Source organism: Mixophyes fleayi, chromosome 4, assembly GCF_038048845.1.
Source record: "Mixophyes fleayi isolate aMixFle1 chromosome 4, aMixFle1.hap1, whole genome shotgun sequence".
NCBI classification, from domain to species: Eukaryota; Metazoa; Chordata; class Amphibia; order Anura; family Limnodynastidae; genus Mixophyes; species Mixophyes fleayi.
The window spans coordinates 161,474,014-161,546,102 of NC_134405.1; the positions used below are offsets into that span (position 1 = coordinate 161,474,014).

Consider the following 72,089-nt stretch of genomic DNA (forward strand, 5'->3'; position numbering starts at 1 on the left):
AACCTCTTGAGTTGCTGCTACATGATTTCTGAAATTTGCATCATCAAGAAGGTGTACCTATTAAAGTTGGCACTGAGTGTAAATGTAGCAAAGCATTTACGCAAATTGATAGTTTCAAACAAAAAACTGTCTAATACAATGATAGCTTTAGCTGTGCTCATCTAAGTGTCTGCTTACCTGATTGTGAGTGGTGGATATTCAGTTAGACATTAATAACAATCTTACACTGTGGGTGGTTATTATACCAACTTGGCCATGTGCCCAAAATGGATATAGATCAGGTTACTTAGGCCAAATCTGCCAGTGTATGGGCGTATTAAGACTGTGCTGGGTACACACTACAGATTTTTCATCGATTATCGTGCTAATCACATGATAAACAACTATTAGTTCCCTGATCATGCTTTATGGTACCAAAGCACATTGTATCATTTCATTAGATTTTATAAACTGATTAAAAATCACTATGAACAATGGTAAAATGTCTGGCAAATTCTATATGCATATTTAAGCACTGACAACCAGCAGTGTAGGTAGATCTCCAAAGAGTTTACAGAGTCACAATCTTTTCAGCAGTTTGTTGACAGATGAAGAGCACAGATCTGAAGGTAAATCATGTAAGTGTATACGCATCAATCAGCATGTTGATCCAGACTTTCAGTCGCTGGTAAAATCAATAAAGATATTGCATCCAGAGACATTTTCGGTGTGTACCTAGCTTAACATACCTGGTAACAAATAAAATACATGATCATTTGGCACACACACTGATCCCAGGATGAAAACCTTAAACAAAGGGAAAATGGTCTAGCAGGCCAGTTACACCATTTAAGACTGTGGTGACCAATTGCTATGCTATCAGTTATATATCAGGTATTCACCATATGCTATCATACAACTAGACGGCTTTTACCAAATTGGTCTCCACACCATTTGGGTATGGATGTTTTTCAAAGTGATAGTTGTGCAGCACAGAAATTATGTTGGACTTTACAGATCTACGGATTGTATGAGGGATGTAAAAAGAAAAGCATCAATATTGTTTTAGGAGAGTTACTTTTGGATGTATTGTTGGAACTTATTAATGTAGAACACACAAATACCAGTTTCAGATCTGCAATTCACTGCTTGTAAGAAAACAGGAGCATGTTTCTATGTGATCTTCTATGACCAAAGGAATCAGTCTTCAATGCCATAATAATTAGGTAAACCCAAAATCACTCTGCATCTGCATGTTAACGGTTACACCAAATATAGTTGGATGGAGCTTTCAAAACAAAAAACACCAATACAAAACCACTAGCGTTTAAAACAGTATATTATCCATAATAGCAAATTAGGGCAGAGTAATCAAAATTACAACTCAAATTTGTGCATTACAAGATAGTAGCACTCTATAAATACAGGATCGTTTAATTTATAAATGGTGAATATTTGTACCAGTTGAGGACTTTCATTATAGCAGCTATTAAAACAAGAAAGTATGTACTCACTGGTAATTTACTATCAACCCCTGGTGTATCACCCTACATTGCTTTCGCCGGAAGGCTTGACTTATTAATACTTATTTATACTGTTTACATCAACTTGTGATGAGTATTATAAAATGAATACCATATTGAGCTATTTTGAAAAGTGCTTCATCTGTATTAAGTTTGTTTAATGCAAGGTAGGACAATGCCTGGGCGTATGTGTCCTAAGATTTTGTGACAGATCAGTAAATCTTACCAAGACGTTTCTGCAATTTTGCATACATGCAGTTTTTCCTCACTGCATATAACGAAGATTACCATTGATTTAAATCCTTTAGAATAAAATAAAAATAATTTTAGACTTGGCTTTTCAAAACTGCAGGCCATACAAATCTCCATGCATTGTATGTAAATGCAGACTTGTCCATTCTCACAGAGCAGGAGAGCTAAATAGGGCATCTCATCCTGAACTACTTTACCCTGAGACCAGTTATGTACCACAGCATAATAGGATTTGGTTACAGTGAACAAAGATTTTTATTTCGTTATATCAGGCAATACACGACTACCTGTGCAAGGGACATCAAACACTGGGGACTACAATGGGATTAAGAAAAATAAACAAAATTGATGTCACCATATTCCTTTGTCTATTGGCTATGGTGTTTATAAAAGTTGTGGAATTTACAAATTCTCTTTAATAATAGCTGCAACACTATTTTTGTAGTGGATGTAAAATGAAATATACCCCAAAAAAATAATGCCTGGAGCGTTCCAAGGTAACAATCTGATCAAGAATGGCACCATGAAACAATGTAAATACATAAGCCTCCAATATGTAACTTTAGAAATGGGATTGGGATATAGGTTTTAAACAATGCAACTTCAACCCCAAAAATATATTCTGAGGCAGCAATGCTTTGTGGGCTTAGTCTAGCGAATGAGAGTGAAGGGTGTGAAAAGACTTAACTGGAGACATGTCCAGCTCTTGATCGCAGAAAAATTTAATTTTCTTACACTGCATCAGGAAATCTATAAACATCCATAACAGGTAAATGACAGGCATTGCTTTTAGGAGAGACATTTAAAAAAATAAAATATTTGTAATTTTGGTAAGCACTTTCATACTATTATTCACCAAGTACATGGATCTGCTAATAGACATAAAAGCTACATGTTCCAGAATGCTGTACTGATAAGTGTGTAGTTGGGTTGCAACAATCACATACATAGGATCATTGTGTACTCTAATTGCTTTTAAATTCTTAATAAAAACTCATAGTAAACCTTATTATAGAGTAGTATGTTTGCTTTCAAACATGATTGGGCAAAATGTCCCAGTTATATATGAATTTCTAAATTATACATCTACTGCAGTACCATCGCTGAATCCTTATGACACTTAGCAAAGAGTGTAATCAGACTATGCGCATTGCTTGAAAAATGTAAAAAGCAGTAAAAAAAACATGCAAATGACCAAATACAAAATCCAAACCACCTGGAAGCTAAACAGCAAATATGTAACAGAACATGTTTAAAATCTGAAAAATTGCAAGGTTTATTAGGATTCATTAACAACACAGTTTTACAGGAAATAGTCAATGTACCCATCAATAAAGTCAACCAACTTGTGTGCTCTATTATATTACATAGTGAAGATGACAATATTGTTTGCATTTTAATCAGTATATAGTTAAAAGTATATATCAGGCTGTCTAACGAGTACTTTATTTAAATAAAAATCAAAATCATCCAAGGCACAAAGAATTCCATTGTAACCTCAGTAATAATTAATCACCATGAATTCATTCCATATAGTGAAGTACAAAAACTTTAATGAAGAAGGTAACAAGTACAATTAATTTATACATGTTCTGGACAACACAAAAGTTACTTGTGAATGTCAAGGTAAATATCATGGAGCAACACAACTTTCATGGATTAGTTTAAAAGTGAACCACAGTGAGGTAAGGTTAAGAAAAACCTTACGAAAAAGTGTTTCTATGAAAGTTTTCTACTGAGCATCCGCAGGAAAAAAAAATTAGAATGTTTGAAAGGTGCAGTGTTTTCTTTACTGTTTCACAAAAATCTCACAAGTATCGGGAAAATTTTTATTTCCGTGGGGGGCTATTACATTATACCACCCAAAAAGTTAGCAAGGATGAAGGAATGATAAGATTGTAAGACAAAAAAGTGACAGTGAGGCAATTACAAAGACAGCATCACAAAGTCACACATTAAAACGGAATATCATGGAACGTTATCTGGCTACACATTTCAATGGAAAGACCGAGGTGTACTCAAATGCTGCACATGTGGAATTTAATTAATGCCAGACTGACTCATCTATACAAAGTACTGCCATGGTCAGCATGCCAGGTGCAGGATTGTTCAAACAAGAATAAGGTAATCAATATCAAAATGTCCATTTGCATTTTAATAGCCCACAAAAATGGTCTGGAGAACTGGAAAAAATCTATTTACAAATAAAAGATTACTTGATTTTTAAAATGTATAAAAAAATGCAATTTTGGCACCACCTGTAAGGCAATGCGCAATAGAACTATTACACAATAAAAATGCACAGTGAAGGCTCAGGCCCACAGGATGATTCTGTGTTACATGCACAGGTCTGTGCAACTGTAAAGTGGCCAGATTTTATTGGGCTTTGAGAGAGAGAGAGAGAGAGAGAGAGAGAGAGAGAGAGAGAGAGCGCGAGATCGAGAGAGAGAGAGTAAATATGTGTGTGTGTGCATTAAATATATATATATATATATATATATATATATATATATATATATATATATATATATATATATATATATATATTACATATACACATATAAACATCACAGAACACAGAATAAGGCATGCTTGCTTACAGGGGGAAAAATATAATATACATTACTTATTTAAATAACCTAAACGTGTGAGAAAAATTTCCTCTAATGGCATGTCATAAGAGGATTCTTTTTGAGAACAATTCAAATTATTAAAATATTCTGTTCAATGTCTGTACAAATAACATTCCTACAATTACAGTATACATACAATCAAGATACCTTCTCCATTGTGTGGGCTAGAAGCAGTTACTTTTGAAAATTTACAAGACATGAACATAAATAAAGCTAATAAAACTGGCAAGTACAGTACTGGTCCGGCGTTCATTAAGAGTCTCAAATCACTCCAAATGCCATCAATCTATAACAGGCTGAAGTCAAATGCAATCTGTAAGAAAGAATATAATAATTATATTAAGAATATAATAATTATAAAAATACAGATAATATAACACAATAGAATCAGTAAAAATCAATACAAGAAGAGACAATAGTGAAAGCAACTACATAAAAAGACACAACTAAAAAAGTCTCTTCCCTATCATCATGCCCATACCGCTACAACTACAGGGGAAACTCACTTAATTATAAAACAGTATAAATTGTAAATCCACGAACATTAACTACTTTATCACATGCCCCTGTAACCTACAATATATAGGACACACAGCAAGACCTCTAAACATAAGAATGCTAGAATGCATGAACTAAAAATAAAGCAACTAAATAAAGTCTAGCTGAGCAATTCCAAAACAACAAAACACTTCCAAACAACACACAAAATCGACAACTTGCAGTACATAGGTACAGACACACTTGCAACCCCTGAATGCAAAGGTGACATACAGAAGGCACTGTCAAGACTAGAGCACAAATGGATATGTAAACTAAACACACTAACTCCAAAAAGTATAAAACACAGTGCTAGATGTCTGGAGATTCCAATAACCAAAAATGTCTTCCAATAACCAGATAACCTGCACCAATATTAAACAAAACTAGCAACAAATCAACCCTTTTCATAGTACCACAACAAACCGCCTCTTACACCCAAAAAAAGTTAAAAAACAAAAAAACACCAAATGACAAAAATGAAACAAAAAATAAAGAATTTTATTATATATTATATTCACATATTACACTTATCTGTTCAGCAATGACCTCCATTCCACATTGTCCTCTTTTTAATATACGATACTAACTCCAAAATAAACAAAATCTGCCCCATAACTATATTTTCTATTTATATGTTATCTCCAATGTTTAATTTTCTACTAATACGGTTTTAACATCCATTATTTACTCCTATACACACTTATTGAATGCTGCACTCCCAAAATCCAATCTCCACCTGCAAAACTAAATTTACACATCCCCAAGCTCTTCCGACTCCAACTTCATCCCTCACTCCTGCTATCCTGTCCAGACATCCTCTTCACTCCTACCCTCCCAAACCCAACCCCCCTTTTGCCCTATACCTAGCAACATACAAAACGCCATTCTTTTCACCTCACCTTTATAATATCCTAGCATATTTTCACTTGATTGTTTGTACCAAATTTAAAACCGTAAGTGTGCTCATTCTAATACTCTAATGCTACAACTTCTTGCAACCCCTAGCTCTCCACACCAGGAACGGCCCACCTCCAACTGCACCTTCATATTCATCTACCGACTACAACCTTTGAACAACTACACCACGGCATCCTAACAAAAGAGACCATAAACATACATAAACTTACAACAAGCAGCGCTTCCTGGCTACAGGCATAGAAGTATAAACTTCACATAGATCTACTGAGTGGAGGAACCAGTTTCTGCAGCACACATACATTACCGATGACACTAGCCAAGTACAACAGTAAACTCATCCGTATCATCATGGCCATGTCTGACTAATATAGTACAAGGGAAACAAATGCACTAGAACTAGAATCTACTAAGATGACCCTATACTTAATTCAAGCTAAGACAGCCAGTTTCTCGGTATAAGTTGCATATATTTTTTGCCAGCAAGTTCAAGTACAACAGCTAACAATTTACTGGTTTACATCATACACAGTGTCACTTGAAGCACACTATTATATAATCAACTGGTGATAAGCTAAAAGAAATGTTATAAGGTTATTGTTTTTCACAAATTTTTTGTTTAATATTAGCTTTATACTCCTATTTCTTAATAAAAGTGTTGAAATTTAGGTGGGGCCTTTAAAAGAATGCTGAAGTATATGGAATTAAGATTCAGAAAAACTTGATCAGTAAGTTGCAGTAGTAAGCTCAAGTTTCACAACAGCAGCTCGGATGTCAGTGACACCTGAGCCAACAATTGTAGCATGAATACTGTATTCCTCGTAAACCTTTGAAATACACTAGTGGGAGAAAATGCGTATTTAATATTGACAAGCAAATTATTTATTAACTGTATAAAACCTAAAATAATACAGTAGTATATAACCTATAGTTATTTTGTCGAAGTTTAAAATGCAGCGTGATAACACATCTTACCATATAATGACATGTTTTAGAAAAGGCCACAGTCTTTGAGATTGTTTTTTATGATGACATCAGTCACTGCATCAAATACAAACTGCACGTTCTTGGTGTCTGTTGCGCACGTGAAGTGGGTATAGATTTCTTTTGTGTCCTTTCTTTTGTTGAGATCTTCAAATTGACACTGAATATATGCAGCAGCTTCTTCGTAAGTGTTTGAACCTACGGAAAGAATCAGCAGTGTTTTGTAAATATGTATTCACTATGAAATAGTAAATGTTAGTTTTGGTAAACGATCTGAGGAAGTACTCTAAACTAAAAATAATGCTTGATAAATGTTTCAGAAAAATGAAATACTTAATCAGCTTTGATCATTACTCTCCTCTTTCCTTCTGGCATTCCTCAGCATACAAATGAAACAGAGGACATGGGATACAGCATATTAAAAAGGATGGCTAACATGCTATAAAAAGTAATTATAAGAGAGAATTTTATAGAACACGGTCTTGTAGATAACACATCACTGTTTCATGTGTAAAAATTACAGTGTAAATTTTAAAGTAGTGAAGAAATGTCCACTATAAAAAAAAATTATGATGTTTTAGGTTTACATTTAAAACCTCAAACATCCTGTACATTTGGTACATTCACCCAGAAGGAGATCCAAAAAACATTCACTGGTGTTAAAATGTTCCACTTTCAAAATACATTTTTACCAAATAACTTGCCTTACCAAAAATAGCACTTTGCTGGAAGTCCCTCCCCTTGGAACCACCCACCATTCTCTGCATTTCACTAACACAGCCAAGACCTCTGCAGATCAATGCTGCATGCTTCTCTCCATAGTGGGGGATACAGAGCCAAAAGGTGATCATGTTAGATCCTGCTAAATACAACAAATCCTAAGGGTTCCCAAAGTACTATTATTGGTGAAGGAAACTATTTACTACAGAATATTCTTAAACAGAAAAACTATTTTAAGATCGGAGGACACGATTGTGAACCACCAGTCCAGTGGACATCTAGTAGACAAGAGTTTAGAGAAAGTCAAGACTGAAGGCTTGGTGATTGAAAATGCTGGTAATCTCCATAAAAGGACAATCACAGTTGGAGACTCCTGCTGTCATCTATGGCATTTTCCTTGAATACTTGTGGATGTCATAGATTGCTTTTGCATACAATGGGCACAAGTAATTGCCTAGGACAGGAGTCATTAATATGCACAGTATATAAATTAGTCTATTTCATAGAACTAATGAAAACCTACCTGCATATTCTGGATAACAAATTGTTAGAGGACTTCTTTTTATTTTCTCCTCAAACAGATCTTTTTTATTGAGAAAAAGGATAATAGAGGTATCTGTAAACCACTTGTTATTGCAGATGCTGTCAAATAATTTCATGCTTTCGTGCATTCGATTCTAAATAGGAAAAAAAGTAAAATACAACTTGGTATTGTACTGTTTGTTCAGTGATATAAGCTACAATTCTATCTATCTATAATGTTATAGAATCTTATTGATGCTAGCAATGGTTTGTACATGCTTTCCAATATCTACCAATGAGATAAATAGGACATATGAACATTTCCATTACAAAAGTACCGTATATACTCGAGTATAAGTCGACCCGAATATATGCCGAGGCACCTAATTTTACCCCAAAAAAATGGGAAAACTTATTGACTCGATTATAAGCCTAGGGTGGGAAATGCAGCAGGTATTTCCATGTGCTGAACAGTGCTTGTACTATAATATAGTATAAATAATAGGCTGTCTGCAGTAAGTGAGCTGAAACCTTGAATCCCTGAGAGGGGAGATATATACAGTGGTGTGTGGATCCTGATGGTGGATTGCATGAAATCCTGTATTAATACGACCAGGAATAAAAGTGCCAAAGTTAATGGTGATCGTTGTGTGATATGAGTTGGAAGCTGGTGGAACGCAGCGTCTTGCCCCTGTGTACCTATTTGTGCAGGCTGTACAATTACCTGAGTGGGGAAGAGATAACGCCTGTTATGTGGACTCTGTTGGTAGCGGTGGTGTAACCGGATAAGCACTGGGAGATTGCGCACTGTAGTCTGAGTGACTCCTGTGTTTCTAGCGGTGCTTGTATAATTACCTGAGGTAAGTGGAATCTGTGTCTCTAATGATCTCGCTATCGGTGGTGGTGGACATGCGGTAGGGTCAGCCAGTGATGTAGCGATGCTGTAGCCCACTAGACGCACGGAAACCCACCACAGCAATCACAGTTGTACGGCGGCTTTCTCAGACCAAAAATCATTTTTTAAAGGGGCGGGACAACCCTCACTCGAGTATAAGCCGAGGGGGGCTTTTTCAGCACAAAAAAATGTGCTGAAAAACTCGGCTTATACTCGAGTATATACGGTATGTTTGATATTTAGCTTTAGAACAAAATGTTTTGATCACATTTCGTACAGAGCATATAACAGATAAACAAATACGGAACTTTAAAAATAACTGAACCCCAAAGGGACACTAAAGCTTCATAAATTAACAGCTTGGATGTAAATCCACTATTTACTTTTATATGCTGTTAGGTTCATTACTCTACACATTATACACTACCCATCTTGTTTGCTTAATAGTTCACACATATACATTAACTGTTATTCTTCTCAAAAACATCCAAGAGGAAAACTCACTGTTTTTAGTCTTGCCAAGACTAATCATTATATAGGGAGCTCCCTACAAATGGCCAGTAAATCATTTACAGTGACTCAATGCTAAAATAAATCATCATCATTTATTTATATAGCGCCAACATATTCCGTAGCTCTTTACAATTGGGGACAAACATAGTAAACTAATAAACAAACTGGGTAAAACAGACAAAGAGGTGAGAAGGCCCTGCTCGCAAGCTTACAATCTATTGGACAATGGGAGTTTGACACATGAGGTTAAGTCTACATTTGCAGTCGGCCCAGCCAGACTGCAAAGGTAAAAGTGACTCATAAGCTAAATGATCCTGTCACACAACAATGTTGGTCAAGGGGTAGTTGTATAACAGGTGGTAATATGGTAGTGTAGTGAGGTTAAGAGGGTGGTTGAGGAATATTATAAGCTTGTCTGAAGAGGTGGGTTTTCAGAGAACGCTTGAAAGCTTGTAGACTAGATGAAAGTCTTATTGTGCGAGGGAGAGAATTCCATAGAGTGGGTGCAGACCGGAAAAAGTCCTGTAACCGGGAATGGGAGGATGTAATGAGTGTGGATGAGAGACGCAGATCTTGTGCAGAACGGAGTTGCCGACTTGGGAGATATTTTGTGACAAGAGAGGAGATGTATGTTGGTGCAGCTTTGTTGGCCTTGTAGGTTAGCAAGAGTATTTTATATTGGATTCGGTAGAAAACAGGCTACCAGTGTAGAGACATACAGAGTGATTCAACAGAGGAATAACGATTTGCAAGGAAAATCAATCTTGCCGCAGTGTGCAAAATAGATTGTAGGGGGTTTGAGTCTGTTTTTTGGAAGGCCAGTAAGGAGGGAATTGCAATAGTCAATGCGGGAGATAAGTGCATGAATTAAGGTTTTTGCAGTGTCTTGTGTGAGATGTGTGCGAATTCTGGAAAGGTTTTTGAGATGTATGTAACATGATTTAGATATAGAGTCAATGTGGGGAACAAAGGATAGGTGTGAGTCAAGGATTACACCTAGGCAGCGAGCTTGTGGGTGGGATTTATGGTCATGTTATCAACAGAGATAGAAATGTCAGGTATGCTCTTGTTGGTGGGTGGGAATATTATTAACTCTGTTTTAGAAAGATTAAGTTTGAGTTGGTGAGAGGACATCCAAGATGAAATGGCAGAAAGACAGTCCGTTACACGGGACAACACAGATGTCGAGAGATCAGGAGAGGATAGATAAATTTGGGTATCATCCGCATAGAGATGATACTGAAATCCAAAGGAGCTTATTAGATTTCCAAGAGAAGTGGTATAGATAGAGAACAGCAGAGGACCTAGCACTGAGCCTTGCGGTACTCCAATTGATAAAGGAAGAGGAGCAGAGGTGGCCCCAGAGAAATTAACAGTGAAACAGCGATTAGAAAGGTATGAGAACCAGGATAGAACAGTGTCTTGAAGCCCTAGGGATTGCAGCGTTTGTATGAGAAGAGAGTGGTCAACGGTGTCAAATGCAGCCGAGAGGTCTAGGAAAATTAGGAGAGAGTAATGGCGTTCAGTTTTAGCAGTGATCAGATCATTGACAACCATAGTCAACGCAGTCTCTGTGGAGTGTTGAGAACGAAAGCCAGACTGAAGAGGATCCAACAGGTTGTTTGCGGCAAGGAAGCATGTGAGGCGAGTGTAGGCAAGTCTCTCTAGAAGCTTAGGGGTACGGCAGGTGAGAGATGGGATGGTAATTTGATAGAGAGTTTGGGTCGGAATCTTGTTTTTTTAGAATAGGAGTAATCACTGCATGCTTGTATAGTGACGGAAAGATGCCAGTAGAGAGTGAGAGATTACAGATTTTAGTTAGAGGTGAGATGAGCACAGGAGACAGGGATCTACCAATTTGCAAGGTGATAGGATCAAGAGGACAGGAGGTAGAGTAGGAGGATAAGAAGAGAGCATAAATGTCCTCTTCATTTGTGCGGTCAAATGAAGAGAGTATGTCAGAGGTTGGTGGGAAGGAATTGAACCAATTGCTTGTCAAGGAAGAGGATATCAATTCTAGTCTGATCTTATCAATCTTGTCCTTGAAATAGGAAGCAAGATCCTGGGCACTGATTGTGGATGGAGGGTTTTGGGGTGGGAGGATTGAGAAGAGCTTTAAATGTTTTAAAAATGTCTTGGGGTTGGAAGCCTGAGCATAGATAAGAGATTGGAAGTATGTTTGTTTTGCAGTGCCCAGAGCATTTCGATAGGAGCGGTAGATAGAAGTATATATGAAGAAGTCATTAGAGGTGCGAGTTTTACGCCAGCGACGTTCTGCTTTACGGGAAAGTTTTTAAAGATTTCACGTTGCTGTAGTGTGCAACAGCTGACATCGAAGCAACGTGCAGTATGTAGTGTCGCTGGAGCCACTTGCTAAGGTTTGGTGAAAATGAGGTACTGCCATCTCAGGGGAGGAGAATGTAGAGATAGGGGAGAGAAGGTGTTGGAGAGAGGTGGAAAATTGTTGAATATTAATAGAATTAAGATTTCTGCGGGTATGAGGAGGCTTGGTAGAGTTAGACAGTAGAGAGGTTAGAGCACTGGGGGTGAGCGTATAGCTGATAAAGTGATGATCCGAGAGGGGGAAGGGTGTGTTAAGAAAGTTAAGCTGGGTGCACACTACAGAAATTTCGACCAACTTTTTATGCCGAGCAATTTTACATGCGATCGATGTTCCGATCGCTCGGTCCATGGACTGCATACACACTAGCCTTGTTTAGGACGAGAAAGGGAAGAGCGGACGTCCCATTAGCGACTTTTTACAGCCATGTTGTCGTGAGCAACGACTGTAATTTCGAACTCACTGTTGCGGATCGGTCGGAAGTTTATACACACTACACAGGGAAAACGAGATTAGAATGAAAATATTAAACTGTACGACCAACCAAATGAGGCGACAATCGTCCATTTGGGCAGACTTTCGACCATCATGTCACTGTACACACTGACCCGAATTTTGAACAAGCGGTCGTATGTCGGCTGTTTGAGCCGATTATTGGATGAAAACAGTGTAGTGTGTACCCAGCTTTAGAAAGTGAGCATAGTCTAGAGAAAACAAGATCAAGGCAATGGCCATCCTGATGAGTAGATGATTCAATCCACTGTAGTAGATGATTCAATATCTGTATACAATGCCATAGCAAATACAACCTAAAATATGTCTGACAGCATAGTAAACAAAGTTTACCTTGCCACTGTACCTTACTGGTTAGATTGAGCTTACCAGTACAAAAAACAAAATTAAAAAAAAAAAAAAAGTAAAATAATAAAATAGAGAGATATTTTTTATTTATTTAACTTGACATTTAGGGTACTTAAATAATATATATGACCTGCAGATTATCTATAAATACACAAAAATGAAAAAGTTAAAAATGGCACAGAACATTTACATTCTTATAGTATGTAAAGATTGTGGGGCTGATACAGAGCAGGACATACGCCACTTTGATTAGCATATCTTGCATGAAACCGCTCAATACATGAACACAAAGAGCACGCAAATGCGCTTATGCAGACTTTGGTTGTTGCACCTTGAGACGGAAATGCAAACAGAGTACAGTAAATGTCTGTTTACACAAACGTGACTCAATCAGACTTGCAGAAACATGCCTATTAAGAGGCATATCTTTTGCAACTGCACTGGGCAGAAATACACAATTTATCAGTATTTTACATTAATATTGAAACTATCCTGGTGTAGCTAAAAGAATACAACTTATGACGTCCCCATTTACAACATACTAAATAAGAATTATTTTTGAAAATGCATGTCGTATTGAAGGGAAAAATGATTAAAATCAACAAATCTATATGAATTCTTTGCTATGTGGAACAACCTAATATACACAAAAATCAAAAGTTAATTGCAGCATTTTCCTTTATCAGTTGTAAAAGCTTCAGAAAACCTGCAGACAAGGACAACTTGGTCATGTTTGATGTATACACACATTAAGCTCTATTATAGAAAGTGATAATCTTAAGATCTTGACCAATTCGGAATTGATCGTGTTATTGTGAAAGTAATGGGAGAAATAATAGAATATTTCCCTTTAAAAGAAAATTCTTGACATTACACAAGATATGTGATTTTAAATGTTTTGAATTTAAGATTAGAAGTCTAAAACAGTGACATCAGTGTTTAAATTACAAACAAAAGAACAAAAACAAAAAACAAGAAAAACAGGCAGAGCCATACCAAGCAGCAGCTCATAGTTATTAAAAACTTAACAGAAGCTAAAATATCTATTACACTCCTGACACTCCACTATGAGGGAAGGAATCAATGTCAAAACAGGGGTCAACTAACAATAAATGGGAAAAGGTCACAAGTAATCTCTCGGTGACTAGAATACCACCAGTTTTGGACTTTAGCAATTAACAGGCTTCGCAGACTAAGAGAATGCCAGATCACATTATCTCTTCTAATAAGAGTAACTCCTAAAACATACTAGCAGATTAATTGGCTGCTATTAAATTTACCTCAGTCTCTCTGTCTGTGTGTGTGTTAGGTAATTTAGACTGTAAGCTCCAATGGGGCAGGGACTGATGTGAGTTCTCTGTACAGCGCTGCGGAATTAGTGGCGCTATATAAATAGCTGATGACGAATTAGCTTCCTCATAGTCAGTGCAATGTAAAACTTCCTTGAAAGTAACAGCTAATAAGAAACATTGTATTGTCTATTATTTTGAGGTAGATCATTGGTATTAAATTTAAAGAACATATACATTTGCTTATAAAAAAAAAATCTTCCAGCCAACTTGAGTTGCAGTAAATGTAATTTCTGCCAATAAAACATCTGAAATATGCAGCATCACTTTGTAATCCGAGGACACTAGAGTCCTACTACTCTAATATTATTAGAATGATAATAGGACTAGCAATATCACTGAAATTAATAATTTGGTCAATTTTGATAGATATCCATTTTCAAACAGTATTTGTACACAGAACTGAGGTTTGCAAAAGTTTGGCAAACAAAAAAAACCACTTGAAACATTTATATCACTTTAGCTAGGGCATTTCAAATTATATATTCAATTTGCTAGTGGTAAAGTACATCAGAGTATGTTACTATTTAACAAATTACAAATACAGATGGCTATGTACGAATGACAAAACACACAGATTAGAGTATAATTGTCACATTAATGAAAACATCTGAAGATGAAACATCACTATAAATATAAGCAGTAAATTATGGCAAATAAATCTGTGTCTTTACAGATAGCAACCTTCCTTTTTTAACCTTCATACATACCATCTCTTCATCTTCAGCTAGAACTAAATCGTAATCACTCAGTGCCACACAGAAAATGATTGCAGTAACTCCTTCGAAGCAATGAATCCACTTTTTCCTTTCAGATCTTTGACCGCCAACATCAAACATTCTGATGAGAAGTGCAAGAATATAATCAGCAAAATAATTTCCAAACAAACCTTATTAATCTTTGAGCTTTCAAGTTCAAACCCTGCATTATTACCATCAAATTTAGTACCAATACATAACTACTTTCCACTATCTATGTGGTCACTAAAAGGAGAATACCACTCAAAACTGAAAAATCAGTTGTGTGTAATATCCCAACGTAAACAATTTTTAAAAGATTGTTCTCCTTGGTTCGGTTCAGGAGGAGCAAGGAGAGGGCAGTAGACATCACATGACTCCCCCCCCCCCCCTCCCATTGTCCCTCAAAGACAGGTAGAATGTGGTCCGCAGACAGCACTATGTCAGCAGAGTAGTGGCAGGTGAAAGACTTCAGGGAACCCCAAGTAAGTTATCTTTGTAACCAGGTTTCACTCAGTAAACTCAAAATGGAAAAGGTGCACTTAAATTTCTAAAATTAGGGATCATACTAGTAGGAATATAATTTTAAAGTGGACATAATAGGATTTAAAAAAAAAAAAAAGCCTAGCTGTAAATTAAACTTTTTGTAAAATCAGCTACAGTCAATTCAGAATTTTAAGGCATGAAAACTGCCAATCAAATTTCATTGGAATTATTTTGGTTTTGAATGACACTGGTTTGCATGATTGTATCTGGTTACATCATGCCCACTTCAAAATGAAATACTGTACTTTAATCACAATATTGTGTAGTAACTATGACTAAGGTAGCAGCACTGCTAAAAAATAAATCTAAAAGCAGATAATTACAGTCTTTAGATTGCTACTTTTAAAAAATATAAAGTTAAAAAAATAGCATACTTTCCAAATGAAAAATGTTCGGCTAAGGAAGAAAGAAATCAAGAATAACTACAGTGAAGAAATATTTATCCAGTGTATTATACAGAAAATCAAAATAAAGAAAACACAATTAACAAATCGTAAAAGGTTACATAAACCATAGGCAAATCATGGGGGTGTAATGTTTAGCTCAAAAGTTCAGAAGCCTTTTTCTACATCAGATATTTGAAATGTTTATTTATAACGATGGCAAAACTGCAATCTGATTTTAACTAAAATGGAAAAGATAAAAAAAAAAAAAAAGTCAACGTTTCGGTCCACCTAAGAGACCCTTTGGCAATGCATACACAAACATCATCAGTGGAAACAAACACGTATTGGGAAGCACTCCAGAAGATGTGGGTGCAGATTTGCATCTATATATACATACACTCCATGGCAAGAAAAAAAAAAAAATATATAAGAAGTGCTTAGGCACCTGAACATCACATACATATGTGCTTTACTTGTTGAACATCTCATTCCAAAACTATGGGCATTAATATGAATTATGGAGCCCGGGCACCGATACTTTGAGATAACCCTGGCTTAAAGTCGGCGTTCCAATTTATCCCAAAGATGTTTGATTGTGTTGAGGTCAGGTCTCTGTGCAGGCCACTCAATTTCTTCCACACCAAACTCAGGAAACCATATTTTGATGGACCTTTATTTCTACTTGGAGGCATTGTCATGCTGAAAAAGAAAATGGCCTTCCCCAAACTGTTGGCACAAAGTTGGAGGCACACAATTTTGCTGCAGCATTAAGATTTCCCATCACTGGAACCAAGAGGCCCACCTCAAACCATGGAAAACAGCCCTATAGCATTATTCTCCCTCCACCAAAAGTTTACAGTTGGCAGTACACATTTGGGCAGGAAGCATTTTCCTGGCATCAGCCAAGTCAGATTTGTCTGTCTGACTGGCAGATGGTGAAGCTTCAACCTATGGTGGTGTGCTTTACTCCAATCCAGTCAACATTTGGCATTGCGCATGGTGATCTGAAGCTTGTGTGTAGTTGCTCAGCAATGGAAATACAATCCATGAAGCTCCCGAACAGTTCTTGTTACTTTCAGAGTAAGTTTAAAACTCGGTAATGAGGACAAAAAAAATAAAATATATATACATAGTTCTGAACTTGTATTCTGAAAGTCTAGCCTACTGTTTTTGCGTCTAAGCTATTGTTGCTACGAGATGTTCACACTTCACAATAACAGCACTTACAGTTGATCAGGGCAGCACTGAAGGACAGAAACTTGATAAAATTGCCTTGTTGGAAAGGTGGCAGTCTATGACAGTGCCATGTTGAAAGTCACTGACCTCTTCAATATAGCCCATTATCATACTGAATCTCAAATATTAAAAAAAGATGCAACACACTTATTTTTCATAATGGAGATTTTCTTGTTAACTGTCTCTTTCTTTAAATGCCAAAGGTGGATTAAGGTTATTTGCAAATATACATTTCTCTTTACTTCACCAAAGTTTAGAGGGTGCCACCACAGAAGTGTTATCTACTACTGTGAGGCTGAGCTTTCCTTCTCCCCCCTCCTGCTGGCCCCACACCGCAAAACGCAATTGCTTATTTGCCTCCTTGCACTAAGCGCCGCCTTATGCTCTATAAGGATTGGTGACATACAGTTTGCTTGCACATCACTAGCAATGAGTAAACAATGCAGGGAGAGACAGCCAGCTATTGCAGTTTTTTCAGGGTAGGCATGATATTTTAGTAGCTGGACAGGTATCCAATTGATCACACACTATAGCTGCCCAGCTATTGCACCAGAGAAAATAGGAACGCTGATTACTTTTAATGTTTACTGAACACAGAGCAAATGCGGAGCTATGTAAATAGGTAATAATGTTTTGTTATCAAATTATTTCTTATTCTCACAAAAGGCTTATATATAGGGGACAGGTCCACTTGAAGACTTTGGAATACATTTTGTTTTGCTTTGAAGTAGTAAATAAATCCACAACGTATTGCTTTTTATAACAAGGATAGAAAAAAATTGGGTAACCATTAAACCAGACTAAGATCAAATTGTACATTTTACCTAGATGCCATAGACACTTAAAACAAATTTTACTATATGTAATAAAACCCATGATTAAAACACAACACACAGTCTTACTTGAAATGAAGGTCTTTGAATGTAAAATGTGTTTCCACTATGCCAGTAGTTTTCACTCTTGTCCTGAGAACATCCTGCTGAGTAGGAATATAACTGTTCTGCGCTATCCTGTCCAAATCGTTGAGGTAACTGAAAATAGTGTGAACAAAACATATCTGAAAATATATACACTGGCTTAACAAAACACCAAATTGCTACTTATGAAAGTGCTTTTATGCTGCTATTGTGATATATACAAATTGTCACTTTTGTGCTGTTACTGTAAAACTAAAAAAGGATTGTAATTCTGTTTCTGAAAACTTCCCAAAACATTATGGAGGCCTAAACAAGCTAAAGCAATAACTAAGAGGGAAAACTATAAATCACCAAAATACTATAGAGTACATCCCGATCCCAAGTGTCTTTGAAACTTGTTCTTCTGATTTTCATCTGACCTGATCACACTGGTACCTTCAACTAGTGTGAAAGCAAATAAACATCTTGCTTCAAGACCTGCTTGAAAACATCTTCAATATTGCTGTATTCCTGTGACCTGCAGATTAGACCTAAAATCTAATCCGTTTTCCGGATGTTCAGAGGTTGGACCCTGATCTCCAGTACCACCACTCTGCCTGCTACCCATGCAGCCCTGGTCAGTGTGATAGGCCAGGGGGTACCATCCACAGCATCCCTGATCTATAGTAACAGGTCAGGAGTACCAGTCCAGGTACGCCAGCAAAGAGATACGCTGGCAGCGTCAGTTACCCAGAAGAAAACTGGTTCTTTGTAAGCCCCTCCTACTGCAGTAAGAGGGCGCATTTGGGATAACGAAAGGGAACGGTGGCAAAGTAGGCCCAGCCAGTTTCCAGCAACAGCAGACAGGGTGACATAGGCAGTCCATCCTGTCTATCTCTATTAAAATAAAAGCTGGCCGCTGTAATGTAAGGGCCACAAAAACTCTATTGCAGTCTAAGTATTACCAAGGTTATATAGCTCAGTTGTGACCGCCATAAACCTACAGTAGCAGGGTGTAAAGAAAATAAGCCTAATTGCAGAACACCAGAAAATACATATTGATACAAATGCATTTAAGTAAATTTTATCACAAGAAATATGAACATGTTTTATATGGTTTATTATGCTTTGGACTACCCTCATATGGCCAAGACAGTCTTATTGTTTAACAACCTAATTCTGACATTTGTGACATCGGACTGACACAGAGATAGTTCAAACATTTAAAAACTTATCTAAATGTTGTTACAAATGTGTACTTTCACAAACCTTCGTAAGAATACTTTGCAGCTATTCTTGTTCTTGAGTTAAAATACATTTAATGTACAATGTACATATGTCTTATGATATATATTCTTTTATGGTGCATTGCTCAATATTAATCCAAATATTGATTTATCCACATAACTTCTATTTTTGTATCCATGTCCAATGTAGACAAGGCCTAATCATAAATGTTTCAATTTTGAAAATGTATTAAAATATTTATGAACACAAAGACATAACAAGGGCTTCACTGGTTTCCTTTCTAAGACGGTCTAACAGTCTTCAAATATTTCTCCTACTTATTTTTAGAACAAGCAAATAGTGCATCATGCATCAGTCATAGGAATAATTATGTTACAGAAATAAAACAGTGGGTGGACAGACGTTCTGAAGCTATTTAAATCAGCCTCCCTCTCCACAGCTTTGTCTCTTCCTACATCATTTTGGTGGACTCCTAGATGATTACATAGAACTGCTATGTGAAGTTCAGAGTTAAGTGGTTTTCTAATAAAAACACTGTTGATGCCAGATCATGAGTTCTATAAAATGTGTTGACAGGGATATGTTCGTCACTACCCAGTCTAAAATATATTGACCAAAGACAATTTCCTCACATTTCATTGAAGTTAAAACTTTATTAATTAAACTGCTGTCTTTTTTAAATTATGAAACACACTGACAATGTTTAGGTTTATAAAGCAGTACTATTATAGAAGTATTTTAAATATGAAATGAATGCATATAATGTGCATATAGCATAAACCCATTTTTCATTCAAATTGTTCTTAAAAGGATCACCCTCCTAAACAAGCTGCCTTACATTAAACGATTAGTAGTAGTGAAGCAGCAATATAATATTAGAAATCAAATACTGCAGAGAAGCCAAAGATCTACTAACAATGAGATTGTCAGACCTATTTCATTTAATTATTCTGCAGTGGTTATTTTCCTTCTTTTCATTCAACATATTTCCAGTCCACAATGTTTTCTCCCATCTACATAACCTAGCCATCAGTCAGACACGTACAGTTGAGTGAAGGTCCACACAGTACTTGTCTTGAAGAAGGAGGAGGGGATAGACATGCATGTTACCCTGGTCATCTAAATCCTCTGCAACTTATACTCCCTTCATGCTAATCAGTAGTTTTGTGACCTAATGTTCTGCACGAGAACAACTCAAACTGTATTCTTGAACTGGTTCCTTATGTCTTCTTCCACCACTGCGTAACAGCCAGACAGGAAGTCTTACACTGTGCATGGTTGACATCAGGTATACATGGTTTTGTTACTCTAGGGGGTTGGGTACATCCATAGTTACCCCAAAAAAAAGTAGATAGTAGGATCACATTAAACAAATAAATTTACTGGTCTCAATGTGTGTCCCACACAAATGTTGAAAGTGACCTTTTTAAAGGACTTATTATGTTGACTCTTCAGCAATTTAGTGTTTACTCTCATATTCATGTCAAGCGTTTTGTCACCTAGGTTTGTAAAACGTGATGAAAACCATGAAATTATAATAAGAAAGTTATACGAACATCTAAGCAGCACAGTCATCATACTTAGGTCCTTCATTAACTACATTTCTCAACATGCTGTGAAAGGTGTTTGTAATTCCCCATGTTTACTGACCAGAAGTGGACTAAACTGACTAGCATTTACTTTCTTCAGCTTTTTAAAAAATCATTATGTAAAATGTACTTTTCAGAGCAGAGTTGCCTAGTTTATCTTTAAGGTAACAGTAGGAAACATTTTACCATACAGTTTTATTTTAGGAGACACACACCCTATGCCCAGAATTGCCATCTTCCCATGGAATTCTTTCTGGATGTCACACACTTTCTTAGTAACATAAAATAAAATCTTTCAATAAACTGATGGTTCATTTCAGAGTATAATAAGGAGACCAAACATAGCTACAGAAAGACCGATACATGATGTTCAACCTCTGATAACTGTTTGAAAGTATTTGTCTACTAATCATAAAGCACAATAACATGGACTCTACAACACAAAGGCCAATATGAGGCAAAAGCTTTTCTCTTATATGAGAGCAAAATATTCATATAGAAACAAAACCTGAGCTAAACAAGAGCTAAAACAAAGTCCGTTTTCAAATATCTCTTCTTAGGATATACAAATTTAGTCTTTTAAACTGAAGCCTTTTAGAAATTATTAAAATAATTTTATATACAGTACATTACATAAACTAGAAAGATAGTTTTCAATGCCACATTACTAAGTATATTGTATTTATTTTCAAAACTCCCTATACTTTACTCTAAAAAAAAGAAATAAAAAAAATATCAACCAGTTAAAACATAGGCTGCTATCTGTCATAAATCCACCTAAGGCAACAAACTGTTTATATAAAAAGGAGATACTAACAATATTTTGGTTTTATCTGTAATTGAGATCTTGTAGTTAAATTTATCACATTTTAAAATGGTTGCTAACGTAGGATAACAACTTACTATGAGAAAGGACATAAAATTATATTTAAGCTTGCCATGGACAGTACTACTGCATATACATTTGTGATTGTTACAATAACCCTTACTTTTAGGGATAGTAACGCTTATGTATTTTATTTGTAAAAGGAAGGTATATACTCACTATGCTGCAGAGTCATTCAGTTGGTATTCTCTTGATCTGTTAAAACAGGCCTGTACCCCACCATCTTTCCATAAACGTTTGATGACTCCAGCCAGCTCAGCCGTCATAAATCCTTCCTCTGCAGCCCCAGCCAATACAAAAAGTTGTCGTGCATCATCCTGTAAAAAAAAATATAAATAAGTATAAAATAAACACTTTATGTTTACTAGATATTTTATTTAAACCTAAGCAAGTATTTCTAATACACCAACATTACACAGACAAAATTATATTTTTAACATGAATATCATTTATACTCAGCATAAGTTCAGGGGACTGTGCACATAAAAGGCTCTTTGTAACCATTAGTAAATATTGTGTTCAAGTGCAGATTTATGTCTTTATGTTTTGTCAGGCAAAGATTGATATAGACATCAGACCAGACACCTATAAAGCACTGAAATGAGCCATACTGTCTCCTGTGACCCAAAGCATGCTGGTCAGGAAATGCAGAGCCTGTGAATTAAAATAATGCAGACTATGCCATTACTCAACTAATCAAACTTATAACTGTAGAAGTAAAGTGCAAACAATTAACACATAATAGTTTCATATAATTCTTTATTACCGTAAATACATTTTGATACCATAAGTATAAATATATTGAAGGAAATGTATAAAACGGAAATGAAGGAACAAGCGTTTTTAATCCTGATACACCAACTCACAATTGGTATGCTAGTACCACAAATGATCTACAGATTGCTCGAATACAGCCACTAGATGAAACTTTTGTGCACAATGAATTGTCTGACACATAAGAGTTTGCTGGGTAGCAAATACAAATGACTTATGACTATCAGCTTTATAATGAAGACATGCTTTCAACATAACGAGACATACATATATATATATATATACATATATATATATATATATATATATATATATATATATATATATATATATATATATATATATATAGTTAGACCCTATAAGCAATACTTACTGCTCTTGTTGGATCACCAAAATCTATCTTCAATCTGCCCATTGCTCTAATAATGGCAATAATGGACTGTATAGTGTTACTGTATACCACAGCTTTGTATTGTTTACATTCTTCTTCTGAATAGCCAGCTTCATGGATAATTCTGTAGAATTAAAATTGTAAAATTTAGCCAGAAGACAAAGTGATTACTTTATGATGTTGAAAGACATTATTTTTATTATACTTTAAACCAGGGTTGTCCAACCCGCGGGCCGTATGCGGCCCGGCACGCCTGTAAATGTGGCCCAGAAGGAGTTTTGGTTGTGGCAAGGGGGTAGCGCTGTTAATGGGAAAAAAAAATCCTGCAAAAAAAAAAAAAAAACCGTACCTTGCGGTCACGTCAGCTGGTACTCCAGCTCCCTCCCTTTTCTTCTCCTCCGTGTGGTGTTCGCAGTGAATGTCGGGCATGATGTCATCACGCCCAACATCCATTGCGGAGCGCAGCACAGAGGAGACACCCGCGCGAGAAGAACAATCAGCAGCACAGAATTGGAGAAAAGAAGAGAAGAGGACAGGAGAACAAGCCGATTAAAAGGTAAGTTAAGGGGGATTTTTTTTATTATTTCAAGGGACGCTGACAAGTGAATAAAAGTCACCTGGTCCTGGAGCATCATGGACCTTATCTCCCTGCTACATACTTCTACTTGTATGACTCATGGGGCATTATATATTATTCTCTTTGGCCCATTATAAGTTATCCCTTAACTAACATAGTGGTGTAATTATCAAAACAGGTGACAATTTGGGGTCACAGATGTTAACTATGTTTTCTATGGTTTTTTGGATGATCAGCTATCGTTATTGTTAGTGTATCTTATGTGCGGCCCAAACCACCTCGTCGTCTTCCAATGTGGCCCAGGGAAGCTAAAAGGTTGGACACCCCTGCTTTAAACTGTAAGAATCCCTCAGCATAAAACATGCTTACTTCATCTGTTTGACGATTGTGCTTTTCCCTGATTCTCCAGCTCCTGAAATACACATGAAAAACAAAATTACAGCATTAATGAAGAGTTTCTGTAAAACAAACCACACCCTAAACTCTAATTTCAGGACAGTAAGCTACTCATATTTCATACACAAGAACGGGACATTTTTAATTGCCAAAAGAAGACTGAAGGCACATGGTTTCATTTTGTAAAACAAATGTGTTCAATTTTGATCAAAGTAGCCAGATACTGCTTTGTTTATTTCAAACTACCTGTCTAGCCCCCCAAAAAATCACTAAGATTTTGAAAAAGCAAACTGGAAACTCTGGTTGGCTACTTATCACACATCATTAGTGGTGTTGAATGCACAGGGCCCCTTGCCATGTGATCCTTTGGCCCAACGTCCAATGAAGATCATCTACCAAGTCTGGTTATGTTGAATTCTATCAAAACGTACACAAATCTGACTATTTAAAAGTGGGGCAAATGACCACAAGACAACATTAACTAATAACACACTCAAGGCTGAAGACAAAGAGATTGGAATACGTGCTTAGGAATATCAGAGTTGCAGAAGAACAGAAATGGTTTGATGCAGTGGAACAAGGGAAGCTATAGAAAACAGTACATATATTATACTCATCTAGGTTCAATAAAGCCAGGGATCAAAAGGGTTTCAGTCCAATCATCAAGATTATTAGCAAGATTTGAGTTTGGGTAAATCCAAATTCAGATTTTTCTGAAATATTAGTGTGCAAGACAGAGCGATTGCTTTCAGAAGCTAAAATTACAAATACAATTTTATAATAATTAAAAATTAATGTTAAACATGCATTAAAAGCCAGACTTTTCTTTTGTATTCCTAAATTAAACACAATAATTATTATTATGAGGAGTTATTCTTGCAAAGTAAAAAAATCTAACCAACATCCATGTTTTAATGAACATTTCCAAGATAAAGGGAAGATAGATAATACAGTAAACACTAGTAAATAAGGTATAAGCCCCTGAGAAAGTCACAAACCCAGGCTATGCAGCGGGAGGACATATCAGAAGCTACAGTCACTGCATCTTCTGCTCACAACCTCCTTCTGCAGCAAATGATGAAAGAAAATATTGTATTATATTATTTATTTAGCAAAATTATGAACCTGCAAAAAGATTTTTCTTAAGTCCTTAAAACAGAATGTGCGCCCAACAATAAAAAACAAAATACACTAACTCTGTCAGAGGTTATTTGTGACTCATACAAACAAATAATTTAAGGGGATGATTTTTTCAAGCACAGACAGCATAGTAATAATAAGACAGGGAACTATGTGAATTTGGGCTCAGGAATATCTAAAACAGACAAGATAACTCATAAGTTAGATGTAATTGTGGCCTTTATAGACATATTTGCAAATCAATTGTATACAATCAATGGCTGATATAAACCAACATCAAGAGTTACGCATAGACATTGTTTTATGGGACCCATATTTTTCCCTCACATGGAGCAATATCTGCTTGGTCAACATTACTGCAATAAATAGAACACTTCAAGAAACTATCTAAACTATTACAACTAATAATCATGTGTAGAAAGCCAATAGCCAAATAAGTGCAACTAACAAAAAAAGACTTACAATTAATACAAAAAAAAGCTTATACCAGTAGAAGGTCAATACAAAAGTGTGCGCCATGTGTACAATTAAAGTCCGTTTCATGTCAACTTTAATGTTTATTGAAGACCCACAGTTACCATAACTTCAAAATCGGTCCTCACTAATATTTCCTTTCACAACTCCATGGCAGCCCTTACAACGGGTTAATACCCTGATCAGCTAGTTTAGACAGGAAAAGATTTGCCCCACCTGGACCCTTTAAAAGGCAGCTTCTCCTCTTCCACAGTGTCTTCTTTTCCTGTCTCAGCGTGTATGACAGGGTAGTGTAGTGTACCGTTTTTTGTTTTGTTATTTTATTCGAGAGGGCTTATCTGAGGTTTATGGTGTTCCTCTGGAGACAGGCTGTGTATCCTCTGAAACATTCAGTCCCCCTCAGGAGTAGGAATCGGAGTCAGAGAGTGAGACTGAGGTGAAATCCCAGAATGTTTAATTTGGATACTGTGAATGTTATAATCAAGCATATTAACAAATCTCTAGGCATTGAGGAACCGACAGTTCCGGTCAAACTTTGGGAAGAATTGTTTTCGGAACACCAAGTAAAATCTAGAGTGTTTCATACCCATAAGGTGATAAAAGACTTGATCGCTAAGGAATGGCAAGCCTTAGTCACATGTGTGTTCGGTACCCAAGGTGGATTCAGCCATAGCCGGCTTATCCTCAAGTACCACTCTCCCGTGGGATGATGGGGGACCTTTGAAAGACGCCATGGATAGGAGAATGGAGACTTCCTTCAGGAAATTACACATTTCCTCAGGCATAAAGTTTGGGATAGCCATGGCTTCGGTAGCAAGAGCCCTTAGGCTGTGGGACGGCATGTCACATACAGATATTGAAGATAAAATAAATAGATTGTATCTTCTAAAATCCTTAGAGGTTATGCAAAAAAGCATTCATTTCTTGTGTGAAGCCTAATTGGATACGATTGTGTTCTCTTCCAAGAGCATGGCCTCGGCAGTTGTGGCGAGAAGAGCACCTTGGTTACATCCATGGGCGGCAGATCATCAATCCAAGAACCGTCTGACAACGATTCCATATCAAGGTAATTTCTTGTTTGGCAAAAAACTGGATAATCTGATGTAGAGGTTAGCAAGTTTGGTAATGCTAATAGTCTACCACAAGACAGAAAGGGGAGTAGTTTCCTCTCTTACTCTCCAAGGCAACAGTTTAAAGAAACCCGTGCCTATAGGCCTGGGAAACAATATTCCAGACACCAAAGTTATATGGCAAGACAGCCCTTTTAGCCCTTCAGACCCAAAAGCGGGAAACAAGGACAGCAAAGAGCCCAATAACTATCTACAGATCCAGCCTCCACTAACTCCAGTGGGCGGCAGGATATCACGCTTTGCAAATATTTGGAATCAGACCACACAAGACAAGTGGGTCCAGGAGATAGGGGATATGTCATAGAATTCCATACCCGGCCAAAAAGAAACAGGTTTGTCCAGTCAAGAAGTCCCAAGTCCTTCTTGGAACAGCAAGCATTGGAAGAAAGCCAAAAAGGACTAGTGAAAACAGAGGCTATCGTACCAGTAACGACAAATCAGGAAAACATGGGATTCTATTCCAGACAGTTCCTCGTCCAGAAAGCATTAAGTGCCTTCAGAACAGTACTAGATTTACGAGCTCTCATTTACTATGTGGAAGCAAAGCACTTTTGGATGGAGTCTATCAACTCAATCCTCAAAGCGGTAGAAACAGGAGATTTTCCGACGGCAACAGACCTAAAGGAAGCTTATTTTCATATCCCGATCATGACCCATCACCAGCAATTCCTGAGATTTTGCATTTAGGGACGCCATTTCCAGTTTACTTGCCTTTCCAGGTCTCCAAGAACATTCACCAAAGTCCTTATAGTTCTCATAGCGGCACTCAGGGAGAGAGGAGTGGCTTTGTGGCCGTATCCTGATTTCAGCAAAGTCAAAAGAAGCGGCCTTGGAGATTACATCCCAAGCAATTCAGTTTCTGCAATGGCACGGTTGGTTAATCAATGTATCAAAAAGCCATCTGACACCATCACAACAGCTTGTGTTTCTAGGAGTGCAAATAAATACAAAAATGGACAAGGTCTGTCTCTCTCAAGAAAGATTGGACAAAATCCAGTCCTTAGCGCATCAAGTTCAGATTCAACCTCGAGTTTCAGCACAAACCTGTCTTCGCCTCCTAGGAATGTTTTCCTCAACAATAGAAATCCTTCCAAGGGCAAGATGGCGTGAGAAATCTTCAAGCAAACCTCTTTGCACAATGGGATCGCACAGTGGGGTCTCTAGATTCCAAAATCAACCTCTCAAGATCGGCAAGACAGTCACTAAGCTGATGGCAACTCCGAGGCCTGAGAAAGCAAGGTGTGACTCTCCTGATGTCCCATCTACGAGCAAAACATCTGCGAGACTGTGGTAGCCTTTATAAACAAGCAGGGTGGTACCAAGAGCCGAGCAATGCTGGCCAAAATAACCACACTAATGGCATGGCCAGAGACGAACCTGAGATCTCTCTCAGCCCTTCACGTGGCAGACAAAGACAAACTATTTAAGCAGACACCAAATGCACCCAGGAGAATGGGAGTTGCACAAAGAGGTTTTTCTACTTATTCGATGCAGATTTGGAACGGCAGAAATAAACCTGATGGCCACAGGGAACAATGCCAAAGTACCCCTCTTCTACTCCCGTCAGAGAGACAACAGGGCTCTAGGGATAGATGCCCTGTCAATACACTGAAACTTCAAGCTGGTATATGTGTTTCCTCCCTTTCCAATAATCCCTCAGGTACTCAGAAAGATAAGGAAGGAAAAGGTAGCAGTCCTCCCGGCGTGGCCGCGACGTCCTTGGTTTGCAGTAGCATGGAGGATGTTGCGGGAACATCCATGGCCGTTGCCAGGTAGCCCAGACCTCAGGGTCCGGGTTCTGCATCTAAATTCGGACCCTCTTGTTTTGATGGCGTGGAGAATGAGCAGCGATTATGGAAATAAATCCAAAAGTGTTTCAGACAACATTCTAATTCAGGCAGGGAAAAATAATTCCTCTATAATTTTTTCCAAATTCTGTAATTAATTAATTTGTTGGGCCGGGAACATGGCAAAGGATCCCATGTCCGACAGTGTTCCATATGTATTAAGCGTTTCTTAAAGATGGTTTAGTTAAAGGACTAGCACCATCTACACTAAAGGTGCAAATATCGGCTCTTAACATCTTGCTTGATACCAAGCTGTTATCTCAGGGTCTCATCTTCAAATTCTTTCAGGCACTGAAGAGGTTACGACCAGGAGTGAGAACATTCTTAGCCCCCTGGGACCTTAATATTGTCCTGGATGCCTTGACCGCTGACCCCTTCGAACCATTGCAGGTTATCCCTCTCAAATGGCTCCCTCTAACGAAGTGGATTAGAGAAATGATTGCATAGGCCTACAGGGGAAAAGGGATGAAGTACCTAGGATACTGAAGGCGCATTCAACTAGGGTGGTAGCGGCCTCCTGGGCACATAGAACCCATGGATCGGCAACAGACATCTGTAAGGTAGCTGGATGGTCGTCGATGCACACTTTTTCTAAGCAATATCTGCTTAACATTTCAGCCTCTAAGGAGAGACAGTTTGGAAGAAAAATTATCCAGCAAGCGGTGTAAATAATTTTTGGTTTCACTGTATTAAAAGGTGTTGGTTTTTATTGCCCTGCCGACTATTGTACTGCTTTGGTATATCCCATTGTAAGGGCTAGTGTGGAGTTGGGAAAGGAAAATTGAGATTTATGCTCACCGTTAATTTCATTTCCTTGACATACTGCATGGCAGCCCTATATTTTCCCATCCTTGTTCTAATAGTTATGTTTATGGGACGGCTTGGGAAGTTACAAAAGACACTGAGGAAGAGGAGGAACTTCCTTAAATAGGGTCCAGGTGGGGCAAATCCTTTCCTGTCTATACTAGCTGATCAGACTATTAACCCACTGTAAGGGATGCCATGGAGTATGTCAAGGAAAGGAAATTAACGGTGAGTATAATTCTCAATTTCTTAGCCATCAATATTTTCTGGATGGCTATAGGAGGGAAAACACACACATTATGAAGCAATGTCTATATTACACAATAGGCAGATTTGTATTAGTATATGCATTCCCCAATCCATTTATAAAATTAAATACAGCTATTGCATCAAGAAAACTACAAAATGTATTGAGTCATACTGATATATGCTCTGTGTTGCCAGCTGAACTGGATATAGTACAGGATATAAGGTTTACAATACTTAGAAACCTATATAATTTTATTCTCTGTTTGATGAGCAATTGTACAACAATGTACTTCCAGATGCATACAATATATGTTGTAATTAAGTAGCTTAGTAAATGAAAATTGAAACTATGTACCAAGAAATAAGTTAAAGACTAGACTCAATGTTATTGATTGGTTAAGAAATGTCAATAACATAAGAAACATTTAGAAACCTAACAATTTTCATTCAAACAATTGCTAGTATTAATTGCATGATCTCTCAATTTTAAATCAAAAGTATATTACACAGTGTGCAAAACTATTTCATTCTTTTAAATATTAATAAAATATGCATACGATTTCAACAATGGCACCTGATGTATTGAAATGGCAGCTTGCCCAATATTTATTTGCACTCTGTAACAAATAGTTGTCATGTATTCCATGATTAAAAATACATAGTTCTATCCCTTTCAGCCTCATCCCTCCTGTTTTCTTTTTTAAAACAGGAATTCTGATAAAGCATTAGTTATCCCACATCATCCCAAATGAGTTTCTGATTATCCTGTGTCATCTTAATCAAATTTAGCCTTGGGATAGAGTGTAGCAAATAGTCCCATGGATATCTGGATTGACAGAAACAGAAGTTTGTAATAACTTATATTTTAAGCTGATATATTCTGATGACTAATGTTGTTCTTGTACATCTTTGGTGCTACTTGATAAACTTTCACAGACCTAAAGAAGTGTGAAAGTGTACCAAATAGCATTGGAAAACAAATATTACGATACACATACATACTATATATAATTTCACTTGTTGAGCATACTGAACTTTTTATGCCGAGCGATTTTACATGCGATCGATGTTCCGATCGCTCGGTCCATGGACTGCATACACACTAGCCTTATTTAGGACGAGAAAGGGAAGAGCGGACGTCCCGTTAGCAACTTTTTACAGCCATGTTGTCGTGAACAATGATTTAAATTCCGTACACACTGCAGCGACATTTGCGGGGAAATGTACGAGATACCGAAGACATTAGTATAAAGGGGCAGAGCTTTAGCTATAGTTAACTCCCTTCATTTCTATAAAACAGAAGTTTAGTAATATACATTACATTTAGAAAAACATTCAACTACTAAAGTGGAATGCAATGAATATTCCCTAATAATAAATAAATAATAAAACCCCTTTGTATGCATCATCGCTGATTGGTCCACAGCAGAAACAAACGCCCATGTCTGAGTGTATAAAATGACAGAGGAATCTGTTTGGCGCCGAGGAGCGTCAGAAGATGGAGACAGAGAAAGTGACAGTGGGGATTGCGGGTGAGGAGAAGGTGTCAGTGGGGGTCGCGGGTGAGGAGACGGAGATAGAGTCAGAGATGGTGCTGGAAGGGCCAAAAAATGTTGGAAACGTTAAGGTGGGGGATGGAGATACTCAAGAAGAGCAAAAAGCAAATCCAATGAGCCCAAGAGCGGTGGAGATGATGGTAAAAGTACTGGACCAGGACGACATTAAAAAAGGTCAGTAGCAGATGTAGTGTACCCGTATTGTAGATGTAGTAGATGTGCTAAAATGCTAATTTATAACCTAATTTAGTCAGAACGAAGATTTAACGGTGAGAAGGCCTGTTTAGATATCACCGATACCACTAATGTTAGCAAACAAGGAGAAATTGAACAAGAAAAATATACTAAAGAAGTTCTACACGAAGGTATTTCAGAGACATGTGAATGCCTTGGGCACATACCTGTACCGTTATAATAACCAAAATGGCACCTGTTTTCCAGAATGCTCGGAGGTTAAGCCCGCTACTATTGCGATTTCGCCACAGGGACCAAAATATAGATATAAACTGATCTCGAGCAGTGTGAAAGGTGAGAAAATGAGAGTATTTATGAGGCAGATTGTAAATTATTACTTCACAATTATAGGTTAATAAAGGTTAATATAAATGTAATAGGTTATAAAGGTATAAGTGTATAAAAAATAAATATGAATACAGAGACGCAAAGGGTAATAACACACGTGCTTTACACAAGTGTAATGGTCTGCAGCCAGACAGGTGCAATATACATCGATACAAAACACAGTGATGTGCGGATTCCGCACCACGTGGGACTGGGATTGACATAAAAATTTGCATACACACACCCCCAGGTTGAGGAAGTATCGGAGGATTGTCGTGGATCCGTCGGAAGTTCATACACACTGCACAGTGGTAACGAGATTGGAACGAAAATATTAAATGGTACGACCAACCAAATGAGGCGAGAATAGTCCATTTGGGCAGACTTTCGACCATCGTGTCACTGCACACACTGACCAGACTTTTGAATGAGCGGTCGTATGTCGGCTGTTTGAGCCGATTATTGGACGAAAACAGTGTAGTGCGTACCCAGCTTTAGTAAATTTACAGGAGTTTATACAATGATAGAAATCAGAATAATTTGTTTACGCATTGCATGTCGTCCTTGGATAAGCAGCACATTGGAACAATTGCTTGAGCAGTGCAGTTATTGGTCATATCATAGGGCAGGGCTCGGCAACCTTTTTCTGTCAGTGTGCCAGAAAAAATATTTTCAAGCCCAGGAGTGCCAGTTGTATATGTGTGTATGTGATATTATGCCTCATATTTACTCTCTAGAGACTCACCACGCACATCCACACACCATTCGTTCCACAAGGGAACCATGGAGCTGCTTTATTAAAACAGCCGAAGATTATCAAAATGGAACTGTTGCATTGCGGCTATCTTTGGCTGCTTTAGTAAGGCAGCTGCAGAGCTCCGGAGTGCCAGAAAGAAATGGTCGAAGTGCCACATCTGGCACGTGTGCCAGGGGCATCAAAAACACACAAAAAATAAAAACAAAGACTTTGGTGAAAACAAAAATCCAGAATGAGAAAACAATATAAATGTTGCATGTAACATCAACCTAAGCAAACAGAACAAAATAAACATTCAGAATGTGACCAGTAAAATGAATGTAATGTATTTCTCTAGTCTGCAGTGTCCACAACTATTTTCCCTACCAATAGTGCTTTATCCACAACATCCTTGAGTGGGTCGAGTACAAATAGAGCCTTTGAATACTCGAAATGCATTGCATTCTCATTTAAAATGACAATAATGAACACTGGTAAGGAATCAAAGACACATATACACAGTTCTGGGGTATTGGCTCTCAAAAATTTCTGAGGAATGTAAAGACCCACTGCAACTCCTTGTATGTAAATATAGCCCCACCCCCTCCTTTCTAAAACAGAACTACAAGTATCTAATGAACAAAAATTCAAAAAATGTTCTGCTTTGAAGTTAACCAGGAATCTGTACTATAAGCATCAAGATATTTATTTTGCAAGTACTGAAGCATTTAAAGTTGCCGTTTCAGTGACACACAATCCTGAAATCTCTTCTAGAATCATTCCTGCTGTGTTTATATTATTTGATCTTAATGGGCTAAATTATTTCCAGAATAATGTCCTCCAGAGGTACAAAAAGATTATTGAGAACTGAATATAACACAAAGCAATATTTTGATACCTTGCAGATTAATCTGTACAATATAATCAATATCATTTAGCTTTGCTATGTGCAATAAATAAAAATCTCAATAGCTGAGAAATAAAGTAACCGGAAATTCAATTCTCAAAAGACTACATTTTGCTATGATCATACTAGCGCTAACTGGCAAAATCAAAATGAAGCAAGATAGCCAGTGCTGAGCGATACTGGATTGTGTATTACAAAGCCGATACTAGTTCAAACAGATAATAAATTCCACTTACTAAATTTAGCAAATGGAAAATAACTACAATAATCTAAACATGTTAAATGCCTTTATTTAGCAAAACAAAATCACCTCTGACCATTTCAACTAGTAAACTATAAGTATTAACATGGTTACGCTTGGAAGCTCATCAGCAAGAACTATGGATATTAGTAATTACTGACCGACCTCAACCAAAATACATTATAGACTCCAAAAACATACTAGTAGGTTAATTGGCTGCTATTAATTTGACCTCAGTCTCTCTTGGTCTGTGTATATGTTAGGGAATTTAGACTGTAAGCTCCAATGGGACGGGGACTGATGTGAGGGACTTCTCTGTACAACGCTGCAGAATTAGTGCAGCTACATAAGTAGCTGCTGCTGTCTGTATTTGTACTATCCTTTAAATAGAGGTTGGATGTCAGAGTCCATAGGATTCGTTCACACAGATAGATACTTGGAAAATGGGTAGAATGCTTGTAAATGTTTTTTTTTTTTTTTACATTTCCCATGTACTGTGCTTTTACCAATATAAATCTATTAAACCATTAAGTCATGACACATCCTAAAAAACTTTAGAAGCAAACTTAAATTTTAGAAAGCAATGGTGGGAACAAGTCCATAAGAAGCCATTACTCAAATTTGTAATGCCATTTTCAGTTGTAAGGTTGCGGCTGAAAAGAACATCAATTGATAGGTTAAATAAGCCCTTATTTGAGAACTCAAGCCTGGTTATTGCATTAAGAGAAGGTTCTTATGCCTTCCAACTATGATGTTTCTCTGAAACACCTACATTACTCTATTCTTTAGTCAGTCCCGCTCGTACTGCTGCAACAAAGCATGGATCTGAAGGCAGGTTATCAATGGTAGCAGACAACCGACAGCCATCATCATCCTGCCATCAGTTTGGTTTACACTGTAAAAGTAACTGAAAAGGGGTATCCCCTTACTAATGGATTCAGGGAGAGAATGTGCTGTAAAACTTGTAGGGGGGGGGATTTCATTAACACTTAAAAAATGCATGTTTTTCTCCCCTAAACAGGTATCAAAAGCTTCCAGCCTTGACACCTGACCTCTATGAATAATGAGAACAATTAACAATTTACCAATGTGCAGAATATATTTCAGTTTAGTACTATTTAAATTTGGAAAACACTACAAAGCCCTTTATAGTCTTTATGCTAGCTGACCATGATTTCATTAAGAAAATATTGCACTTTCTGAACCTGTACATTCTATGTATTACATATGCAAAAGAAGAAATGTATTGTAAAATTGCAGCTAACTTTTTATAACATCACATCAAGGCAAAATGCTGATCACTGTTCTACAGGTACAGAAAAGCTGGTGTGTCCAGAGTGTTAGAAAAGTAATGAAAGTTTCTTTATAGGCTGCTATTACCTATGGAACAGTTTTCAGGCCCTATATGTAGACATGAATAGGTTCATCAGTCTTTAGTATGCACATTAGGGCTGTACACAAATTCTTTACCTATGCCATTTACTACAGACTCTTTTCTTTTGAACTATGTAAATTACAAACAATAACTTTTTTTTTAAGCTAAGACTTATTTTTACTAAAAGAAAAAATCAAATAAGGTTTTTAAAGAATATGTTACCCCCCCCCCCCCCCAAAAAAACAAACAAACACCACAATTGTAAACACCCCCATCCCTAAAGCTAAAATGGCACCAGAAGGCCTTAATTTGTCATTTGTATAAAATACCAGTGACAAAGAAGTTTAAACACAATTTGTTTAAAATAATCTGTATATAGGAAACAGACATCAATGCATTAAATTTCTTTGCAGAAATATTTTTTCAATTTTTTCCACCATATATTTGAAAACCCTGGAAACACAGAAAACATCAAAATATAAGTAATTACTAAATGTCTTCTTTAAATGCACCTGTAAAAATTCACCACTCAAAACAGGGCACTCATTACTAAGGAGACCGAACCAAAACGTATAACCCTACTTGTAACTAATACAAGACAGAAGTTTTGTTCCTTTTTAAACCCTTCACACAAAATGGCATTTAGAAACTTCATAGGGCCTAACTAGAGATTGACATTTTTAAAAGAAAATGGGCATCATGCAGTCTCTGGGTGCAGCGACAGTGCCCAAGTACTAAACGCATATACTGACAAAGACAATCCCAGTGACATTCTACTGGTAGAAAGGCATCATCGCTTGCATGAGATAGTAGACTTCACTTCCACAGGCAAGACATTGCTATCAGATCCATGCAGATACTAATAGGTCTGATGTGCATTGAATCTATTAGCAATAAAAAAAAAAAAATGGGAGACCTAATTGAGCTGCTCATTATTCCTACAGTTCTCCCTTTGGTTAAAAAAAAAAAAAGTGTGAAATAAAAACAGAAGACTCTTTTTGTTCCAATTAAACCCTAAGACCTTAATTAAATATAAATAAAAATACATTTTCCTATGTAGAATAAGAAATGGAGAAGTAATTACTGGCTAAACCAATGTAGTGCAATCACATTAAATAATCTAGTCAATATAATAAAGCTACCTTCAGCCCTAATATCATTATTATTAAAAACCACCTTTTTTTAATAAATAAAAATACTGAATAAATACAAAATAAAATTACAAATCTCAAAATTGGCGACAGGTTCTTTTTGAGACACCAGGTCATCCAGCAAGAGCAGGACTATTACATCTCCTAACACACATCAGCATATAAATGTAACAGTGCTTAATTTAAGATTTCATGTACACTTTGAAATTATGGAATTCTTAAAACAAACTACAGGTATAGTTGTTCTGAAACAACATCAGGTTTTGTAGATGTTGGTCACACGATGACAGCATTTTCACTCTCCACTTTACACAACAAGCAATCTACTCTAATTTTCCTGGGAACATTACCTAACATTCCTTACTACTGTTTGACATACATATATTTTACACAACAAGCACTGTACTATAGCTTTCCTGGGAACATCACCTTACTTTCCCAGCTATGGCTTGATCTAATGATTGAGATCTCTCTCTCTCTAATATATATATCACAACATGTCTAATATTGTGTAGGATCCTCTTACTGACCCATCGAGCTATGGACTCCACAAGATCTCTGAAGGTGTCATGTGGTATCTGGCACCAAGACATTAGCAACAGATCCTTTAAGTTGCAAGGTGGGGCCTCCATGGTTCAGACTTGTTTTTCCAGCACATCCCATCACATTGGCTAGGAGCAATACACTGCCTCTGCCGGCTTGCCTTCTTCCCATAGTGCATCCTGGTGCCATCTCTTAACCAGGTAAGCGATGCACACTTACCCCGCTGTTCACATGTTGTAAAAGAAAACATGATTCTTCCACCACTCTACGCTCTTATGCCCATTGTAGCCACTTTCGGCAGGGACAGTGTCAAAATGGGCCCTCTAAACAGTCAGCAGCGATGCACTGGGTTTTCTGACATCTTTCTATGTCGCCAGGATGCACTATGGGAAGAAGCCAAGCGAGCGGAAGCAGTGTTATGCTCTGGGCAATGATCTGCTGGGAAGCCTTGGGTCCTGGTATTCATATGGAGGTTACTTTGATATGTACCACCTATCTAAACATTGTTGCAGACCAAGTACACCCCTTCATGGCAACAGTATTTGGTAATAGCAGTGGCCTCTTTTAGCAAGATTATGTACCCTGTGCAAATTGTTCAGAAATGGTTTGAGGAACATGACAGGGTTCAAAGGGTTGACCTGGTTTCTACATTACCCAGATCTCAATAGATCAGGCATCTGTGGGATGTGCTGGAAAAGCAAGTAAGAGCCATGGAGACTCCACCTCGCAACTTACAGGACTGAAACCATCTGCTGCTAATGTCCTGGTGCTAAATGCCACAGGACACCTTCAGAGGTCTTGTGGAGTACATGCCTCGACGGGTCAGTTGTTTTGGCAGCACGAGGGGGACCAACAGAATATTAGGCAGATGATTTTAATGTTGTGGCTGATCGTTATGTATGTATGTATATAGATAGATATATTTTGATATATAGATGTTACCGTGAAAGACCGAAATTGGAGAATGTCGACTTTCACCAGTGAATGTCAACAAACACCAAATACGTCGGTGAAAGATCGAATATTTCATTACATTCTTGTACATTCGGACCCTCACTGGTGTATGTCGACAATCACAGACATGCTCTGGTGAAGGACGAAAAGGGAGGAGCCGACATATAGGCGACAGGTTGTTTCCTGTCAAATCCCGTGTTCTGGTGGAATGAGTGAGCTTCGTCAGTCTTATGCAAGATTTATTGGGGAGAGCATCGTTTTCTTCATTTTTTCCGATACCCTAATTTATACAGAATGGATACTGGATTGGATTGTGATCTTTTTCTTGAAAAGTTAAATGCATTAATTGCGAGTAAACGAGAAGACAATTGTTTTTATTTTTCTCAAGAAAAGTACTCGAAAATACTTTCTGAACATTTTGAATGTACTGTATAATTGAGTAAGTTTTTACCTTCTATTATTTTCGTATCTTATTTTAAATGTACTGTGAATTAAAGTTCCTAATCATTCCTCTCAAAAAGAGAGGCGAAAATTTATCGCGACTGAACTACGGAGAAAGAAATATGAATCTCGAACATGTTCATCATTCACCATTAGTGCATGGTGAATGTCGACATTCACCGGTGTAAGTCAGAAATAAGGATATTTAACAAATATTTCGGACATACACCAAGCGACTATGTGAATGTTGACATTCACTGGTGAAAGTCGACATTCTCCAATTTCGGTGTTTCACCGTAACATAGATATGTACACACACACAAACATACAGTTTAAGGTGGTGACTCTGGAGTTAACGAGATCTACTTGGCCAGAATTTCTTGTGAAATACTTTATAGATAAATGTTTTCTCAAACTTAATTGGCATGCATACAATCATTTCACAATTCAACAACTTAGATATAGCCTCGTTGCAGGGTGTGGGGTCTGAACAATTGAAAGCATAATAATAGGCTTGGTCTGGTAGAAAATGAAAAATGACAGAGCAGCAAAACCTCTTAAATTTGTATATAGCCATTATATAAAGTTCCAATTGCAATATAGAACTTAAACAGTTTAACATGGTATTTATCAGAGTTAAATATGGACTCCCAGCAACATTCATCAATGGGGTTAAGGCAGGAAATCATTTTTTCTTTCAATCCCTGTTTTAATTGAAATACCTGCAGAAACTGTGAACCATATTCTTTATACAAGTTAATCCGTGCATGATACTCATGCATTCTAGTCAAATCAAGCTACTTAAGGTGTTAAAAAGGTTCTTGTCATGCATTTGGGCCTAGCCCAGGCCTCCTCAGGGGAAGAGCGTTACTTCCCGACGCAAGCGCCCTTTTTTAACGTGGTTTTGTCCACATGTCACCACCTCATCATTTTTCTCCATCACCTCATCCTTCATCTTCATATCCTTCATCAAGCTACTTAAGGTGTTAAAAACTCCCCACTGTCACCCCCGGCAACCACCAACCACTCCCAACTGTCACTTCTCCTTCAAGAAATATATAGGTGAGTGTATAACTCTGCCCAGCAGGTGGCGCTGCAGCTTGGTTTTTTTTTTCCACACACGCCACTAGGCATTTATATAGTAGATATGTGTGTACTGTAATAACAACTTGTATTTTAGTAGTGGTGTCAGCATTAGAATGGGAAACAATTCAAACATGTATTGAATGTCAGATTTTAAAATTACCTGTTGTGTTTTTACAAGGAAAGTACAAATGTGTTTCACACAAAATGCTCTCAAAGACATTGCACATTGATACGCCTCTAAAAAGGGCAAAACGTGAACTTTTTTTGTTTCCCTAGATGACATCTAAAAAGCAATACAACATTTTCATGATTGTTTTGCCCTGTTCTGTAAACTTATCAAGCTCTGAAAAATTCCAAAAGCTTCATAAAAGTCATTGAACTGTAGAAAGAGCAACAAACTACCTGCAGCAAAACGCAAATGGCAGCCAAGCCTCCACTAATGAAGTCGTTCAGAGGTGAACCATTCATATATTGCATTCAATGACCTTGGTTAAACTCCAGTCTAGTTATCAACATAGATTTACTTTCATAAAACATGTATGTTAAAATCCACATCATTGCATACAAACACAGGCAATTCATTAGGAATTAACAATATTATAGCATTTATGAACACTTTCAGTCTTACATTTGGCTATTCATTGCAGGTTTCTTAAATTCTATTTCTACATTATTTACAAACCACTCAGTTACTCATTGTGCAGTGCAGATTTTGTCCTAGAAGCAATATCTTCTAGGTAGACTATAGAAGCAATTATTCATTTTAAATTTTAAAGTCTAACCGCATCTGAAAAGACATTCTGTTGGCTTCATTTCTGTTTCTGATGCATGATAATTTCACTGTACATCGCGCGCACACACACACACACAAATATTTTAAGTATGTTTGTAGCATCTGTCACATACATGTACACGAATCTGCTTTGTGGATTATCAACATGTCATTGCATGGCCATAGTTTCATTCAAATGAGCTGCAGCTTCTGAGGTAAACTTCCCTTTACAATGCAGCGCCGCTTTAAATTTAATCGCCGAAGACGCTGAACACGCGGGTGTTGAAGATCCCGCACGTTAATACATTTACCCCCTGATATGATATTGTCACAAATAACACTTCTCTCTCTCTCCCTGTATAAATATAGACATTAGCTATCCAAATCTAGTGCAGCCTAAAACATGTTAAATTTACCCATGAATAAAATAGATTAAACCATTACAATAATTATCCAAACATAGCAACATATAATAATTTATTGAATATGGATGTGACAAACATTTTACACCTTCTCCATGAATCAGGATTCCTAACCAATGGAAATATCAGAATATTATGCCTAGCACCTCTATTGGCGCTGTATATTCTCATGCCTGTGTACAATACAGTCCAACTGTGGGTTTCTTGTGACTGCTCCAAAGATCGGAAATGACTGCATATTATTTACAGCTCACATACAGAGTTGCAAAACTGGACCTTCTATGTATTGCACTGCAGATTGTGGCTACAGTGGTACTGGAAATAGCAGAGCTTCAATGGATGATATTGTTTTTACAACACTGTGCTCTAAATTAATTACTACTTTCACAATAACCATCAATAGTAAGTCTGATCAAGCTGTACTAACCCTAGGGCACGATACTGGCAAACAAAAATATGTTTGTTTGGTCATGCACGAATTAGCTCAATAACAACCACTACAAGGAATATAATTTACATTTCTAGTAAGTGTGACCTTACCAAAAGATAAACACTACGGGCCTGAGTCATTAAGGAGAGGAAAGCATAAAAAAGGAGTAACATTTGCACCTGGGCAAAACACTGTTGCATTGGAGGGGGAGGTAAATTTAAAATGTGGGGACAGATTTATAGTTGGGGTAGGGCATGTCCTAGATCAACTTTAAATTTCAGTGTAGTAATAAAGCTATTAAGTATTTGTGTGCTAGATGAAAAACAGCCAGTATTTAACTTACGTGCAAAATAATAAACTAACTTGCACCCCTTGCATTGTAACATGGTTTGTCCCAGAGAACATTTACTCCTTTTTTGCCTTAATGACTCAGGCCCTACTTCTTTTTCATGTATTTCTTAAGCATACAGCACCAATATACACAGACCAATCCACAAATCTGTATAGAATAGATACCAAGCACACACAAATAGAGAACTGTACAATTACATACAATAGACAGAAAAATAAGAATTCTGCTTCCAGGCCCGTGGTATAATGTAGAACATGGTTTTGCAGTAAGTACAGAATTTTTTCTCACTCTATTATGACAGTACACACAGTCATGTGCTCATCACAGCTATGTAATACTATTAAAGTAGAACTCCTATTATTGTTCACCTACCACTTAGACAGGGATTATTAACAGTAGGTAGCTAATGGCATATAAACTACTGGAATTCAGAGTGAAAATTCATCAAGAAGAAAGGTGTATTAGAAAAACAGTAGATAATCAAAGAGATCTTGAGAATCAACATACCATTAATGAAAAGTATACAAACAAATACAAAATAATGATCTTAAACAAGGTGCGGACTGTGTCTCTAGCGCTTCGTTCAGTACTGCAGCCCTAGGTATGTATCAAGAGTTCCACTGACAACCCTTCCCATATACAGACAATACAAATAGTATAATACATACACACGGGCGCTTCCCTAGTTGCACTTCAAATCACGTCACTGGCGGTATTAACATGAACTTCAGCATCTATTCCATATACTGAAACAGAAAGGGGTTTCCATAGCGTAATACTGTCTAACACATGTATTGATAGTCCAAAAAGTGAGTGAGGACATATGTTTCAGTCTGCGGGTCACCACCAATCACCCGTGCTCCCCCTTCAACATTCTCCACATAAAAGGATGATTTTTTAGTTTTTTTATATTATATGTCGTTGTTTCTGTGGGGAGGACATATAGAGAGATGTGTAGAAGTGGGATCAAAATCTTGGAGGATTTACATAGAAGGTTGATGTTAAATGTACAACAATAGTCTTCATACAAATATATGAGGGCTGTATGTTTTCAGATTAAGTGATTATACTGATATATTCTTTTTCTCTTTCATATCGAGGGAAAATGACTCAACGTAATCCTTCCTGGGGGGAAGAAAATGTTTTATGTTTTGTATAGAGACGAGATAGTACAACTGTCTGTATTAGATAGCGATACTCTGTATGGATATAAGAAGGGAAAATGAGGAGGGGAAATCACCATACCTCCGTAGAAATGGAGGGGTTAATCATCCATCTTGAATAATGGACGAGAGGGCATACTGCTTTAGGAAACCAAGCCTCGTTGTGATAATGAATGGACTTCCGGAGAGATGAGGGAGCCAAGCCTCATCCTGGATATGCACAACGATTGGGTCCTGCAGCGGATGGACCTCCCTTTATAAAGCGACGGGACAATCTTGAATTAGAACCTTGAAAAAGACTTGTTTTAAGTTGAAACGCGTTGGTTTTAAAGAACGGATCCGACGGTACCGTGTATCAGATGAAGCTGTGGTGAGCCCATGTGACTTATGACGTTCATGCCTGTTTTAATCTATTTTATGGTACGGGTCCTGTTTTACTAAGTGCATACATCTGTGTGTAGATGTTTTAATAAAAGGTGAAACACTAGATTGTTTCTCTCTTCTTACATGACATTTGGAGTACCCGAGGGAATAAGTATAATTTGCAGTGCATGCGAAGGGTCTCCTAGACGGGCGTACGACAGGGACGCGCTGAGAATCCAGAGAAGGCTCAGAAAGAGTATCCGATGAGAGTTGGGGCTTTGAATTCATTTGCATCTTGTGAGCATAAAACCATTGGGGTGTGAAGTTGAAGGGGGAGCACGGGTGATTGGTGGTGACCCGCAGACTGAAACATATGTCCTCACTCACTTTTTGGACTATCAATACATGTGTTAGACAGTATTACGCTATGGAAACCCCTTTCTGTTTCAGTATATGGAATAGATGCTGAAGTTCATGTTAATACCGCCAGTGACGTGATTTGAAGTGCAACTAGGGAAGCGCCCGTGTGTATGTATTATACTATTTGTATTGTCTAAATACAAAATAATGCAATGCTAATCTAATTTTCACCGCAATTCTAGCCAATCGTACATATTAAGATGTCATTATCAAAGTTCAAAAGGAATAATGGACACACTTCCTGAATAACAGTCATACATAGGGAGGAATTCAATTCCTAGCAATTGCTAAAGTACCTGAACATCAGATTTCCCAGTGCACCTCGTGCTCAAATCCTTCGGTCTCTTCATGTAATCCCAGACAAACTCGATGTTGAGATCAGGGCTCTGTGAGGGCCATATCATCACTTCCAGGACTACTTGTTCTCCTTTACGATGAAGATAGTTATTGGACATTGGCTGTGTATTTGGGGTCCTTGTCCTGCTGTAGAATACATTTGGAGCCAATCAGAAGTCTCCCTTAGCAGTACAATAATGAGTATCTGCAGGCAACAGTGAAAAATGGTGGAGGTTCCTTGCAAGTTTGGGGCTGCATTTCAGCAAATTGAGTTGGGTATTTGGTCAGGATTAATGGTGTCCTCAATGCTGAGAAATACAATGTCCAGAACTATCGTCATCGTAAAGGAGAACAAGTAGCCCTGGAAGTGATATCGCCCCCACAGAGCCCTGATTTTAACATCATCGAGTCTGTCTGGAATTACATGAAGAGACAGAAGGATTTGAGCAAGCCTACATCCACAGATCTGTGGTTAGTTTTCCAGTATATTTGGAACAACCTCTTTGCAGAGTTCCTTCAAAAACTATGTGCAAGTGTACCTAGAAGAATTCATGCATTGATGCTGTTCTGAAGGCAAATGGTGTTCACACCAAATATTGATTTGATTTAGTTTTCTCTTCTGTTCATTCACTTTGCATTTTGTAAGCATTCTTTATGTTGCAGCATTCTTTCCATAACTGCCTAAAAGAATTGCACAGTATTGTATATATCATTATCATAGATTTGTAAGGTTACACTGTGCTCCGCAGAGCCGTACAGTAGGGGAAAACAGTACATACAAGGCAGACAAAATACATTTAGACATGAAAACAAAGGGTAGAGGACACTGCTCATTAAAGAGTTACATTCTCAGAGGAAGAGGGCACAGCTTAAACAAGACGAGTGTGGCTTAGCGTGGAGATTGGGACAACTGTGAGAGTGTACAAGTGTGAATAGTATCATCAGGGATAAGGAAAACTTAAAAAAAAAAAAAAAGGGAGATGGGTTTTTAAGAGAATATCTAAAGATGTGAAGGCTGTGGAAAAGCCTGATTGGCGTGGTAGGGAATTCCATAGGTGGGGAAGCAACACGGGAATAGTCTTGTAAGCACGAGTGAGAGGTGGTTACCAGAAGCGAGACAAGGCGCAAAGGGGAGGAGAGAAATAAGGCGGTAGTTGGAGAGAGAGGATGTATCAAGAGATGGTTTCTTTAGAATTGGTGAGATGAGAGCCTGTTTAAAGGAGGATGTAAATGTACCAGTGGAGAGAGACAGGCTGAAGAGGTGAGTAGAGGTGGGCATGCAGTGGAGGTATATTCTAACACATTCACGAAGTTGCACAAATTGCTCTGATATTTCTTGCCACTATAAACTATGTTCCTTGCTTTTCCAGCTTAGACTATCTACCAAGAGAATATTTATAAACACTGACAATACGTGGACATTAATTAAAGATGGTAGTTGCTCAGTGCACAAATGTACTAAACATTATAGGACATATATACCAATGTATAAAATATATTTCAAAAGTACAATACATTGTACTGTTCAAATAAAGCATTTCCACATTTGCACTGCCATGTATAGCTACAACTGCAATGAAGTAAACACTTGAATAAATGTAAAACTGCATGTTGCTCTTAAAACCAACGATTTGTTTTAAAAAATAACGTAATGTACATCGTAAAAATTAGATGGAAAGTATATGCGCCCAAGTACCATATTCCCAGAGTCTTCATACTTCTGAACAATGTTTAGAAGCTTGCACTGGGCAGAAGAGCTAAGTGAACTAATAGTATCTATGATTGATGGATGAAGGGAAAACAGATTGATCCATTCTAAGCCATAAATATATTGGGTACAGCTGGGTATAATGTACTTATAATTCACAGCACATAATATAATATTTTGGGAATTCAATTCTGGACATTATTAAGTATGAAATTATTAGTATGTAGTACTATACTACACATTCTACATAACTACTCACCTATAATGTGTCCTAACTTCGATAGATGTGTCCAGGCTTGATATGCATTTAACGTTTACCAAGTCATGGTTTTCTACTCTTCGTTTAGGCGTAGCTGTCACCAAAAAGTCTCCAAGCATTAGTTTCATTATTGTATGGAATTACACTACACGGACATGTTTTGCTTCATCACAACAGGTAGATGTCGATACTGCAAACTGTGTAAACAATATGCTAACCACACACACACTGTGGTCAGCGATTTTTGGGGAATTTGCTGCTATTGCAGCATGTGGTGGTCGCAAAATGACCCCCCATGCTTAATACCTTGAATAGATCATTATCGGACATGTCGCTAAATGCAGTTGAAAAATGGACGCACATACAGGCCAAATAGTGGTCAGCTCCAAGGGGCATATTCAATTGGCCGTGTTACTGTTAAAAGGAACACGATCTGCACATTATTACAGTAATAATGCGCGTAACTACCGTTATTACGGTAGTTCTAACGCTGGCTTTTTGCTCGCAGCTCCCTGAGCTGTGAGCAGAAAGCCGGGTTAAAACTACCGTAATAACGGTAATAGTTTTAAGCCGGCGGTACTTCGGTGGGAATTGCATTCCCCCACCAAGTGTCAGATGGCCAGATCACTTCCAATCAGTACATGTGTTTTGTAGCAAATTTGATGCAGATTCTGCTGCTCACAAACAAGCAACAGTAACCTACCATGTGCCCTTGCATATTGTGTGCTTGTCAGATACACTGAGATTTTGCCTTTAAAAAGTAAATAAGGCTCACTCAGTTTCTCTGCATATTTGCCTCTATTAACATAAACGGAAGGGGGGTATGTTTTATATAGAGTTTAAATATTGATTATCCATAAACTCCAAACAAACAGTGCATCTATTAGCTAGTATATCATCAAAACTGGAAAACTAAAATATAGAAACATTTGGACAATGTATTTCTCAAACATGCAGAAGGCCCTTATTTTATTCAGCAAAAAAAATCTACAGAATATGTGCTGCAATAAAATAAGTAATATTTGCCGTACACTAAAAGCAGGGTAAAATTAAAATGTCAACTAAGGATTTAAGGAAGAATTGCAGACTATTGTATTATCTGCTGATTGAATGCCTTACAGCAAAAGGAAGACATCAAGTCTTAAGATTTAAAAAAAACATACAAAACCTAGTGACATCATTATTATTGTAAACAAAACTTTATATGTAGAGTTCCTTGTTTTGTAACCTTGAGCACAGACAAGAAAGTCACTTGTTTAAAGCTGCATGTTTTATGAAGATTGAAAACAGATTTAAAATGACTTAAAATAAAAAGCGCAAACACCTTCCACCAAGTGTATATACCTCCATTAGACACACTAAAATGTTAACATAAAATACACTTTATTAAAAACAATGGGTTAATCATTTTTGAAAGGCCAGGGTCATGTTTGTTGATCAACCAATCAGTATGAGCCTGGAAAGGGTAAGAGAAAAAATATACTGGGAAGCTGTGAATACAATTATAAGGTTGAATAAAAGATTAGAAGACGAGCTGAAGCCGGCGGTGCAAAAACTGCAGCCACAGACTGTCCGAGTCTCACCCCTAACTTGCTTTCTATAAAGCGGACTGTGTTATGTCTTTACAAGCAGTGGACTAGTTCCGGAATGCGGCTGTCTAACTCTGTAATCTTGTATGGGTATCGTTTACAATATTGGAGTTGATCAACCGGGTATTATTGATATGATTTGCTCTCCTATAAGTGTACTATAGGTACTAAGCTATTAAAGTTCAAATCAAATTTTAGATCTTTGAAAATTGCATATCCTACTGGACTTGTTTGATTTTATACTTGTAGATTATTATAGGATTTCGATTTTAAAATGACACTCATGCAGAAAAGCATAACGAATTTTCAACATACAATTATCAATTAAAGTGGCTGGGTGGAACAGCCAAAAATTGGGGTGAACCAATATTTAGCAGAAAGCAGCCAATGAATTTACGAGAGTAACCATTACTGCACAGAGCTCTCTCCTTTCCGCCATGCTACAAAATTATCCTCACCTTGTATACGAGCCGAGCAGTGTTATTTATACACAATAGCGAAATATTACCTATGTTGTCGCCTTGGAGGGGAAAGGGGATACAGGGGATATGAGGTTCAATAATGAAACAAGCAGTCATTGACAGAGAGATTTGAGTACTTGCTCTGCAGAAATGTACAGTGTGGATTGATAAATTAATACATAAGGGCAGGGGCTCAGTGATGCCACAACAGCTGAAACTGTAGCCTCAGCTTTTTGGCCTGTATTATATCCCAGCATAACACTGCCCTATGGACATGGGACAGACTTGCACTGCCTGTAATGGAGCGACAATACTTTGCTATCCTTTCAAATAAAATTATATTAATTTTAAAATGTTGCAAGAAAAAAAAAAAAATTTAAAAATCACTACTAAATGTTGATAATACTAAAAAAATATTTTCAATTTCACACACAGTGAAAAATCTATATATGCACTATGTACAAATTTAAGAAAGATTAAAGATTGCAAAAACAGAAGAAAAAAATGAAAGCAAACTGTAAAATTAATAGTATTGTAATCATTTGTTAATGGCAACATGCAAATGTGTCCTATAGAAAACAAAGCCATTCATATTAACCAATGCAAATGCTGCTGTAACAAACGCAAATAACTATGCAAAATATTAAAATACCAAAAATGCATCAATTGCTTTGAAAATAAAATTGGTTTAAATTTTACACTTTTTCTTAACATCATACTACTTCTTCTGTTTTAAAGGTCACAAACTCTAAACCATGTACCATCTACGCACTCCTTAAAACTGTGAAGCATATTTGCAGGTGCACCAACGACCAGTTATGTTGACGGGTGGGTGGCTTACCATACATTTTGCAAATATGTGCAATTGAGATTTCTGCATTTTTACATTTAAATAGAAATAGCAGCTTCTTTGCTGGTTATAGCAGGATTTATCTCTGTGTTTGCTCCTTTCAGTATAACCCGACCCTTTCAAGCACCTGCCATGAACCTAAACATTGATTGAGCAACTTCCACTTCTGTTCAGTTATGTTAAAAACAAGCAAAACATATTCTAGACGAGAACCTTGGTATTACCAAGCTAAATCATATACCTGAAACTGCAGATGTATTTTTATACATAACTGCTGTCTGACTTTGATCTTTCAGAAAAAACAGACACTGCACGGTGCTTCTCTATCATGCATCATTTTGGAACAGGCTGGATAATTTCCAAGGTAACACAAATTCACTAAAAAGCGTTTCAAACTGGCCAATCATATACATTATTTGCAATATTACAAGCTAGTAGCATGCTTTGCCGTTTAAAGTCTTTTGTACTGTAAAAGATCCCCTTAGACCATAGTGCTAATGATTAACATTTAATTAAAGATGAAAGCACAACCCCACTTTTTAAACAGAGCTGCACTGGAAGGCAAGACTGAACAATTTATTTTTAACTTTACTATTCATCTATAAAAAAATATATATTTTAAGGTTTAGTTGTCCTTTATAAAGCAACAGTAGGGAGCGCTATGAATTGCTGAGAGTTCATAATCATCTGTTGAGTCACAGTAAGTACACTATCGTGGACTGCAAAAAGAAATTTTGGCACAGAAGAGAAAAAAAAAGTGAAAAAAAAAAAACTGTTTAGTTAAAAAGAAAATAGTTCCTGACAAACTTTATACTTCTAAATGAATCATACCATTGCAAAGACAGCATATTGGGCATCCATATAAAAAGTTATAAGTAGAGATAATTTAAGTGTACAATAATGTGGTTTCACAAACTGTATCAAGATATCAACACCAGCATCATAGCTACAAAGACATCAACATTTATTCCAATATGCTACCAAAAGATATCCACACTAGAACCTTCGGACTATGTATTTGAACTATGTATTATTGTATCTCAAAATTCCAATTGTATTCTGCCAGAAACCAAAAGTAAACTTAAGGTAAACACACTTCTTTCATTTTTTATTTTTTTTTAAAGGTAAATCTATAATGAGAAGAAAGAGTTAATGGTCAAAAGAACAAAATTATTTGTGTATGATATATTTATCTATATACACCCCCCCCCCCCCCCCCGATCAGCCACAACATTAAAACCACCTGCTTAATATTGTGTATGTCCCCCTTGTGCCGCCAAAACGGCTCTGATCCGTCGAGACATGGACTCTACAAGACCTCAGAAGGTGTTCTATGGTATCTGGCACCAAGACATTAGCAGCAGATCCTTTAAGCCCTGTAAGTTGCAAGGTGGGGGCTCCATGGCTCTGACTCGTTTATCTAGCACATCCCACAGATTCTCAATTAAATTGAGATCTGCGGAATTTGGAGGCCAAGTCAACACCTTGAACTAAATGTCATGTTCTTCAAACCACTCCTGAACAAATTTTACAGTGGGACAGGAAGCATTATCCCGCTGAAAGAGGCCATGGACATCAGGGAATACCTTTGCCATGAACATATGTACTTGGTCTCCAACAATGTTTATATAGATGGCATATGTCAAAGTAACATGCACATGAATGCCAGGACCCATATGTAGGGCAGCACGGTGGTTAAGTGGTTAGCACTTCTGCTTCACAGCACTGGGGTCACAAGTTCAATTCCCGACCATGGCCTTATCTGTGTGGAGTTTGTATGTTTTCCCCGTGTTTGCGTGGGTTTACTCCGGGGGCTCCGGTTTCCTCCCACACTCCAAAAACATACTGGTAGGCTAATTGGCTGCAATCAAAATTGACCCTAGTCTGTCTGTCTGTCTGTCTGTGTGTATATTAGGTAATTTAGACTGTTAGCTCCAATGAGGCAGGGACTAATGTGAACGAGTTCTCTGTACAGCGCTGCGGAATTAGTGGCGCTATGTAAATAAATGGTGATGATGACCCATGGTTTCTCAGCATAACATTGCCGAGAGCATCACTCCGCCAGCTTTCCTACTTCCAATAGTGCATCCTGGTGTCATCTCTTCTCCAGGTAAACGACGCACTCACCCGAGCCATCCACATGATGTAAAAGAAAACGTAATTCATCAGCACAGGCCAACTTCTTCCATTGCTCCATGGTCTTGTTCTGGAGCTCACAAGCCCATTGTAGGCACTTTGGCAGTGGACAGCAGTCAGCAACCTAACCGGTCTGCACCTATAAAGCAAGCTGCGATGCACTGTGTGTTCTGACACATTTCTATCATAGCCAGCATTAACTTTTTCAGCAAGTTGTGCTTCAGTAGCTCTTCTGTGGGATTGGACCAGACTGGCTAGCCTCTGCTCCCCACACACATCAATGACCCTTGGGCGCCCATAACCCTGCTGCTAGTTCACAGGTTGTCCTTGGACCAATTATCGTAGGTACTAACCACTGCATACCAGGATCACCCCCACAAGACCTGTCATTTTGGAGATGCAATGACCCAGTCTAGCCATCAAAATTTGGTCCTAGTGAAGGTCGCTCAGATCCTTATGCTTACCCATTTTTCCTGCTTCCAACACATCAACTTCAAGAACTTCATACCTAATATATCCCACCCCTTGACAGGTGCCATTGTAACTAGATAATCAATTTTATTCACTTCACTTGTCAGTGGTTTTAAAGTTGTGGCTGATCAATGGATCACTCTGCCTGTGTGTATGATAAGATAGATTGCCTGTTAGCGCAACCTTATTTTAAGTTGTTACGAGAGGCCAAGAGGTAAAATTGTAGGATGAATGACTAAGTCAGAGAGAAAGGAGCATATGGAGAAGGAACTGTAATAGATCATAAATTACAATGACTTTCATTCACAGAACACTAGTATTTAGTTAATAAACATTACTTTCTGACTGTAGTGTTTGATCGATATAAAGTGGTACAATATAAATGACCATATACTTAACTATAAATATAAGTGACTGAAAAAGATTAAAGTCAATTGCAATATGCATGCTACTGAGAGTGCCAAATAGCACTTGTGTGATTGGTGCAAGAATAAATGCAAGGTGCAAGAATAAATATGCACACCTAAAGAAGGTGGTTTTAAATTAGACTTCCGGTGGCCCATTATGGGTACAAAACTAGAACATTATTCTACATAGCCAACATAAAGTGTCTATCACCTCTGGTTCTGTCATTGTACAGCAATACATATATGTCTGCATTTGATAAGATGTCTTATTATTGCATATCAGATTTTTTTGCTTAGTGGTGGTTTAAAATAGGATTAAACCTTTAAACTGGACTTTAATGGAAAAATAATGTATTATCATTTGGAAACTAGCACATTCACTGTGGATAAAGACCAACACAACATAATGTATGTACCCCTTCACTTAATAATGTTTGCAGCCATCACCTAAGCTACATCTATGCATCTTAAACAAAGTGTTCTCATCTACATGAAACATCTCTATTACAGTCTCCTAGTTTCTACGTTTGTGTCCACCTCTGATTTACATGTACTTATTGTACATAAATACACATAACTTTAATGCATACCACACACTGTAGTGCAAAGTTTAAATCCCTGCCAGTGTACCAGCATCCCCTCCCTCTCTATTTCTCACTCTTCCTGCTATTGCATGCATAAAAGCAACATTTCATAATATTTACACAGCGAGTATTGTTAGTATCTAGATCTTAACACAAACCAATAATGTTCTGGCTCCATAAGGGATTCTTTGACCATGTGACCAAAAAGCATTGCTGTGATCAGTTTGAATATGGAATTTTATTACAGTGAGGAAATGAAAATGTTCCTGCCACAAAAGGTGTCTTTGTGTTCCATTTAGCCTGACTGCTTGTCATCAACCACTGTACTTTTCTATTCAAGACACGTGATGCAAGTAGATATTATGATAAGATTATAGCCTAGGGCATTTAATATAATTAGATATGTACAATGTATTTCAGTTCTTCAACCTTTTTCATGTCAAATTAACTATTGCTAATTAACAGAAAACATTTCATTAAAGAAAAGAAAATCCTAGGGTATAAAAAAAACAAAAAACGTAGCTCAGATTTAAAAGAAAAATAAAATTTCCTACATACTTTAAAACAAATCATCAATTCACCCTATACTTTGGGGATATAGATATTTATTTACAGTCTCAAGAATACTGACCATTATCATGTGATCTATTAACCTTGGTAAAGTGTATTTTTAGTTTAAATAGCATGTATTGAATATGTACAGTACAAGTCTATGTTAAAGCAAAATAACTAATTGATATAAGCTAGGAGTATAATCACTCACTTTCTGTCGAGTTCATTTTTTCTGAACTGCTCTATCAATTGGTTTGATTAACTCTATAAGCTTACTACATTTACAGATAATGCATTCAAAACACATAATATGGTCATTGTTACATCATTGTAAAAACAAGCACTTAAAATAAACCTTAAATACTTGAAAATATAGCAATTTCATTGTTTCCACTGGAAATCCACCAGGTGAGCATTTATATAGGAGATAAGGTATGGCAAGTCAAAAGATTTGCAGACATATCGCTCAATATGTATAGGGGGAATTCAATTGGCCACATTACTGCCGAAAGTAACACGACCTACGCACTATTACCATTACTACAGTAATAGTGCGTATTATTACCATTAGTTCGGTAATGTTTAACGCTGATTTCTGGGTTAAAATCCAGGCTAAAATGACCAAATAATTAGTAATAGAGAGCAGACCGAGTTACTTTTGGCGGTAAAAGGGCCAATTGAATTCCCAAGCGCAATTGATAAGTACAACAAACTAATGGCACTAATGTGCGTAACTGAGTAACTGCAGGATACTGGCACCTTGGTATTTGTTATATGTAGAAAAGCTATTAGAGAATGTGACAGTTTTTTTTAACAGGTAAAAAGTTCTGCCAGTGAACTAGAGGTAGGACTGTTTGTTGCTATCTGTATGTGTTTAAACTACAGACTAACCAGGAGATTGTAAATCGTCCTAGTTTAAAGCTAATGACAATACTGCAAAAAGAATCATCATCGGCTATTTATATAGCGCCACTAATTCCACATCGCTGTACAGAAAACTCACCCTGCCCCATTGGAGCTTACAGTCTAAATTCCCTAACACACACACACACACACACACAGACTGAGAGACTAAGGTCAATTTAATAGCAGCCAATTAACCTATTAGTATATTTGTTGAGTGTGGGAGAAAAACCGGAGCACCTGGAGAAAACCCACGCAAACACGGGGAGAACATACAAACTCTGCGTTGCTTGGTTAATAAAGGAGATATGCAACTGATTATTTCCTTGTGTACTGACAAAGCATACATGAACTGCAAAAGCAGGATCACACGGATGAAAGGGTATGAAAAGTTACTAAAAATGGGTTAATTTTAGTAAGCAACTGTCATAGCATAAACAATGATCACTCTGACTTACTGAATACATTATGCAATACATTGGAAACTTTTAGGATTTACAATTGAAGAACTTAATTTAAATTTAATCTTCTATTTTATACTGACAGGATTTATATTTTATGCAGTATTGTAGATACAGTGGTATCTGCAATATAAACAATTTACACATTTCAAAGAAAAGCTGGCTTGCTGAACTACCAAATTTGTTTGGCTAGTCAAATATAGAATGTGCTTGTTTGCCTTGTGATGCATTTGCTTGAAGTTGATGCATACTGTTACCAGTACAAAAAAGTAATTGGCAAACATGAGTAACAAGAAGTTAAACTTGAAATTGCTCATTATTTATAGATAATTTTGAAAGAAAGGAAAAAAAAAAAAAAGCTTGCTCAGTATAAAAGTTGTATTGTTTTTCTGAAGATACAAAATTTAAATGGGAGTGGTTTCCAGACTGGATATAAATAATGGTCATGTCTTAGCCTCAGCAGCTACAAAGATGCACTGTTAGCCATTGATACGACAACACGTGAAAAGTTTTAAACCCCCACCCCCCAAAAAGAAAAGACCCAACTTCAAAGCTCTAAAATAAACATGTGTGACATTCATCTACAGATCAATGGAAAACATTTACATTTAAGAACCAACAATCTTCCACCAAGCAAAACTGCAAATAAAAAGTTTCCATGTCACCACTATACATTAAAATTCAATGATTTTGTTCATTAAAAGTATCCACTTCAAGAAATCCATTAGATACTAATTTGAATAATGTTTATACTACACTGTTACATCTTTTTGTTAATATTGGGGAAAACTACTAGAGCAATACTTATGCATAAGGTTTCTTACCAATCTCCCACAACTAGTTGTTGCTTTGATCTGACTACAGTGCCTAAACTTTAGATCATACTGTAAGACACAAGCCTGAATGCAGAGGCATCACAAATGACAGCAGTGATCATTATTTTGAAGAATTCAGGGGAGACATTTCCATAAGAACTGCTTAGGCCCACACTCATCCACTATATTCTGCAATTAAACCCCTTTGATGCTCTAGGGAATTCCTGCCATTAAAGAATACACCACACCCTAAGTTATTCAATATAATTGTAATCCTGCAGGTAGAGAAGAGGTTAATCTAGGAAAGATTGAATTAAGAAGCTACAACGCCGCACCCTTTGCCATGTATCATCCCTCAGTGTAAATCACAGCAAATTGCAAAACACAATACAGCAGCTGTCAGAGGCCTGCCATGTACTGTGGAGGGATGCAGGCCTCCCTGACAACAAAAGGGATGACTGAGGGTGTGGATGGTGTGATCTATGGGAATGCATCACTGACTAGGTATATGGGGAGTAATGCACAGACACTCCTGAAGTTGGGATAACACAAGGCCAAGCTATAGAGAACACAACGTGCATACCAAGCAGCAGTAACTTGACCTCCCGGGCAGCCTTCTCTCCATCCTCCCTCAGGTTTCTGTCGATCATCTTACTCCTCTCCACCGCCGCCTTGTCCTCCGCGCTCAGCGTACATCCCATGGTGACAGCGCTGCTGGGACACTCTGCGCAGACACACAGCCCAGAGGGGCACCGCTCACCTCGGGTCCTGGGGCTTTAGGTGGGCGGAGGGCAGGGGGTGACAGAGCTGGATGGGGACAGGCACAGGTTAGCCTGCCGTCAAAGAGTTGCTGGGGGCGGTGTGTGTGTGAGTGGTCTCAGGGGGGAAGACTGTAGTAAATAAGGGCTAATGATGCTGAGGAGCCGGCCAGACGCTTACTCCCCAGGCTCCAGCTTCCACAGCTGCTGCTTGCTTCCCTGAGCGTCGCTCGCTCTCCTCTACACGGATGACGGCAACCAGCATCGCGCATGCGCGAAACCGCTGGCTACACCCCAAGGGTATAGCCTTCCACTCACAACAGTACCCGGATTGAATAAGCAGCTCGCTTCACACCTCTCATTCGCTATTGGATGGCGAGTTGAATACAACTCTTACGACTGCTTAGGTGCCAGCCAACGCAATAGCGGAGTAATGCGATGAGGGAGGGTGAAGATTGTACGGTTAGGAAATGGTTACAATAAAAGGCGGTCAAATTTACGTCACTGCGCTGTGTGTCTATATAAAGCGGTCGCCAAAGCAAGGCGATGTTTAATTTGAATGTCAACGGCTGTCTTGTTTGTTGTTGTGTGAGGACAGCCGGGGTCACTCGTGTTGTTTCAGGGAATATTCTGATAAGGTAGATTGGTTTTCACATAACATGAATAAAGTTTCACACGCTCTAGTTTACCTGATCGCACGTTTTTGAATATAGAGCATTGGTTTGAGAACGCCTGAAGTTTTTCTAATATTTTGGGAGCAGCTCTGAGCGCCCCCTCGGTGACTGGCGAAGGTCAGGCATCTTGTGCCTATCGCGTGCAGTAACTAGAACAGCGATCACCGGTGCTATGTACCAACTACACTGCATGTGTATAACCATTAACATTAGTGCTAATGAACCGAATGCATTTTTGTTTCTTTTGTAAAGGAGCCTGGAACACTGCACACAGAATAAATATCCTTTATTCCTTATGTTACCATGTTTGTCTTAAGCGCTATGATATTTGTAGTTACAGGAGCTGATGCATGTTGTGCCCCGTCCCCCCTAAACAATAAAAAGATAAGTAAAAATATCGTATTTATGACTATACTGATTTGGGTGTATCTTGATGTGTCCAGTTCTGCACCAGTAGCATATGTGCAAGTTACATCAGGTATGGATCAGATAAACTTACACCCAACCAGGTCATAAGTTCAAGAAGAGGGTTTTTTAACATTTGCTTCAACAGTGAAAAAAATGCATTAACTATTACATTTGTTTTAAATAAAGAACCTCCTATCCTCACTGTTGATATCTGCTCTATGCTGTAAAATTTGGTACTTCAGAGTTCCTGTTCAAAGTACATGGACTTAAACGTGTAATGTTATTTATGTCAGGCAATGCTTTATCTTTATTTGTCAATTACGTTTCTCCTATATTTTTAATCTGGTTGTGCTTTTCTGATTCTTATGAAACTTGATATATTTTGTGTTTTATTTAATACTATATTATGCTATCCAATTATTTGCTTGTAAATCCCTGCCATGCTCTCTACCTAACATTGTTTAGTATTGAGATGTACATATTAAGCCTCCAGTTATGTGTATATCCATTTGGGTTCCGATTGTAACACAAATTCCTGGTGTGATTTATTTATGTATAAAACACAGGGCACTTTAAAATGTGACAACTTTAAGTATTAGTATTAGATTTGCAAAGAGATTCAATGCCCATAGGTATCCCAGATTTCTGAGAACAGTCCCCCTTTTTCCCACACAAAGGGCTTGATTCATGTTCAAACGTCCGTTAATTTGTGTGGATTGGAATAGCACTGTGCATGCCTAAAAATGGATATTACGCCATTGAATGCAATTTATGTCCATACGCAACTGACACGACTGCCTACAACTTGAGTGGCAGAACAGGTTATGTGGTTCAGGAAATGTTCTCCATGTCACAACTTACCTCCCTGCTTGTAATGGGTTGCTTTACACAGGGAATGTTTACATGTGTTTGCCTTCAATCTTTGCATTGTCTATACATATTTTTATACTGTGATGTGCCTTGCCGGAAAAGGATTCAAAGGGTTCATAACCCACCTATGAGCTTTAATATAAAATATTAAGCACAGGCAGTTTTGCATTTACAATACATTTTTAACTGGTTTCATGTGGTAAACGTAATTAACACATGACAGCAGTATACATAATAACATGAACGCGAGTACAGTTGAGCAGAATAGTAAAGGCATGGCTGCAATCAACAAAACAAATCACATAGCATGCATTAAAAAAAATCAAAAGTCATGACAGGCAACAGAGAGAGTGAACAGACATGAGACATATGGCAGAGAGCCCTACCTGTAAGATTTTACATTCTAAAGGGAGGGTGTAGTGAGAGACAATAGGAGCAAATTGGAAATTAAGCTTAGAGGTCAAGGAGGGTAGCAGAGGAGGTAGAAACTAAACAGTTAAGGTTGCAGGAGGGTGGGTTAAAGGGGTGAGTTGAAGGGGGTAAATACATTGTGCAGGGAAGGAGGGTTGATTGGAGATAGTGTGCCGTGGAGAAGGTGATGGGGCAGTGTGGGGAGACATAGAAAGCAATGAAGAGTAAGGTGGGAAGAAGTACCTGGTAATACAGATGGATAACAAAGTGGAGAGGTATAATGTAGATAGTTGCCCAGTCAGTGGTCTAGTATCTGCGACGGGACTAAGCTGCAGGTTCAGGTGGCGGACAAATATAGGTGGTGGACATAAGAAGAGGAGAGATGAGGTGAGGAAAGTCCTAATGACTGCAGATTTTAGATGGATCAAAGGGACGTGGGCTTGAAATTACATCAAACATTTGTCCATTGGCCATCTCTGAAGATGTTCTTTGCAGAATTAAAGGACACTGAACACTTATATGTTGACTTTGAGGAATTAGTGCAGTGTGCTCAGCCCAGTGCAACTAGAGAACTATAATGAGAGAGAATTTTAAAAGTGGTTGGCTTGTTGTGAGCTCTTGGAAAGTGCATCATATCAGCGGAGGTAAATGTGGGGAGATAGGCAGCACCTAGTCTGTATTAATGGTCCAGTGGAAGGTATTGGCTGCTTAGATGGCTCCAAAACCGCAGCTGATGCGAACCACGGCGGGAGCTCTTAGACCGTAAGTAATGCACAATATGTGACAAGGGCATCGGTGGAGCAATGGGTGTTTGTTCCGTTGCTCTGGTGGGTTATCAGGCATTTGGGTTCCCTGATGGAGACAGCTAAAGAGACCCATGTGAAAGTAACATTGAAGGCTGCAGGTTGTGAGAAGAGCTGCATGGATGGTGAACCAGTGCGGAAGAACAGTAGCTGGGAGTTCGCAGTGTCTTTGAATGTAAAGGGATACCTGTGTCATAGAGATATGGATTGACACTGGTAGAGTGGACTAGATGATGTGCAAGGTCACTGGTCGAAGAAACAGTCACAAAGTGGGCCAAGTGCAGGTCTACTCTAGTAGACAGGAGACATAAGCATTGCTGGAACCAGAGAAGACATTGAAATCACAGGTTATTGAGTAAATAATTTCATTGGAGAAGCCCCAGTAGGTGAGAAAAAAGGTACAAGAGCACCAGGCAGTTTTTGATGGAGCGGCTTAGCTCAAGATAGCAAGTAGAAGTCTTTCTTCAGTTTTGGAGCACCTTTGTGGGATATTTTGGTGTCAAAATGATAGTGGGGCTTTCCTGGGCAAATCCCAATGCTTGAAAAGCAGCTCTTACAATTCTAAGTGTATGATGATTTTTTTATTTTTGTACAATGATTAGCTTTTCTGTACCTGAGTATTGAGTTAATTTCCAAACAGGGTGACATCTGCGTGGAGGTTGTGTGCTCTCCAATCTGTAGGTTTCTTCTCATCGCTCTGATTTCCTCTGATATTTCAAAGACATACTGGTTTACTATTTGATGAATAGGCTTCTAACTAAAATGAGCTCTAGCATGGTTGTATGCCTGTGGTAGGGAAATTAGATTGTAAACTACTGATTTGCCTGAATAAAGTTCTCTGATTGTAGAGCACTGCATAATATATTGACACTATATGAAGGATAATAGCAAGGCTAATAATAACAATGTATTACCCTATTTTTTTAAAAAAATTAAAAAAACAAATATATTTTTTCCTTGTCATCTAGCTCTGACATACTTGCCTGCTTTATGTGGATAACCAAGCTCCTTAGCTTAGTAGTGCACCAAAGGGAAAAGGGGAGAAAGCCCTGTTTGCCAGTTTTAACAGTTTTGTTTTCTTTTACACATTTTTTGGGATTTGCGACAAAAGTAAAAAGTTTACACATGGCTGCCTTATGCAGGCTAATTTAATGTGTACTTATCATGCAGTTTTGAAAATGCCTGTTATTACTTAGCTCAACTGACAGACTAGGTCATGGAAGATAATAGTGTCTGGAAGCATTTATTGTGGATGAAGGAAAGCAATCCGAATATTGCCAATAACTTTTCCCTATGTAACTTTTCCCATGGGGAAAAGTTACATAGGGCTTTGTATACAAAGAGCCCCAGTGTCCTGTTTTTGAAGCAAAGTGGTATAATATGCAATATCACTAATGTTTTTGGTACATGTAGGAGGGAAAGGAGAAGTTAAACAATCCACATGGTAATGATTAGTTTCATTACCATGCATCAGTGCCCTCACTTCTCCCCTCATGGATGGCCACAAAAAGTGTCTGAGAGGAGACAGATATTGAGAAAAGAGTGGAAATGAGCCTCTCCTGCAAATTGGCCTTAATACTTAAACTCAATAGTAATTTGATTTGTCAGGGGAGGACAGATCTATCAGTTAAAGGTAATAGTTGACAATGCACACCAGGTATATATTGAGAGCATGATGTTGAAATCAATAATAACTACGGGTTTCATGGCTGAGGGAAGATATACAGATGTTGGCCTTTTTATCACACAATTTAATCATGTTATCATCAGGGGCCAATTATGGGATAGCCGTACTTCACTCTTTGAATCACATATAGCTATGTCTAGAACAATCCAGTTTGCTTCTTTATGTTCCATACACTTTCATAGACCTGATGCTGATGTTCTGGTGGATACTTTGCAGACTTTTCAGTGAATCTGTACCAATTCACTAGCAAATTGCTGAATCAGTTGACAGTGCGCCCATCCCTATTTTTTTATACATTAGCATTTGTTAAACATAGGGCTGGCGCTACCATTAGCCAAACTTAGATGATTGCCTAGGGCAGCAATGGCTAAAGGGTGCCTAAAATACTGAATTAGTGACATAACATAACTCGGTCAGGTTTTTATCCCCACCCTCCGGGGTGCCCCCACATGGACCACCAATCGCTGACATGCTGTCATCTTCATGCCCGTGAAGTTACTAGCTGCTGCTCTTCCATGTCTGTGATGGGTTTCAAGTGTGGTGCTTGACTATGATGTCAAAGCCAAGTGCCACACTCACATTCTGAGGAGTAAAGCCCTCACCTCCTGCCTGTTAAGGTAAGAAGTATTTGGGGTAGGGGCCCACCAAGTAACTGGGCTGGCAGCACCTAGGGTGCTCCTGAGCTAGTGCCAGCCCTGCACATAGTAGCACTGCACTGTTTTAATACATTATATTCCTTTATGACTGTTGGCTTCTGGCTTATTTGATCATACGCATTTTATAGACTATGTGAGTCTTTGTTTTTCAAAGCCATTAACCAAAAGTATAAAAAATGATATCCTCAGACTTGTCTTAATCCTAACCATTATATAGCTTTAAAATTAGGCATATCCCTAAACCAAAGCTTTAAAGTTAGTTTAACATTAGCTCTAGCCTTAAATGAAACCTGAGTGCTAGCAGACCTTTGTTCTAACTCTACCAATCCCAAGAGACTCCCAAAAGGCTTAATTTTTATCAGTGAATACATATAGGAATATTACTCATTTGGAAAAAATGTGATACATTGTATCTTTGTGGTATAGCTGTACAATTTATTTTACCTAGAAAGGTTCACCTCTTATCTAAAACAAATCACATTTTTGCATGTGGGTGTTAGGCTGGCGGTCTGATAATAAATTTACAGAACTGATGGAACAGGTCTTCGCCTATAGCAGCCACCTTTCCTGTACAGCTTTATGTGCTCACAGGTACTCGGATGCCCGCAGGACTTTACTCTTAATGTAGTGTAAGTTTTTTAATAACACCACAGCGGCAGGGGCCGGAGGAGGCTGTATAGATGGTAACGGATGGTCAGACATAAGCCGAGGTCAGGGATCAGAAGCAAGTAGAATAGTCAACATTCCAAAGGGTCAGGGTCACCAGCATGAGCGCAGAATCCAGAAACAAGCAATAGGGTCACAACAGGAGGTCCAATAGTAAACGGGCAGAGTATCCACAGGAACACTGGGACAAAACAGGAGCAGGTCAGCAACAGACAGAATCCAAGCTATAACAGGCAGGGAGGCTAAGCCCTCCCTGCCTTTAATAGTGAAGACAGCCAATCAGGGACAGGCAGGGAAACAGGAATAATGAGCCCCCCCAGGTGTGGCTTAACAAATGTTATTAGTGTTTAACAGCCCGCAGGCCTGGTGGCGTATGCGCCCGGCTGCCCTGTGTTGCCGGGGCGCGAGAACTGACACTTCGGCGTCCGGCCGTTGCCCTAGCAACAGTCTGCTGAGTACCGGAAGTGATGTCCCGGTCGTCATGGAGATGACCGGGCCCCCAGGAACAGAAGGGAGTGAGTCATGGCGGTGTCCGTGGCCGAGGCGGCTTGTAACAGTACCCCCCCTTCTTGAGGAGGGGTTAAGGAACTGGTTTCCTGGGAGATTGTTTAAAAAAACTTCTTGATGAGCCTGTTAGCCTGAAGGCGTCTCCTTGGAATCTAGGACCGTTCCTCCAAACCACGATTATTCCATTGAACCAGAAGATGGACCTGACCTTGGACTTTTTTAGAATCGAGAATTTTTTCGATTACTAGTTTCTGACACCCATCCAGATCAGATGACCGAGTATTTGAGGTCTGAAGATTTCGGAACTGACTTGAGTAGAACACCGGTTTGAGAAGGGAGCAATGAAAAGTGTTAGGAATCCTCAAGGAGCAAGAAAGTTTTAACCTGAAGGCTACAGGGTTCACTTGTTTGATAATAGAGAAAGGTCCAATAACTTAGGCCCAAGTTTTTTGCAGGGTTGTCTGAGTTTGATGTTGTGAGTAGAGAGCCAGACACTCTGACCTACTTTAAAAGTACTATGACGGCCAGCTAACTTTTTAGACTGAAATGAGGCCCACCTCAAGGTAGACTGAACTTTTTTCCAAATAATCTTAAGATTAGCAGCTATGGAACGTATCTCCGGGAGGCCAGAACAACTGAGCGAGTACAGAGAATTGGACCTAGGATGAAACCCAAAATTACAATAAAATGGAGAAGGATGGGTGGAAGAGTGATATGTTATTGTATGAAAATTCTGCCCATGGTAATAGAAAAGACCAATTGTCGTGGAATTCTGAGGTATACAAACGTAAGAACTGTACCAAGGATTAATTAACCCAAGTCTTGCGTTAATCCGGCTTGAATGATAGATGATGGAGTAATAGGCAGTGGTTCAGAAACAGGCACATGATGCGAAATGAAGATCCTTGATAATGCATCCGCCCTGATGTTTTTGGAACTGGGTCTGTAGGTAATAATGAACTTAAAACAGGTAAAGAAGAGTGCCCAGTGAGTCTGTCTGGGGTTCAACCTTTTGGAAGGCTCGATGTACTGAAGATTCTTGTGATCGGTTATCACGGAGATTACATGAATGGCTCCTTCCAGCCAATGACGCCATTCTTCAAAGGCCCATTTGATCGCCAAAAGTTCCCAATTACCTACATCATAGTTAATTTCAGCAACAGGGTCTTTCTGGGAGAGGATAGCACCAGCTCCTACATCAGAGGCATCAACCTCTAGTACAAAGGGTATATCTGGATTAGGGTGTCTGCGAACCTGAGCAGAGACAACTGCCTTTTTGAAGGCTCCAAATGCGGTTACCGCCTGAAGGGGCCAATTAGTGGGATCCATTCCCTTATGGGTAAGGGCGACAATAGGGGCCACTAGATCTGAGAATCCGCAGATAAATCTTCTATAATAGTTCGCAAAGCCCAAGTATCTCTGGACAGCTTTGAGGTTATTGGGTTGTATCCAATCTAGAATGACTTGGACTTTAGTTGGGTCTATGGAGAAACCAGCAGGGGCAATTATGTACCCCAGGAATGACACTTTCTGTACCTCAAACTCGCATTTCTCTAACTTGGCGAAAAGATGGTGATCACAAAGTTTTTGCAGTACCTGCTTAACATGACACCGATGTAGAGACAATGACTGTGAATATATGTCACGGGCACTAGGAGTCTTTACCCAGGGATCACCAGCTGATAGACTTACCAGAGTAGTATAGATGGTAATATGGTACTCTGGTAGCGGGGTGATCACGGAACAGGAGACAGCAGATGGTAGAGAATGCTCGAGGAAAGTCTATGACTAGCAGCACTGGTAATATACAGATAGTAGTACACGAGGAACTGAATGGACAAAGGAAACGTGAGGGTAGTCAGTGGTCTGCGGTAGCAAGTTGTACCACTGCTATAGTGAGGAGGAATGTCCAGCAGCAACGAGGAGGTGATGAGAGTCAGCGGTCTGCGTTTAGCAAGTTGTACCGCTGTCTATGTGAAGGAATGGAATCCAGGTGGAGGTATCCGGGAAGTCAGTGGTCTGCGTTAGCAAGTTGTACCATTGCTATGTGAAAGGATACTAGAAACAGGTGACTCGGGAAACAGGGATCAGTGGTCTGCCTCTAGCAAGTTGTACCACTGAATATATATGTGAGGAGCACGGGGAGAGAACTGCAATACAGAGTATACACGAGCACACTGAACTTGATCCCACGATGATAGGCACAATATAGTAATGACTGAACAGCACTGCACAATAATACAAAGTCACAGGAACTATCCGGCAAAAGGTAACACAGTCAAATGATGGCAATAGTCTCAGCGGATAGTAAACTCCAGGGGAGAACAACTCAGTCCAGCAAGATATGCAATACACCAGCACAGTCAATGAGAAGTATGCATACCGTGGTTCAGGAGCAGGCTGTCAGACAGGAGTGCAGAGATACCTGAACGGCTGGAGGCCGGCAGGATGCGAAGTCCCAGGAGGGTAGAAGCGGTAGTCAAGTAGGTGCAGCGCACAGGTAGGTAGACCAGCAGAGAAGGGAACAAATACTCAGGAAGCAGTAGTATATAGGACTGGACACCTGGAGAACACTGACGTGTAGAGATGGTCTAGCCGAGATGAAAGCAGCGAGGCGTTGATCCGATGCAGACAGGCGAGTTGACACAGGCAGGAACACTGTAGAAGCACGAAGAGTGGATCAGCTGGCTGCAGACACGAATCGAACTGAAGGGTAGCGGCAAGCAGGACACCGCAGGTACACGGAGGCAGCGGATAGGAATCAGCAGGTGCAGTCTCGATGAAACACGGGAGAGTTGAGATGAGCTGGAACTGTTGAGCACGGAGACAGCGGATAGGAATCAGCTGGTGCAGTCTCGATGGAACACAGGAGAGTTGAAGTGAGCTGATAGCTGTAGTGCACGGAGGCAGCGGATAGGAATCAGCTAATACAGTCACGATGAAACACAGGAGAGTTGAAGTGAGTTGATAACTGTAGTGCACGGAGGCAGCGGATAGGAATCAGCTAATACAGTCACGATGAAACAGGAGAGTTGAAGTGAGTTGATAACTGTAGTGCACGGAGGCAGCGGATAGGAATCAGCTAATACAGTCACGATGAAACACAGGAGTGTTGAAGTGGTCTGGAAACCACAGGGAGTAGAAGTGGTCTGGAAACCACAGGAATCAGCAGAGCTGAATACACGAGGAAACACAGGAACACCTTCAGAGGCTCATGGGGAATGAGACTCCAAGATCAGGCCACGAGGTCTAGAACACAGGTGCTTTAAATAGGGAGTGTTGCCTGATCAGCCAATTAACTAAAAGGAACATGAACTGAAGGTTTGAAAGGGCTGCACATGCGCAAACCCTCAGGATGGTGGACGGCCACGGTTCCTAAATACACGGGAAGAAGCACTCACAGTCCGGTGAGTGACAATATAGCAGGATGTCATCCAAATACACGACAACGAACTGGCCAAGAAATTCACAGAGCACTTAATTAGATCTTGAAACACTGCAGGTGCGTTACTAAGACCAAACGGCATGACTAGGTACTCGTAGTGGCCAGAATGTGTGTTGAATGCCATTTTTCATTTGTCCCCCTATCTGATGCGGATAAGGTTGCATGCTCCGCGGAGATCAATTTTGGTGAAGATGGTGATAGTCTTAAGTTGATCAAAAAGCACTGAGATGTGGGTAAGAGGATAGTTGTTTTTAATCGTGATTTGATTAAGACCCCAGTAGTCAATGTTGAAATACATATGAACTTAACGGTATATGGTCAAATAATAAATAATAATAATAACCAACCAGCGGGCGCTCTTATACAATATATATTGATGCTGCTTTTTTCTGATTTCGATCATCACAGTAGTAAGAAAAGCGCAAACAATACAATATGATGTATACAGTAATGGGGATATGACACTAACAGAGAAAGAAGAAAAGCGCAGGAGTAAAATGTTTATAGTCTTATGCAGAGTAAATGCACAGTAGAGCCTGTTGTGGGAGAGAAGAATGATCCGAATACTTGCCCTATAACTAATGCCTATCTTACCCTGTCTTTTCGTTTCTTCATTTGGTTAGTCAGATTTCTCCCTTCTGCGCGTCTCCTCCTGATGCTAAAAGTTTTTTCGGCGTCCTCTTCCAGATGGCCAGCTGTGGCCCGCAGATGAAACGCACACGTCACTGCGGCACTTCCGGTTTTGGGCATAGAGTGTCTGTTTACTGTTACCTACGCATTTCGTCCAAAGGACTTTGTCAAGGATACTTTGTCATCAGGGGGTGGCTTTATATATTCTTATCCCTGCTTTTTGATTGGTTTAAAAAACTTTTATTAGGATTTAATGACAAATGACAAAGTCATACCTTTTTTGCATTTAACTATTTTTATTGAGGGAGACCGGATAAAAACCAAAACGTATTCCAAAGAAGTTGATTGTGATAACATTTTACCCCATCAAGTAACCATCATAAGAGATGGATTTATAATGTACCTGGAAGCCAATTCAGAAGACTTAAACTAAATTGTACAGATAGTGAGACATTCACGAATCAAGGAAAACAACTAAGATATAAATATCTGAACTGTAAATATGATGCAGACAAAGTAAACAAGGCCCTTGAGGAGGTTAATATACTAGAGAGAAGATCTCTATTGGAATATAAAATGAATCAAGATTAAAATAGAGAAGATGTTCCTTTTATTACACAATTTAACAGCAATGTAAAGGAGTTTGAATCAATAATTGAGAAACATTGGCATGTCCTACAGATGGATGACGAATGTCAGAATCTGATTTCAAAGAGATCACATATGATCTATAAAAGAGCAAATAATCTGAAAAATATCCTTACTCATAGCTGCATTCCAGTATCAGCTGGACATGTAGAACTACATTCAAATAGAGGATTCTCCTATTGTCTTAATTGTCAAGCATGTAAAACAACACACAGGAAGAATACTAAATCCACTGTAGATTTCAAATCCAACACAAATGGAAAAGCTTCAAAGTAAGAAATAGAATCACATGTAATTCTGAAGGCATTATATATATGTTGGAATGCCTGTGCCGATTGCAATATATAGGAATGAAAAGAAAATTGAAAGTTCGCCTCGCCGAACATGTGTATAACATTAAAAGGGGTCTACTAACACATTGTGTATCTGAACATTTTGCTAAAGCTCATAATAAAAACCTGAAACAGCTTAAATTTATGGGTATAGTGTCAGTGGCCGCGGGCACCGCCATGACCCTCGGCTCTGCTGGTGGCGTCCCGGCCGTTGCTATGATGACCGGGGCTTCACTTCCAGTTCCTTCGTCCCGGTTCCCAGGACAACAACCGGGACGCCTCGGTCTCCCTGCCGCCGCGCCTGGCCAGCTGTCAAACAGCCGGGCATGTGTGTGCAGGGCTGTTCAGCATCAGCCAATTATGGCTGATTACTTTTAGGATCCTGCTGGCACTCGGCCTTGTCATTGGCTACAGGGCCTGTACTTAATTATGCAACTGCTGGAGCACTGGCAGGGCTCTTGCCCTGATTGGTCATCTGTACTATTTAAGACAGTGAGGACTGAGCCTAACTGCCGGTTATAGCGTCCTGTCTCAGTACTGCTGCCTGCTCCTGTGCTAGTTTGGTGTTGAAACTTGGATTGATTTATCTGTGTATGACCTCTGTCTGTCCCTGGACTCCGAACCATTGCCTGTGACCCTGACCTTTTGCCTGTACCCGGACTCTGAACCATTGTCGGTGACCCAGACCCTGCTTGTACCTGATGTCTCAACCTGTGCTCTGTCCGGTCTGCAGATCTCTGGCCTGTCCCTACTCCATGTACTACCTCCTGTACCTGTGTGCTACCGTGTGAACATAAACTTGTACTACACTGAGTGTAAGTCCTGGGGGCATCCAAGTACCTGTGAGCATAACCAGTCTCTACGGGAAAGGCGGCTGCTATAGGTGAAGACCTCTTCTGCTAAATTCTACAAGTTTATGCCGCACTGGTAGCCATAACATTTAGATCAGATTACAGAATTTTGGATAGGTGGAAACCACATTGAACAAATGAAGAAAACAGAGGCACAGTAGATTTACAACATGAAAACCCTCTCCACATATAGGATGATAGGATGAATATCGATTTTGATTTAGGTCTATTTCTATCAATATGAGTAGTCAATACAGAACTTATGTTTTGCTCATTGTTCCCCATGTAATAAAGCCCTCACTTTTTAACATATGCAATATATATATATATATATATATATATATATATATAAAATCTAATATTTTAGAATTTAGATACTTTTATACATATTTTTTAAGTCTGATGCAAGGATTTGCTATTATATTTCCATGATATTTTAGCCCTATTTTGGGAATTTCTACAGTTTTTAAATAAATCCTAATAAACCTTTTAAACCAATCTAAAAGCGGGGATAAAGATATATAAAACCACCCCCCTGATGACAAAGTATCCTTGACAATGTCCATTGGACTAATCGCGTAGGAAACAGTAAACAAACACTCTATGTTGAAAACCGGAAGTGCCGCAGTGACGCGTGCATTTTATCTGTGGGCCATGGGACATGGCCCGTCATCCGGAAGAGGACGCCGAAAAAACTTCAACCTGTTAAAGTAATCTGTGATAATGTAGGTAAATCATTGTGCAATACAAAACAGGATGGACTTATCTGCTGTGGTATATGGAAATCCATCATTTCTATGCTGGTGCTGTTAAAAGACTTAACGGCTGATATCCTGACTTCCCTTACCTTCTCACGCATATTTAACTAATACCTTAAATAAATGACAAGACGTGAGTGTGGCAAAAATTAAAATAGTTTATTTTTAAATTTGGTGGTGGGGAAAAGAGCAGTCAGTACGACATTCGCCAGGCAAAACCAGAATGTCCCAAGATTAACCATGGACCTCATCAACTGGGGAAAATCAATCACTCCCCAGATTCAAGTGGGGGACAACCAAATCACACCCCAAGAGCACATATCTACCTTAGCGGGACCCCGTGTCCCGGGCACTACAGAAACCGCAAATCTTCTAGGCTAAGCAGGAAGCAACCACAGGCCGACCCACTTGGGCGGTACAGAGAATATAGCCGATTCAGTCGAAGAGAGGCATGTACTGCACTGCATTTTTTGTCCACGCCCGGATCTCTAAGACCCAAGGTCGGCCACCAAACCTACACCTACAGCAGCCAAACTCTCATAAACATGTGCAACAAGCAACACTATGCTTTCATCGCTCAAGTGCACACCATCCCTCCTATAGAGCAAGGGGCTCTGAAATTTAATACGGTGTTCAATCCACAAACCACCTACAGAGCGAGTGAAACGTCCAACCACAAAATTAACTTTCTTCCTAACTTCATCAGCCACTCGCAGATCAGGAAAGGAATGTCAAATTCTCCCCGGCACTATATCAGACCAGTATATAAGAAGGAAAGGCCAGAAGGCATGAGCCCACTCCAGATTGCCCTGTGTTATGCATGTTTTGTCGCTATCCAATAACGATTGTCGAATCTCGATTTGTGTTTCCAAAGCACAAAGTAATTTATTATCCAAAAGTAGCAGAATAATTCAAGCAAAATAATAATAAGTACAGCCATTACTTATCGCTGGTGCCCTGGATCCAGCGAACAGTCATTCAGGTCTGAAGTCTGTGGTCAAAGAAGACTGGTCACTAAGCCCAGAGCTCCTGCCTATATGCAGTCAGAAATACAGTAAAACAATGCAGATGGTGTGGCTTGCTTCTATTGGTCCAGGCTTCAGGAGGATCCAGTGTACTGCAGGTCATAGGCCAGTTCAAACCAAAATATCCAAAAGGTGGGGGTCATCTCCAGGGGATGTGCTCCGACTTTCCCGCCAATTATCCAGTTTCAACTAGTCTATTAGCATATTACAGTTGGTATCAGTTTAAACATTTATTCCCTAACATCACTAACTAGAGTATGCAATGTGCGATCTTTTCGGCGAATGAACCGGACAACTGCTGATGAATAGGGGATTAAAATGATACCAAACATGACACATTTCCTGCAACCTGAACCTCGTTTTACTAACATGCATATAACTTTTAATACTGAACATAAATACTGCTATATTCTGACATAAATAACTATTTGTTGCAACTACAATTAATGTGTACTAATTACAAATGTGTGTGTTTGTGTGAATGTGTATAAAAGTGTAAAAACTCTTATTGCCACTTGTTGCGGCTGGATACGCCCTTCCATGCTGTAGCATGCTCTACGCATATTTTCAGACAAAGACAACCAAGTTTGGTCGATATTAATTGAAATGACGTTATCCAATTTGCTGACTTCGACAGGATAAATCAACATAAGCATGCTGAGCTTCACAGCTCAAATATGGCGCCAGCTTCTCTGCCTAGGTTCCTGGCGGCCATTTTAGTCTCATAGTGACTTTCTCAAATGCTAGGAAATATGCCTCCACATGTTCTGAGGTGGTCATTTTCTGCAAGACAGGCACCTCAGACACATCATGCCCCTGCCTCACTTGTGCTAGGTCTTTGCGCAAGAGCTTGGTATTCTCTATCTGGGCCTCTGCAACCTGTAGCATTTGGGCCTACTGTGCTTGTGTAGCAGCTACAGCTACTAATGCCCCCTGCTTTTCCTGCTGCCTAGTGGTCACATTCACCAGAGTCCTCAAGAGTTCCTCCATATTGCTATTTTGGTGTGAAGGAAAAATAAACCTTGCTTCCCTAAGCATAAGTTAAACAGACTTGTTTGTGGGAAAGGGTGTATGTCACTTGTAGTTCACAACAAACAACCATCAAACAATTTCATACACCTGCTTTGTGGTTAAGGTTTGAATCATCTATAAACTCCACACATTTGCAGCAAAGATTTTGTAATAAACAGTTTTACACATTTGCTTTGTGATTAAGGTTTGTGTTGCCTATAAATTCCTCACATTAGTAGCAAAGATTTTGTAGTCATTATTTATGTGTTTTGATAGTGCAGAGTATCCCTGTTTATATATAAGGAGGGCCGGAAAATATCTTTTTTCCCCCTCTGGGGCCTTCTGGCTCCTAAAGGAATGGGGAGGAAGAGGGCCCATTCCCTTTTGGGAAGGATCCTAAGTCCCAAGCTCCCAACACAAGTCACAGACTGCACTTGGTCATTTGGAGTACGCACCTTGAGCTTCAATAAGAAGCACTAGGAGATAAAGAAAAATACCACCCAAAACACTATCACATATGCATCGGTATGCCTGAAAATAAAATAAAAATGTCAGGTAACATTACTCATAAGACAAAACAAGTTCTCCCAAATCAGCGCTCCCTACTGTCTGTCTGCCTAAATACACATATGAATGCCACTGTATTTGACAATATATCAAACCAAAAAGTGCAAAAGGCGCAAACAGTAAGATAACACGTTCTCTTCTCGTAGTATTTTAAAAAAAATTAAGGGACAATTTCCTAAGGAGTTTTTGTAGGTCAACAAAAATTTGAAAGGTTTCAAATTATACATCGGGGTAAACTTTAAACCTTTTCTTAAAACGGACTCCTCTTCCTTTGATAGAGTATATGCACTCAAATTAAAAATCTTTGTTGCGTGGTTATCTGTATTATTCTCTTTAATTAGATCTGATGTTTTGGTCTTATGTATTTCTTTTTGTATACCATTAGAACCACAAGGAATAACTTGATGGAAAAGAACTATCAAAGACTTTATATAATATACAGAGGAAAGTGACTTTATGGTGGACATTGTACATGTTTTTCATTTTTACGAGAAGATAACGTGTTATCTTATTGTTTGCGCCTTTTATACTTTTTGGTTTGAGGTAACATTACTCATTTTCTTTTAAAGTGAGGGTTCCACTCTGTACCGAACCAGCGACATTATGTTTATGCACAGTTACATACATTTTTAATACATTTATGTGCACATAATTGTATTTTTGCAAAGTTAATTTTTAACAGTAATTTATGTGTAGATATGTAGTCCCTTTAAACACATTTAATTGCTGGGAGCTGTCCTGCAATTCATATTCGATGTAATTGTCATTGTTGGATAAAAATAAGCACATACCAGTCAATCACTGTCAGATTGTGGATAAGGCTCTTTATTGTAAGTAGCAAACCTCAAACAAAAACTGACACAAGCAACATAATGGAGTGCTTTTGGATCATTAATTCATTTTTTTTCTCTTTTGTAAAATCTGACTGCTTGTTCACTTCTGTGAAGAGCATATTGAATTCTTTACGTCAATATGAGTTTTCAACAGAATTTCTGCACGGCATCCTCATTTACTGTGGGTAAGCTTAAGCTCAAAGCTATATTT

The 72,089-nt window shown here is 38.5% G+C and overlaps 1 protein-coding gene across 1 annotated transcript; it reads right to left on the bottom strand.

Annotated features, from left to right (window-relative positions):
- Positions 1-3,005: 3,005 nt before the first annotated feature.
- On the bottom strand, positions 3,006-55,376 carry GNAI1 (G protein subunit alpha i1). Its single transcript, XM_075208710.1, has 9 exons — positions 54,922-55,376; positions 23,663-23,705; positions 22,699-22,840; positions 21,711-21,868; positions 17,835-17,963; positions 14,738-14,867; positions 8,070-8,223; positions 6,818-7,024; positions 3,006-4,700 (listed from the first exon to the last, which is right to left on the bottom strand). Exons 1-8 carry the CDS (start codon positions 55,037-55,039, stop codon positions 6,834-6,836), a joined length of 1,065 nt encoding a protein of 354 aa, XP_075064811.1. The 5' UTR covers positions 55,040-55,376; the 3' UTR covers positions 3,006-4,700; positions 6,818-6,833.
- Positions 55,377-72,089: the final 16,713 nt, after the last annotated feature.

What these genes read in the sequence shown, in the direction of transcription:
- GNAI1 (XM_075208710.1), bottom strand. Translation starts at nt 55,039, where the DNA reads ATGGGATGTACGCTGAGCGCGGAGGACAAGGCGGCGGTGGAGAGGAGT. An exon ending in TTCAAAGACCTTCATTTCAA is followed by an intron (nt 14,868 to 17,834) that starts GTAAGACTGTGT and finishes ACTTCTCATCAG; the next exon opens with AATGTTTGATGTTGGCGGTC. An exon ending in TAGCTGAAGATGAAGAGATG is followed by an intron (nt 8,224 to 14,737) that starts GTATGTATGAAG and finishes TTTCCTATTTAG; the next exon opens with AATCGAATGCACGAAAGCAT.